The sequence below is a fragment of the Sander lucioperca genome, chromosome 4 (assembly GCF_008315115.2).
Source record: "Sander lucioperca isolate FBNREF2018 chromosome 4, SLUC_FBN_1.2, whole genome shotgun sequence".
Taxonomy (NCBI): Eukaryota; Metazoa; Chordata; class Actinopteri; order Perciformes; family Percidae; genus Sander; species Sander lucioperca.
In genome coordinates, this window is record NC_050176.1 from 10,349,895 (window position 1) to 10,421,583 (window position 71,689).

General features: G+C 42.2%; 3 protein-coding genes across 10 annotated transcripts; all 3 read left to right on the top strand.

Annotated features, from left to right (window-relative positions):
• Positions 1–825: 825 nt before the first annotated feature.
• LOC116042905 (homeobox protein MSH-C-like) lies at positions 826–3,301 on the top strand. The gene is made up of 2 exons (XM_031289382.2): positions 826–1,386; positions 2,014–3,301. The coding sequence occupies exons 1-2, from the start codon at positions 975–977 to the stop codon at positions 2,424–2,426; spliced, it is 825 nt and encodes a 274-aa protein (XP_031145242.1). The 5' UTR covers positions 826–974; the 3' UTR covers positions 2,427–3,301.
• Positions 3,302–4,719: 1,418 nt separating this feature from the next.
• On the top strand, positions 4,720–8,464 carry LOC116042911 (ATP synthase subunit d, mitochondrial-like). The gene is made up of 6 exons (XM_031289395.2): positions 4,720–4,937; positions 6,450–6,580; positions 7,417–7,513; positions 7,902–7,973; positions 8,121–8,183; positions 8,281–8,464. Exons 2-6 carry the CDS (start codon positions 6,459–6,461, stop codon positions 8,410–8,412), a joined length of 486 nt encoding a protein of 161 aa, XP_031145255.1. The 5' UTR covers positions 4,720–4,937; positions 6,450–6,458; the 3' UTR covers positions 8,413–8,464.
• A 597-nt stretch (positions 8,465–9,061) lies between these two features.
• pnpla6 (patatin-like phospholipase domain containing 6) lies at positions 9,062–52,962 on the top strand. Of its 8 annotated transcripts, none has more exons than XM_031289308.2 (38): positions 9,063–9,170; positions 16,896–16,984; positions 20,231–20,284; positions 20,518–20,605; positions 20,723–20,805; positions 20,982–21,073; positions 21,211–21,351; positions 21,628–21,787; positions 22,241–22,321; positions 22,743–22,871; positions 22,988–23,068; positions 23,303–23,438; positions 23,654–23,728; positions 32,257–32,354; positions 32,961–33,140; positions 34,979–35,056; positions 35,554–35,759; positions 36,304–36,435; positions 36,643–36,766; positions 37,668–37,781; positions 37,857–37,932; positions 38,013–38,162; positions 38,398–38,461; positions 38,751–38,919; positions 39,060–39,242; positions 39,347–39,465; positions 39,801–39,957; positions 40,160–40,276; positions 40,439–40,508; positions 43,992–44,084; positions 45,731–45,754; positions 46,154–46,270; positions 48,266–48,414; positions 48,596–48,748; positions 49,780–49,896; positions 50,013–50,094; positions 50,314–50,459; positions 51,242–52,962. In XM_031289308.2, exons 2-38 carry the CDS (start codon positions 16,937–16,939, stop codon positions 51,314–51,316), a joined length of 4,161 nt encoding a protein of 1,386 aa, XP_031145168.1. In that variant the 5' UTR covers positions 9,063–9,170; positions 16,896–16,936; the 3' UTR covers positions 51,317–52,962. The 8 variants fall into 8 exon arrangements, with proteins under 8 accessions (XP_035856677.1, XP_031145174.2, XP_031145175.1 ...); XM_036000783.1 differs by having other exon boundaries at positions 9,067–9,170; positions 16,899–16,984; XM_031289312.2 differs by lacking the exon at positions 46,154–46,270.
• Positions 52,963–71,689: the final 18,727 nt, after the last annotated feature.

Consider the following 71,689-nt stretch of genomic DNA (forward strand, 5'->3'; position numbering starts at 1 on the left):
ATGAAACAGTTAACTGTCAGCGCCTGCTTCCTCCCAGCTCCATGCAGTGGACTATGAAATATTTGGAGGACAATTGGTTAAGTGGAGTTAACCGTTGCCTTTTCTCCCCGAGGTATCTTCCTTTTTGATCGTGCCGAGCCTGGCGCCTCGCAGAACACAACTTGTCTGGCTTATTAAATAGTATGACCTGGAGAAAGAAAACGCCTGTTGCTTCTCAACTGAGGCCATTGTGAAGCGAGAAGAGCTCATGACAGGCCTTAAATTGTTGTAATGCTGTGTGACCAACAGTCATACCTAATCAATTTCTATCCTGGTTGCGCACCTTTTCTTCTTTGATTTGATTCTCAGCTTTATTCTTTTATACTCGGTTGTTTTATTTTCATTTGATCACTTCATGCAGCCTCTTTGTTTATCAAAATGTAATTCAGTGTGCTTATTATTATATTTTAATCTGTTCATTTAAGCTATTTCACTGTTTTCCTTTTTTCTTTTCTTCTTCTTTGATAATAGTTTTACTTTGATATTGACATGTGACTCTTTAGTTCCTGCTTAGCTTTACAGTAGGAGAATAATTCGACCAATAGGGATGGAGTGCCGGGCTAATGGATGTAAATGGTCAAGAGAATCCTCCCCACTGGTTAATTGCGCTAAAATTGGTCTAAGCTACTTTGTGAGGGCCATCAATAGCCCCGCACCGCATGGGGTCTGTATGATTAACTTCTCCTTCCTTTCAAAGGCCTCTTGATGTTCCTTTGGAAGCCAGCGGGCCAATCAAACCCGCACTCGCAGACGTCACGAGGCCAACGTGACGAGCTGATTGGTGGGAGCGGGGAGGGGGAACAGCCCTTGTCCTTTTATAGACGACCCCGTACAGCGCGTAAAAGCTACTGGGCACCGCTGACAGCGCAGAGACGCATATTGGACACTGTACACCTCAGCGACTTCATTCCTCTGAACGGGCTACACGGAGGTGCATGGCCCCATCCCCTTGTGTCATGATGAATCCTGTGCAGGGGTCGCCGTCCCAAGACGCCAAACTGCTTCATCAGAAAGAGGAGACGGATACGGAGGGCGAGGATCTTCAGCCTAAAGACATGACCACTGAGAAAGGATACAAACGCAGCCTCCCGTTTAGCGTCGAGTCCTTGATTTCCAAAAAAAACACCTGTCGGACTTCTTATCCCCCCACAGATTTAGCTCTGGCCCTGCCTAAGCCCGTGGCCGGGCAAGGCTTGCAGTTCTCTCCAAGGACTCTTTACGCGGAGAGCAAGGTTTCCCCGGAGAGCTCGCAGGGAGTTTCCAGTAGTCCCAGCGAGGACAGTCCGCAGTTTTGTGAGAAAGATCAGAGCACTTGGTTCCAGACGTCCTCCCTTTCTACTCCGCCTCGTAAGTCCGTCCCTCTGCTGTTATGAGAGTTTTGCAAACTCAAGGATACTTTTTCACATGTATTCGTCGATAATCAAAGGGGCAAAGCAAATAGTGTTATTAGGCAACAGATACACAAATAATAATGCCGTTGTTGTGTCACAGTCATATTAATATTGCCCCTGTAGCTCTAAAGACTGTGCGTAAATTTCTCTCTTGCATTTTGGCTTTTGTTATGTCTTACAAACGGCACATAAATAATGGTAAAGTGTTGTGCCACTGACCATATTTGGTTTCTTTTAGATTGTTCTTTCTTTTATTGTTTTTCTACACATTCCTTAATAGAGGCTATTTGATATTTACCTTAAGATACAGGTGACATATGCAAGCAAATATTAAAGGGTGATAGCGTGATATAACCTGACAATATCTGCACGAATGAATGTGATCAGTTTCTGGTGCATATTGACATAGAGGTTTCATTTGTCTTTATCAATATAGTTAAACGTATTTATTGATATATTTACTTGCTGTATCATGTGTTTGCATTTCATATTAGATGCTAACATGTTCACCTGCTGCGATGATCGACAAGCTTCAATTGAATCTAACCTCAGCTATTTCTCTTTATAATTTGTTCTCTTACAGGGAGCTCAAGTCCAACTCCGTGTACTTTAAGGAAACACAAAAACAACAGGAAACCTCGCACGCCCTTCACTACCTCCCAGCTGCTGGCGCTGGAGCGCAAGTTTCGCCAGAAGCAGTACCTCTCCATCGCCGAGAGAGCCGAGTTCTCCAACTCTCTCAACCTGACGGAGACTCAGGTCAAAATTTGGTTTCAGAACAGGAGGGCCAAAGCCAAGAGACTGCAGGAGGCCGAGCTGGAAAAGTATAAACTGGCCTCCAAGCCCATCCTGCCCGCCTTCGCGCTGCCGCTCCCCCTCGGAGCGCACATGGGGTCTCCAACGTGGGGTCCGTCAAACGCCTTCCCTAGGCCCGGTCTGCCGGTCCCAGGACTGTTCAGCGGACCCGTCACTTATGGGATGTACTATTTGTCTTAGTAGTACTGCGTGTGTACGTGTGATTTTAAGAGAAAAATATGTCTTATGTCATGGTTGCAATACACTTATGAACGAGGATGATGCATTTTCTACACCTCGGGCACATTTCTTTTTTATTTGGAGTTTAGAGACATTTTCTAACCTCAAGAATAAAAAAAACGAAGTAATTTCGGGACACATTTTGATATATAATTGTGTGCGTAATGGACTGAGTGAGTTCACATCGCTCTCCTCATTTTAAGACTAAGAAGTAAGAAGTTCTGTGGATTCACAGGCCTCATTTTGTGAGGCAATAGGGCCTACTCCAAAAGTCAGGTTTTTAAACAGCATGTCTTAAATATCTCATTCCAATTCATCCACCGTGCTCCGCAGCAGTTTGTGAAAATGTGTCCAGACATGAAGGCTACCGAAGCGGAGGTTTAAAAGCAACAGAAAAGTACTTAAACGGTGTCAGTGCCTTAAGACCAGTGTATCACTTGAAGTATTTCTCCTCATTCAGCATTGACTGTTTCTGGTAAAACTGCAGTTTACCAGAGTTGCTGTTTGACTGTTTGTATTTCCTTACAGCAGTTCCTGTCACGATTCGACATCGAGCAAAATTATATTTTAGAAAAACACGTGTATTACATATTTTTGTACCCTCACAGCGTGGCCTTTATGGGAGTGATAATAGATTTTCTTTGAGGATTTTTGCTGTAAATGTAAATACAATTTGTAGTGTTCATAAAGCCCTGCAGCCTCGCTTGAAGAGCAACAGGAAATGTGGTATTTATTGAATATCTTTGTATCTGTACTGTGTACATACATCACTCTATCTAAATGTTCAGTTACTTGTAAAACTGATTTTAGTAAATAAACATTATACAAAACCTGTATGTGACCGACTCATTTTAAAACCTTTTTTCACAGTTTTATTTTTTATTTATAACTTGTGACTTTGATGAATCAGTGGAGTTCAGCCTACAGTGCTCCTCCAAGAAACATGACTTTATCAAAAGTAGCACAGACTTAGATGAGATAATTGTTTTTTTGTTTATTGTAATTTTTAATTGAAGTATGTAAGCATGCCAAACCTCAACATTGTTGCCAAAAAAACTCATCGCCTGCCCATGCACATAATTATTATCATCTCATTTGAAAATGGCCCAATAATTATGTGATTTTCCAATGTCGTGCCATTTACTTTGCGCAACTGTAATTTAAAACAGCATACAGAGTGTAATACATGGGCCTGTAAAACCATATCAGTTAATCCCTATTCTGTTCAAGTAAAATAGCCTAAGTATAATATTTTAACACAACTTGATGTCTTATTTGGCACATCACACGTTTGTTTTACTTTTGAATAAAGCATTAAGCATATAATCTAACAAATCCTTTCATTTCATTGTCATTTTAGGATAGGCCTATATGTGTTTAGCGGGCACTTGGACCATAGCTACAGCCTACCTCCTGTCCAGTAAAACATAGTTCCAATAAGACAACTTATGACCAGACAAATTGTGGTACGTGTTGTTGCTGCGCATTGCGCACCAATAGGCCGACATTCACCTGCCTAGGGACTATATGTTTTATTCACCATGCCCAGTAATCTGAAATAGGCCTATAGCGAAATAACACAAATGATCAACTCGATACAGTTGTGTAAAAATATAGGCTACATATATATATATTTTAAATGGCCAAACTGATGTTAAACGTGGTGCATTCAGTGGATTTATTGATTCTAAATTGTTGTTTGGTTCACTTAATGTATATTACACTGTCACTCATAGCCTACCAGTAGTTAGCCTATGTTAGCCTTTATTAACCAATGTTTAACATAGGTTATATTAAACGAAAAAAAAACATCTCCTCTTCAGACCTTTTCTCACTCACTCTTTACCCTACTTCTACAACAAAACGTGATCGTGTGTCGTTTATAGGCTAAATAAAATACAGGAATACGACTTACAGTTTATTGTGGGGTAGCCTTTAAAAAATGTTCCCCATTAAAGCACTTAGGTGATATAAACTACAGTGAAACTCATAGTTGAAGATGTAGCCTTGGGAAAAGCTTTAGTTGAACAAATGAAGGAGGGAGAAGGCAAGAACACACACACACACACACACACACACACACACACACACACACACACACACACACACACACACACACACACACACACACACACATACACACACACACACGCACGCACGCACGCACGCACGCACGCACGCACGCACACACACACACACACACACACACACACACACACACACACACATTCTGATCATGCACACGTATATTTCACTAGCATTGTAGGCCTACCTCGTACGATTTCATGAGACAAATATCATTGATTGATTGATTGATTGATTGACTGACTGACTGATTGGTTGAGTATTAACTCGCTGTGGGTAGGCTACTCTGCCAGTCCAGCAGAGGGCGGTGGTGACCTCGCTGCTGCTTCCTTTGCTCATGAAGGAAAAGCACTTCCGTTGTTCCACTCTGTCACTTTGTACAGCGAGGTGAGTACATGAGCGGAGCGGTTTGCCTAATGAAAGACCGTCTAATGAAAAGATGTTTAAGTCATTGTTTGTGTAGCTTATACATTTATCGTTATACACGAGATTCAGCAGGGAACTTAACGTTCACTCGGTGTTTTATGAAAAACCTGCCGTTACTCAGAGACTTCTCTGACCTTGGCTAGGAGGCTAACAGAGCTAGCTACCGTAAGCTAGCTTTGCAGGAGTCTTGAATTGAGCAAAATGTCAAGGGCCCGGTGTCATTGATTGCCTCTTGTCAAAAATGTGTTTTCCCCATCTTATCTTCTCCTTCAGCTAGTTGTTCAAAACGTGCTTTACCATTTGCACCTGCAGTTGTACGGTTTTTATTGCCAACGTTAACTTAACGTTACGTAGGCTACCTTAAACTGAGGGCATTGATGTCTTCATTTCTACTTGCGTTAAAGCTAACGTTAACCGTTAACGTTACTTGTCTTCGCGGTTTAACACAAGCTTTATAGTGGTCATCGTGAGACCTAGCTATATCCTGGAGTCAATCAATAAAAGTGAACTTTCCACACTGAATTGAGTACCTGCAATATGACATAACATCGCAGTATAACGTTACGTTAAATTGGAGGTGAACATGTTTTTGTCTGTCTAGGCTGCAACGAACTAGGCTTTACTTATTAATCAAGGACATTTTCTTGACCTTTGTGTCAGCAGCCTGTACATGTCTTTCCATATATATCACCACAGGATAAATGTAAAGCTACGCTGTCATTATTACACTTGCTACACACATACATTACACATCACTTCAATGCTGTAGAAACGGATGCCATATACACTTAGTTTTCAGTTCATTAGGTCCACCTAGCTAAAACTAATGTTAGCCCAATACACAGCCCTGCAATCAATCCTACCTTTATGAAGCTTTAGTTGAAACTGATTTTTAAATGGCAATTTAGTTGAAACTGATTTAGAGAGGTGTTGATTCAACCTTGTGGTCTTTTTTGTATGCCGTATTTGTGCTTTTTGGTATTGTATTGCATTAATAGGTGTTTCTAATATTTAGTCTAGCCTTACTGATATAAATCAGGTAACATTTTTAGTATAATGCAATACAATGCACCAGCAACTACAGCATCCAAAATCATCAAACTTTTTTTTTTTTAACACATCTCTAAAATACAAGTGTGAAAGTTCCGTTTTGACCTTGGTAACGGTAGGATGACAACAAAACCTTACTCAAGTTAACTCAAAAGCTAGTAAGGCTTTTTGTTGTCAAACTCTCGAATAGCTTTAACATAAACTGAACATTACCATTTATTAAGGTAGGATTTATTGCAGGGCTGTTGTACTAGACTGTTAGTCTTAGCTAGGTGTACCTCCATTGACTGGCAACTAAGTGTATAACATTTTTATGTACACACTTTTTTTTTCTTCCCCCAGCCATATGTAGCCTGGATTATTTTCACTTTTTTTTTCTGTGTGGTTTGTTTGGACTGAACAAGATTTCCTTCTACCTTTCAGACAGGCAGAATGGCAGGCCGTCGTGTAGCCCTGAAGGCCATTGACTGGCTGGCGTTTGCTGAGCGGGTTCCACCCAACCAGAGGGGCATGTTCAACGCACTGAAAACTCGCAGCGATGCCATCTCTGCCAAGTTAGTTTTACACCAACAGGATTTAGAAAGTCGTGCTAAGTCAGTCAAAGTCAACTTCAGTCTTGATGTGTTTTCATGCTGATAAGCAAAACATCAATCTAAGGGAAATGTTATCCTTCATGCAATGAGAGTGGCACATACCAGGGCTACACAGCTTAAGTCTGCACCTGGCTGAGAAGCTTTGCAATGTGCTGGAAGGACGATCACATGTAAATACACAGAAGACCAATTGCACACTAGCATCTGTTTCTTTACAGTGTGCAGTTCCTTGTGTGGATTTGATGCATCATGGCTGAATTCAGTATTTTAATTCTTGGCAGTTTGCTTGAAAACGTGTACAAAATAGTTTGGTCAATCTGATCAAGTGCTCAACGTACACTTGATCAGGTTGACTGTGCCTATACCCATTATTTGAGGGGAAGAAATCAAAGCTGCAGACAATAACTGTTGAATCAGTGCACCTGTGATTTTATTTTATGTTTTTTTTAGTGCATTTTATCAGGTCCTCATCAGTATTTGCATTGGGTTATTAATTGGTCTCCCTGAAGAACTGTCATCTTCCTACAGTATTTTTCTTGCTCATTCTATCTATTAAGTTGCTACCCTTTAGACTCTGATCCCATCTTTTGGGGGGGGGGGGGGCATTTCTGCCATTTCTGCCCCTAGGAAAGCTGAGATATGAAAGGGGAGAGAGAGAGGGGGGAAGGCATGCAGGAAAACTGTCACAGGTCGGACTCGAACCCTGGACCTTCTGCGTCGAGGATTAAACCTCTGCATATGTGTGCCCGCTCTACCAACTGAGCTAACCGGCCACCCATCTCTTCTCTTTATACCAGACTAACTTCTCTGCCAGAGACTCCTGCAGCCATTGACTGGAGTTTCTACAGGAGCACAGTGGCCAAAGCCGGGATGGTTGATGAGTTTGAGAAGAAGGTGAGATTTCCTCGACTGGTTTATGTGTGGGGTCATGACAACTTTTCCTGTAGTTGTAGTTGGCACCTTTCCAGACACCTTCCAGGATCCAAATTAATAGTAAATTAAGGGAGCAAAATACATTGGAGTGGTCCGTAGAGGCCATATAATCTAACTGACCAATCTTAGCTTGTCACTTTTAGGACAACTGTTTTTTGTTTAAACAGCTTTGAGGGTTACGGTGCTAGTGAATAATGGGCAAACTACAGCTTAAATTCCCTTTTTGGTCCCTGCAAAAATAATCAGTCAAGCTGGTGGTTGTGCAGCTAAGTCATAATTTCCTTAGTGTGTTTAGCATTTGTTGGTTTGTGTCACAGTACTGAATGATAAATGTTCCTCCTACACACAGTTCAAAGCCCTGCAGATCCCGGAGCCTGTGGACACACAGACAAGCGCCATCAGTTCACAGGAGGCTGAATCTGTAAGTTATTACACCAAATAAATCAATGTGTTGCCTGAATTTCAGCTGGAATTAATTGAAATTAATAGTTTAATAGTAACAGTGCTATGTTTGGCTGTTTGTCATTTTGCATTGTCGGATGTAATTGTTTCTCTTATTCTCTAACAGAATAAAAGTGCATCTGCCTATATTGAAGGATCTAAGGCCCGCATCGCTCAGTATGAGCAAGAGGTGAGACAGTAGTTGCATTCGTTACCGAAACTCCTCATGGACTTCAGAAAACTTGTATTTAACTTTGCTGTTTTTTTCCTGCCTCTCTTTCTCTCAGCTGGATAAGTTTAAGAACATGATCCCCTTCGACCAGATGACCATCGAGGACCTCAACCACACCTTCCCCGAGACCAAGTTGGACAAGGTCAAACACCCCTACTGGCCCCACAAACCCATTGCGGAACTGTAATCCTATTACTGGACACTCACCTCACAATAAAGTTTATGTATTTTAAATCAAACTGTTTGATTTCATTATTTGGTACACATTTTCTTTTCAGATGTTTATCGGAGTTGTTTTGAAATAAGAACTAAATGCAGTAAAGGCAGCTCGTGATATTGTAGGTAGAGCCCAGAAGGGGGTGGTGGTGTGTTTGTTTTGTTCTTGAAAGGTAAGCTTGTCTGCAAAAAAAGCTAAAGCTATTTCCTAACATTTTAAGATGCACATGATATAACATGAACGTACTGTAGGCATAGAGGTCTGGTAAATATGATTGACGTAATAAATGTATTCACTGTAATCAATGATATAACATGAACGTACTGTAGGCATAGAGGTCTGGTAAATAATATGATTGATGTAATAAATGTATTCACTGTAATCAATGATATAACATTAACGTACTGTACGTCAAATAATTGATAACGTCAGAGTCCCGTGTTGAAATCCGATTGAAACGCTCTAAGTCCATCTGCCATTATAGGTTAATGTATTACGTCAATCAGCCCGATCTTATCCAATCATGGATTGGCTAGTTGTGTTCCTCGATAACCATTGGACACCGGTTATTTATTTACATATATGTGGGAGGGATGTAACTATTCGCCCCAGCTCTACATTTCCATTGGTTCATCTTGACAAAGTTCCGGTACAGCAGGAGGGGCTTCCTCAGAGATGATTTCCGTTTTATGTTATTTGACAGTCAAGACGGGAGTCCATCAGCTCAGGTAAATGTATTTAACAAACTAATCTATAGTTTAATGACATGGTTTCAGTATGATAGGTTTTAGCTCACGGTTGTGTGATTTACTGAGACCTTTCCTTTAGCATTGGTTAGTAACCCGTAGTGAAAACACGGGTTATGTGTGTCAATAACGGTAACGTTAACGCTTAGTCTGACTGCTCCTGCGGAGGTCATCAACTAGCTAAACAAAAACACATTGTAGGCTATTTTTGTTTTTGTTTGGGTATTGTTTACTTCCACATCCGCCATGATGACCACTGTAAACCGTAATCAGTAGCATCGAATGCTAGCTACCTTCATCCAGTGACAACGTTATCCACAGGGATGGGATAACGTTCGTCAGCCAGGTGCCCTATGCCCTGGATAGTGGATAGATGTCTGATTTGAACAATAATACCACCCGTAACGCTGATGTTTCACCACGTGGAAATCACTAATTTTACATTCGTCCGAATATAAACAATAGAACGGTTGTGATTGGTTTAAAGAAAAAAAAAACAAGCCAGAGCGTTATTTTTCTTATCCCACAATAGATAAGTGGTGTAGCCAGACCATAATCCAGTGCCAAGGAGATGTCTGGCAATGCGAGACTACCTGATCAAAAAGTGGCTGAATTCAGACCAAACGCGTTTTGCGCTGCATTTGCCGCTGGGTTATAAGCTTTGGTTTTAATGGTTGCACCTGCGCGAGGTGCGTAAGCTATATAATGACGTCACCACGTCTGTAGTTTCCAGCGCAAAGGCTGTTGTCGCAGCTAATGGCCGTACGTGCACCTCTGAAGTTTTCTAAATCCTTGGAAAACAACGAGACAACTCGGAGGAAGCGCTACCCTTGGGGTCGCTGCGAGAAATTGTCGTTATACCAGGTATAACGCCATCGTTGCTTCTGGCTTTGGTTGCGCCTTGAAGGGTCAGCGCCAACAAGGTCAAAGTTGAAATAATTTGAACTTTGAGTGCAGCGCTCAGCGGCAATTTCGAGCGGTGCGCCACGCCAAGGGTAGCGCTTCCTTCGAGTTGTCTCTCCCCATAGGAAACCAATGGGACAGCTAGCACGAAGCGTTTTTTTTTTTTTTTTTTTTTACCGTGGATTACGTGTAGGCAGCTTTAAACCAAACACGGTTTTTGCTGCGCTTGTCGCGGTTCAGCGCACATCTACAGTTCAGCTTGGTCGCCGGTTACTGTCTGGTCGTTCATAGTGATTGCTGTCAGAGCAGTGGTCAGAGTGGCTCAAAGAACGAACTTCTTCTCTTCTGTAGCCAATCATTGCAACACTGTGCCGGCGTCCACACCCTACTGACCGCAAGAACCATTTGAGCGTACCTTCCGCGCGTCTACAATGACAACAGTATATTTGTGGATGCAGCATGTGTCTGGCCCCTTTTGCCGGCTAGTGGCATACCATCAGCCACTTTTCGATCTCTGTGCTAGTGCCCCTATAGATTTGTGACTGTTAGCTAGCTTAGCTAACGGTACACCACTGAGTCAAAACACCCACTACTGTTGTGAATTAACTAAATAAAAATAAGTACAAGCTTGAGGTTTAATGAAAGAAAACGCCACTTTTTAGTATTCTGTTAAGCGGTTCCCCACCTACTCAATGTGTCAACAATCCTGCTAGTGATTTACGAGAGGTCAGTAAGGCAACACCTCTGTGGGTGCAAATTATGCAAAACTATTTTGGCTGGAGTGAAATATGAGCTGTTCACCTTGGTCATTTGCTGCCATTTATGTTTGGGCTTATGTTAGATGTCCCTTATTTTTTAAGACATGATTCTATGAAGTTTTAGTGTGAAGTGAAATTAAACAGTTTGGCTAGACTTCCAGTGTCAAAAGTGACAGAAGGTGAAGGTCTAAAAAAACTAGTTGGGGTAGTTTGTGTTGAGAGTAGCACATTCAACCAAATACATGTTTCTCTTTGGTTGTCTTCTTCCACTGTTAAATCCTTAAAATATGGATGTGTGCAGAGTCACAGCATATGTTTTTTTTACCATCTATATGTGGGTTCAAACATATCATCCTACAGGGGTGTTATGGTGAATCTCAGGGCCTAGAGGGTGTTTTGTGTTAGGTGGAAACAGACATGGTTGTGTTAGTAGTCGGACCAGGTCTGCCCCTGGAAAGTGGAGTCAACACTAGCTTCATTGTTCGTAGAGAACAATGGGAATAGGCCTGCATGAAGGGAGGCACTGCTAGGAGGCTAGAGGTTGGCTACTGTCTCATCTATAGATAATAGCAGGCCTTTGCTTTTCTTACAGTGTTGAGACAAAGAGAGACAATCTGAAGCAAAGTGTAATGTGTAGCAACAAGGTATGTGTAGCAACTTTCTGGAATGATGAATGTTCTGTTACAGGGGTTACTGCTGCACAAGAGACAGAGTAAGAAATGTTTTTCAGCAGTGGTGACATTCACATCTCAAAATTGGCAATTTTGGAACAGGCAATTTTCAGAATAGAAAAGGAATTTTTTTTATTTTTGAATCAATACACACCCATTATCAACGCAGAAAAATCCTGAAATGAACACTAAACTTAGAGAGTGATTTCACAAAAACTAAAAGATATCAAACTGCTGAGATATAGCTGAATTTTTCATGAATGGTTTAAAATTTGAATTGCATCTGTAGGTCAAATTATGAAGGAGGAGATAGATTTTGAAGTAGAATAGGATTTGAAGCCTGCTGTCATTGACTTGAACATTGACTTGAACATTTTGATATTTGAATGATTGTTGTAGCTGAACGTAAGCAGAAGTTAGAGGCGACCAAAGAAAGTTGAAGAATGAAGAATCGGAAAACAATACTCTTTATTCAGCAGAATTCACATGCTGTAATTTTAATATACACATCTTTTAATGTTATAAAGGTGCTGAACACAGAATAGTCAATATTATTGCTGGGTTCTCATTTGAGATATTGCCTTGAAACGGTGTCTCCTTGCAGCAGCATTCTGTTCTGTGGTTTGTTGTGACTCATAGGGTTACATCATGTAACTCGACACTGCATCCTCAACCTTTCACTGATTGAGTTTCATCCACGCGGCAGTTCAGCAACCCTCTCCCAGCCACTGATTTTATAGATTAAGCAGAAAATATGTCAGATGAAAGATGCATCTAATGCCAGCTTGTGTTGTTTCTTGGATGTAGGCTAGATAATAGGGCTGAACGGAGCTTTGACACTAAACAACAGCGGCTATTTAGAAGTCATAGTGCTGCAATTTATGATTATTTCCATTACCAGTTAATTTGACGATATCTGAAGAACATGGAGCCACACATTCTTTTCATCTATTTGCTTTAAAAATGACTGAAAAATATTTATCGATTATCAAAATAGCTGATTCAATTCAAGTCGATTATTTTTCTAACGATCAACTAATCAATTCATTGACTAAACATTATTTGCAGCCCATCCTCGGATTCTGATAAAAAACAAACAAAAAGGTTTTATTAGCAGTATTCAACTAGAGAACCTAGACTAGAGTCATTCTGAATCAATTGCATCACAATGTATTGTCAGAATAAATTAATAAAAAAATTATTTTTTTCTGTTCATCTCCTAATATTAATAATTAAAACATCCTTAAGATGAATACTTAGAACACAGAACAAGAGGCCTGGTTGTAGTCTCTTTTACGGCTATGGTAATGTTTTTTGTCTAACAGTCTTGTAGTTTTAGTTATTAGCCATGAGACACTTGCTTGTTTATAGGCTTCTTCATGCTAGTGCTGTAGCCTACTTTGTATGCCCTCAGCAAACATAGAGTGTGTTGTTAGCCAGCTTGTTTTCTCTCCAGCCTCACTTTCTGCTGGAGTTGTCAGAGTAGGAGTGGGAAATTGGTGGACCTTGGCTAACTAAGCTAGCATAGCTATTTATTTGTCCATAGGCAGTGAATGAAGCTTATTGTCCCAGCTACAGCAGATACGCCTGTGTCAGCTGAGTCAAGTCAGTACTGGCAGATGTGGGCAGAGAGGTGGTATGTAGCTGGCCTGGATGAACTTGAATTATTACTTCAGTACAGTAGCACAGTGATTTGAGGATTCTGGTTAAACTGGGCTACTCCCAGTAAATGTGCACCGTTATATGACTGTAAAACGGAGCAACATGGGTAGTTAAAATATGACATGATGTAGAAGCATCTCTTTGTAGTTGGTACCTACACAGTGTTTAGATTAGGTAAGTCTATATCCACCACGTTCCACTTCTGGTATTGCTCTGGTGCCAAAAGAAATTCTGCTGGATGTCCTTCTTTTCCTTAGTTAAGTTACCTTCCTCTTTCTTTGTGTTAGCATTCTAAACTCTGGAGGATTTACGTATGAGGACTATGGTTAACTGCTCCTCAGATCTCCATCCATCCATCTTCGTCCGCTTATCCGGTATCGGGTCGCGGGGGTAGCAGCTCCAGCAGGGGACCCCAAACTTCCCTTTCCCAAGCCACATTAACCAGCTCCAACTGGGGATCCCGAGGCGTTCCCAGGCCAGGTTGGAGATATAATCCCTCCACCTAGTCCTGGGTCTTCCCCGAGGCCTCCTCCCAGCTGGATGTGCCTGGAACACCTCCCTAGGGAAGCGCCCAGGGGGCATCCTTACCAGATGCCTGAACCTCCTCAACTGGCTCCTTTCGACACAAAGGAGCAGCGGCTCTACTCCAAGCTCCTCACGGATGACTGTGCTTCTCACCCTATCTCTAAGGGAGACGCCAGCAACCCTCCTGAGGAAACCCATTTCGGCTGCTTGTACCTTGGATCTTGTTCTTTCGGTTATGACCCAGCCTTCATGACCATAGGTGAGGGTAGGAATGAAAACTGACCGGTAGATTGAGAGCTTTTCCTTCTGGCTCAGCTTTCTTTTCGTCACAATGGTGCGATAAATTGAATGTAATACCGCACCCACTGCGCCGATTCTCCGACCAATCTCCCGCTCCATTTTCCCCTCACTCGCGAAGACCCCAAGGTACTTGAACTCCTTCACTTGGGGTAAGGACTCATTCCCTACCTGGAGAAGGCACTCCATTGGTTTCCTGCTGAGAACCATGGCCTCCGATTTAGAGGTGCTGATCCTCCTCCCAGCCACTTCACACTCGGCTGCGAACCGATGAGTGCTGAAGGTCACAGGCCAATGATGCCATCAGGACCACATCATCTGCAAAAAGCAGCGATGAGATCCCCAGCCCACCGAACTGCAACCCCTCTCCACCCCAACTACGCCTCGATATCCTGTCCATAAATACTACAAACAGGATTGGTGACAAAGCGCAGCCCTGGTGGAGGCCAACCCTCACCTGAAACGAGTCCGACTTACTGCCGAGAACCCGGACACAGCTCTCGCTTTGGTCCCCCTCACTCCATACTCCCGCAGCACCTCCCACAGTATCTCCTGGGGGACCCGGTCATAAGCCTTCTCCAGATCCACAAAGCACATGTAGACCAGTTGGGCATACTCCCAGGCTCCCTCCAGGATCCTTGCGAGAGTAAAGATCTGGTCCGTTGTTCCATGACCAGGACGGAATCAGCATTGCTCCTCTTCAACCCGAGGTTCGACTATCGGCCGAACCCTCCTTTCTAGCACCTTGGAGTAGACTTTACCGGGGAGGCTGAGAAGTGTGATACCCCTGTAATTGGCACACACCCTCTGGTCCCCCTTTTTAAACAGGGGAACCACCACCCTGGTCTGCCACTCCTTAGGCACCGTTCCAGACTTCCACGCAATGTTGAAGAGGCGTGTCAACCAAGACAACCCCTCCACACCCAGAGCTTTAAGCATTTCTGGACGGATCTCATCAATCCCTGGGGCTTTGCCACTGTGGAGTTGTTTAACTACCTCAGCGACTTCCACCAGGGAAATTGACGACAATCCCCCATCATCATCCGGCATATTAGTCGAATTTAGGAGTTCCTCAAAGTGCTCCTTCCACCGCCCTATTGCCTCCTCAATTGAGGTCAACAGCGTCCCATCCTGACTGTACACAGCTTGGATGGTTCCCTGCTTCCTCCTCCTGAGGTGGCGAACGGTTTTCCAGAAGCACCTTGGTGCCGACCGAAAGTCCTTCTCCATGTCTTCTCCGAACTCCTCCCACACCCGCTGCTTTGCCTCTTTCACTGCACCTTCGGTACCTTGCAACTGCCTCCGGAGTCCTCCGTGATAACGTATCCCGGAAAGACTCCTTCTTCAGTCGGACGGCTTCCCTGACCACCGGTGTCCACCACGGTGTTTGAGGGTTACCGCCCCTTGAGGCACCTAAGACCCTAACACCACAGCTCCCCACTGCAGCTTCAGCAATGGAAACTTTGAACATTGTCCACTCAGGTTCAATGCCTCCACAGGGATGCACGAAAAGCTCCGTCGGAGGTGTGAGTTGAAAGTCTGTCGGACAGGGGCTTCTTCCAGACGTTCCCAATTTATCCGCACTACCCGTTTGGGCTTATCAGGTCTGTCCAGAGTCTTCCCCCACCCCCTGACCCAACTCACCACCAGATGGTGATCAGTTGACAGCTCTGCCCCTCTCTTCACCCGAGTGTCCAAAACATACGGCCTCAGATCAGATGAAACAATTATAAAATCTATCATTGACCTTCGGCTTAGGGTGCTCTGGTACCAGGTACACTTATGAGCATCCCTATGTTCGAACATGGTGTTTGTTATAGACAATCCATGACTAGCACAGAAGTCCAACAACAAACAACCACTCTGGTTTAGATCAGGGAGGCCGTTCCTCCCAATCACTCCTCTCCATGTATCTCCATCATTACCCACGTGCGCGTTGAAGTCCCTCAGCAGAACTATGGATTCCCCCCCTGGAGCCCCATACAGGACTCCATTCAAGGTCTCCAAGAAGGCCGAATACTCCGAACTCTTGTTTGGTGCATATGCACAAACAACAGTCAGAGTTTTCCTCAGATCTCTGCAGGGTAAATCCAGACAGCTAGCTAGACTATCTGTCCAATCTGAGTTTTCTGTTGCACAACTAAAACAACTTTTGAATGTACACGTTCCACCAAAACAAGTTCCTTCCCGAGGCTATTTTTCAGTAGCACCGGGGCTCTGTTCGGCACTTAGCGCCGCCCAAGACAATTGTGAATGGCTTAAAAAAATGCCAATAAACCAGAGCACGTTTTTCTCCCATCTCAGAATGCTGTGTGGACTAGCCATACCCTCCTCAGCAGCACTGTGGAGGAAGGTCTGACAATTCGAGACTAAGATTAGGTTAGATGAAATTGGTTGTCCAATAAATCAAACAAAATACTATATTTTATTAATGCAGCAGCTTCTAACGTCACAAAGGGTGAGGCATTTCAGGTAATTTCAAAAACAAAGAAAAAAATTCTGCAACTTCACAGCTTTTCTTGCAAAGACATCAAGTTATATTCTGTTGAAAACCAGTCACTCACACATAATTATATACAAACAGACATGATTACAAATTAAAATAAAAGAAGTTGTATAGAACAACTATGCCCATTTTTGTATTATGCTGCCTTAAATGTTCTTACTAAATCCATAGTAGGGGTGGGGGAAAAATCGATACAGCATAGTATTGTGATATTTGTGACAAAGTTTCCTTTTGGGGACATAATTTGAAATTGGGAAAAATTTGAAGTTGGAAAAAAGGTAATAAATTGCAATATATCGCAGAGTATTGCAATATGTTTAAAATCGCAATCGCAAAATGTCTTCCATGAAAAAAGCCTATTTAGCATGTCTGTCTTTGTTTTCAGTAGCCATTGATGGACCACCCCTATGAAGAAACAGGGTCACAATGGGACAGAGTACCTCGGAACAAGAGGTCCAAGGAGACAACCCTGAGGTAGGTTTGCTCACTGGATTTATTTGCATAATCATTAAACACATGAAGTAAAGCAATACAATGTAGGTATGGGCTTAACCAAGAAAATGTACTGCGTGCCATTAGAAGCTGGTAAGGGGGCTGACAGAAATAGGTGTTACAGAAATGGTGAAATTTCATCCTTTAAAGGATAGAGAAAGGCCTGCCTTAGACACAGAGAGACTGTGAATAATAATAAATAAATGATCTGTGGACAGCCATAGTGGTCTTACACAAAATGGAGCATAGCAGCCCACCAGCACAAAACTCTGCACAAGTATCTTATATTAGCTAATGAGAAAATGCACTTAGGCTTTTTTGACAAGAAAAAGTTGACTAGGGCGCTTTTGTAGTGAAAAAAGAAGCAGAGAGCATCTTTTGTTGCTATAACAGCTACTGCTACATTATCCTAGCTAGAGAGCTATGTGGAGCGGTGCTAATGTTAGATAAAACAAAGCGGTGAAGCGAGCTAAATAAAGAACAGAGAGAGAGAGTGGTGATGCCAACGTTACATAAAACAAAGCGAGTTCCCTGTACAGGGAGCACCCGGTCATACCGTATAACTCGCTGTGCTCCAACTCGTTTTTTCTTGTTGTTATGAAAACGACAGGTCTGGCTACTCCGCTTGTCATTGTTTTTTTTTCTCAGAAAAGTTTAACTTTTTTCAACTTTAAAAAGATGCTCCCAGCTGCAAAAAAAGAAGTCGGCCGTGGCGTTTAAAAAAGCGCTCAGGACTTTTTTGAAAACATGGTTTACTCCATAGGATTATAATGTAAAACAGATGCTGGCAGCTTAAAAAAAGACACCAAATGTGAACATAGCCTTAGGTTACATGTTTAGTGGCAATTACACTGCACAAATTGCAGACAAATAGCAGCACAGGACACAATAACAGCTCATAACAGCACAACTCAACATGACCTTTTCCCAACATCAGCCAGATGAATGTGGCTGGTAAACTCAGAACTTCTTTCCTATTAGCTGAGCTTGAGAGTCCAAACAGCCACAATCAAAGGTCATAATATTCCCACAATGAAGCAGCCCTTCCTAAGTCATTGGGGATTTTGATCTTATCTTTCTGACTGTTAGCTTACCAATCTAAAACAGTGCACAGGCTATGTCCTCTGTCTTTCTCTTTTTTTTTTCCTGCCATACATTGCTTCTCCCACTGTGAAAATAACGTAACTCCATAATAACTACAGAACTGTACACAACAAAACATCTTAAACTAAACTTTACTTTTTAATGAAACACCTAAATAAATATAATAACTTAAGGGCAGAGAATAAGTTAAGTTTAAGTTTTATTAGGACAATGCACATTAATCAACATTTCTGTAAATGCGCCAGTGTTAGCCAGTCAGCTAATTTTCAACTGTAGTCCTAATTAGAGCTGAAGCTCTTTGCCCGAACCCAACGGGTTCGGTCTTAATTTCTATCATGTTACACGGGCTCGGGCTTGCACTCCTGGTTGCGCAGTAAACGAGCGGTCAGGTGAAGCGTTTCGAACTCCACACAGAAAGGCCCGGAACGACCTGGATTCGAACGCAGAACCTTCTTGCCGTGAGGCAGAAGTGCTAACCACTGAGCCACCGTGCTGCCCTATACATGTATTAGATTTATGTTTGATATATATTAGCCCATAATTCCTGTTATGTGAGCACATATGACAATGTCTTTATATGAATAGCATCATGTATGATAATTCTGCTAGTTTTGATTTACAGACATTCAGTTTTTTGCACTCCAGCATATCACTTTATTGGAGCCGTCATCACCTTTAGACTGTACATTTGCACACACATGTACACTTTCCACACTTAGACTTTTTATTTCCAAACTCCATTGCACCTACTTGAAGCCTCCGCCTAAAGTATATTTTTGTTTGCACATCCTGCCTATGCACTCACCCATCTGTCAGCTCCACTGTCGAAATCCCCAGAGTCCAGCTTAGGCCTTTTACTGCCAAATAACCCATAGCTCTTCACACACTAATCAATAACCACTGATAACAGACATGTAGTCTCATTGCCGATCAGCCAGAACACTAAAACATATTACGCTTGCTCTTACAGTACTGTATCTGATGGCTACTAGGTAACCAAACTACACACACACTAGCTTATCTTGGTCACAGGATCTCCACTCCCTGCACTGACAGTCTTGTTTTGATGTCTAAAGAAGTGCTCAGTTTGATGTTTGATTATCTTTAGTGATAAAGTCTCCTTAATCAAGCCAAAAGGAAAAGCTGCTTTGCTTTCTATGAGAACTCCTTCTCTGTTTAGCTGCTTGTTTTTGAAAGGCAATGCACATGATAGAAATACGCCATTCCCTAGTTGTTCTAAAGCTTTCCTCTTATCTTTTCTTGTTTTTTTTAATGTTTAGTTGCTTTTTGTCTCCCTCTGCCTTTCCCAAAGTCCAGGTACATCAATTTTTATTATATCTTGGTAGCCCATAGACATCTAGGCCTGATATTCAGCACAGGTTATCTTCTAGAGTGATATGCAGACTTCGGCTTTCCCAGTGGACTTCAGACCACTTAAAACATGTAGGAGTTTCTTTCAGAGCATATTATCTGTCTCCTTTTTTCAGTCTTAGTCTGCCCCTACTGAGAGAGAGTTTCTCCAATTTAGTGTTATCTGCATTCTTTAAGTCTATTGTAGAAAAAAACTCATCTTGGCCACAGTACCTGTGCACTCCCTGCAGGTTTGTTAAGATACAGTTATGAAACATAAACTCACTCACCTGGGCTGCAGTGTACCATCCAGACCTGCTTTGCCCTTTTACAGTGTACCAGTTAGTGGCCTGTGAACCCAACCGCTTCACATCTGGAGTCTTCAGTCTCGATATAGAGAGCAGAGCATGGAAGCTGTGAGTGGTGCTCACTGTTCTTAACAGAGTGAAAAGTGGTAGTAAATGTTCGGGATACATTGTTGGAAGACACATGTAAGTGTAGAGAAGGTCAGATAAGATGTTACATGTTCATTTCCTCCTCTTCTTTCCCGGGCACTGATTGTCAGACATTCCTGCCGCCAGTGCAAATCCCTTATTCCCACATTCCGTTACACTTCAGTGAAATTGAAACCTTCAGACCCACACAGTCTTTCAGTCTCAATACACAATGAAAGGTTGCAGCCATTGGGTATGCTACTAAGCAACTTACATGTTGCCTGTAGAAGTGTCTTTTTTTTTGGATTACTAATTTCTCTGTATTTCTCTGTTACATTAGGACGGGTTTAATAACATCAAGACATTTGTGGAGGAGGAACTACAGACGAGCATGGTGAGTGCAGGAAATTGTACTTTCGTACATGTTTCACCAAAACAAAAATAACATTCAGCTCAATAATATTTAAAGAGCACAAACATGTAGATGAAACACTAAAGGGATAGTTTTAATACATTAAAACATCTAGGTAAATATAATTTTAGTGCTGCAGCCATAACATATGTCATTATGCAGCCTTTGACCTTACACACATGAACTCTCTTCCACTTTTCTTCTTTTCTCTTCAGATGGTGGGGATGGTGATTGGTGCGGGCATCGCCATAGTCCTCATCGCCATCCTTATCTTCTTCATCTTGCGGAGGATCAAGCTTCGAAGTTAGTAATTGCTTAGAACCCTATCTCACCATGCACTGAGAACACGCAATGATAGTCAAGAAAAATGCAAACTTGTATGTATTTCTACGGTAATTTGTAATTTCTCATATTTCACAGACATAGAAGCTCAGGAGGCACCCAAATACCGCTTTCGCAAGAGGGACAAAGTCATGTTCTACGGGCGAAAGATCATGCGCAAAGTGAGTGTGTGGCTGACAGAAAATGATACTACTTCAACAGCCAGTATGCAAATCAGTGTTGTAGTTATCATGGGCTTGTTTTAACCTACAGTGAGTCACATGTCATTCCTATAGTTTTTTAGTCTACTTTAACAGTAGTATGGGAATACTTTTTAAACCAATATGTTTCTCAACAGGTCTCACAGTCTACCTCTTCCCTGGTGGGTACATCCTCCTCCTCTCGGCCGCGCCTAAAGAAGAAGCAGAAGATGCTCAACATTGCCAAAAAGTACATCAGAAAGTTCACTCTTACCAACATAAAAAAAAAACTTCTATTACTGTTATGACTGGATAACTGTTAGTGGTTCACATACTTTCCCATCTCTTCATCTCATCCCACTGTCTTGCTGTCTCTCTGCTGTGCAGGATCCTGCGCTTTAAGAAGGAGGTGCCCATCCTGCAGGCCAAGGAGCCCCCTCCCTCAGTGCTTGAGGCTGACCTCACCGAATTTGATGTCGCCAACTCCCACCTCCCCTCTGAGGTGCTCTACATGCTCAAAAATGTTCGGTAGGTTTGTCTTCTTGTCATGTCTGTGTAATTGTGTTAATATGTCCCTATGTAAAACACAGTCTTCTAAAGGCCCAAACATGGTCGTAAACTACAGAGTTGATTTGCATGCTGCGGTTGCCTAGCAAACTGTGCTCATACATCTCAGTTAATAGCATTCTACACAACTTAACACTTTATTTATATTCAAACCTTACAGATTAGTGTTCACAGCTGTACACACCTGCTTGTGTGTGTGTGAAAACTTCCTAACCTCTCTGTTATCCTTCACTGCAGTGTGCTGGGTCACTTTGAGAAGCCCCTCTTCCTGGAGCTGTGTAAACACATGGTGTTTGTGCAGTTCCAACAAGGGGAGTACGTCTTCCGGCCGGGCCAGCCTGACTGCAGCATCTACGTGGTTCAGGATGGAAAACTAGAATTGTGCCTTACTGGAATTGTACGCAAGCTTGTGTGTTCATGCATGCCCATTTATCCTGATTTCCTGTGTATTTCATGCATGTCATAGTTGTTTGTGTATGTGGTTGATTGTGTTATTATTATTATTATTATTATTAAACTTAATGCACATGGGAGAAAATCTTCTAAGAGGCTTAACATGGGAGTTCTGACTTTGACAACACAGTAGCCTCTATTAACATTTGACTCACATAGGGACATAAGGGGATATGGCTGTTAGCAAAGGTTGCTCTTTTAATATTAATAAGTATTCTACAGCCAGTTTCAATGGCATTTACCAAGTCTTGGGGGTTGGGATATTTGTTCGGATATAGATTTCAGCTAAGGCTTTATCTATATCTGTATCTATCTGTAAAACTGAGTGTAGCTGATCAAGTTCTTAGAAAAACTTATGAACACAAGTTGCCTGATGTGTCTTCTTCCTGTCTACCAGGATGGCAAAGAAAGTGTTGTGAAGGAGGTTTACCCGGGAGACAGTGTCCACAGCCTCCTCAGCATCCTGGATGTCATCACAGTATGTCGCACCCACTTCTTGTTACACACACAAATCTGCACAGACAAGTGTGCTTCACACCTGTACACATACACATTATTCACATTTTCTGGAATGACATGCAGTCCTGGTTATCAGTGTGTTGGCCACCCTACCAATTTGCTTCCTCCTTACATCATTCACATTCAGCTGACTCACCCAACCTTCTTCACTGGCATACCTGTGACTCACACATTGATCTGTAGTTGTAATTCAGGCAATGTAATCCTGTAATAAACTGGATGGAATGAGTATGATGTCAATGCCCATCTTAAATGAAGAAGGTTAAAATGATAACCACAAAGATACCATTTTTGAATTAGACTAAAAACATCATTACTATAAGAACTGTTGAGAAAAAGTGAACCTTTTCTGAAGTATTCTGTGGGATCTTTGTGTCCAGGGCCACCAGAAGCCTTACAGAACTGTGTCGGCACGGGCTGCAGAGGTTTCCACTGTTCTCCGTTTACCTGTAGAGGCCTTCCTCTCTATATTTGAGAAGTACCCTGAGAGCCTGGTGCGGGTAGTACAGGTGAGTTGCGTGTATAATTCTGTTGCTTCTTTTTTCCCTCTACTGTTGAAGCTTCAACAGTGGTCTGACAGTTTGCATGTATGGGAAATGACTCACTGCCTGTTATATCTGTTCAGATTATCATGGTTCGTCTCCAAAGAGTGACAGTCCTAGCCCTGCACAACTATCTGGGGCTCACCAATGAGCTCTTCAGCCATGTGAGTTTATCTCACACACACACACACACACACACACACACACACACACACACACACACACACACACACACACACACACACACACACACACAGCACAGTACACCAGACAGTCCCATGCTAACATCTGTTCATGATGATGATGGTTTGGCATTTATTAGGAATTCTGCATCATTAGCTCAGTACACATGCTGTTTTTATTATGATTTGAGTTGCTAAATGGCTCTTGTCCTAAAGGAGATGCAGCCCTCGCGTCTGCCACCTCCGTCTCCCCACCCAACCCGCACCAGTCCCATCCGGCATGGCAAACGTTTTGGCAGCCTGACCGTTACAGAGGAGCATCGGGAAGCTGCCATTAAGGGTGAAGATACAGGTAAGGAGAAAACCCTAGAAGGATTGTAATAGGATGATAACATGTTGTTTGTAAATTAATTAACTCTGTGAAGTACCGCTAAAATCAAGAGATTGAGAAAATCTTAAATATTTATCGGTTTCCATCAAAGCTTAAATACATTTCTTGACTTTTTCCTCCAATTTTGTGTTTGGGTTTCTAATAAATGCTTCATCTGTGGTTTCCTGTATGTACAGGAGGAGAACAAGGGAAGGATGGAGCAACAGTGCCAACTCTTAGCAGGACCATCTCCATGCCTGCGGACATTGCTGGTGAGGGACTTCTCTCCTGTTGAGAGATATTTTTCTTGAGGTTCTTTGGTTTACCAATAAACACGATATGTTTAACTGTACGATGTGCTATTTTGAGAAAGTACTTGTGTAGAAACATTGTTGAGATGCCTGAGGAAAAGGGTCCGAGTGTGTGCTGGTTTCAGCAAAAAGTGTTGTGTCTGTGAGGTCTGGACCCAAGAGCGGACACCGACTAGAGGTTAGAGGTAGTAACAGGTTTTTAATGAATGCTCAACTGAACAGAAATCTTGCAACAAAGGTAGGTGGAAATCCAGATGGTAGGAGGAGTGGAGGTAGGCGAGGCAGGCACCACACACAGGGCTGGTGGAGTAGCAGGTAGCGTAGGTGACGTCAACTCCCAACGACTGCGCACAGAGAGACAACACATTGTTAACACAAGGATAACTTCAACAACAAAAGGTTCACTAGAATACTAGAAGTTTGGCTGAGAGTATGTGACCACGTGAGTGACTGAAACAAACTGGCGCTGGCTGCCTGGATCTCAGGAGTACTTGTGTTGGAGCTTGATTAGTACACCAGGAATTGGAAACCCCAGCCCCGACGGCAAACATCCATGACCCGCCGCACAGTGAATGCCGGATGGCCATCCACGAGCCGGGGGGGCGGAGGGGAGTCGGCCGGAGGGCTCAGAGGACATGCAGAGACTTGCTTGAGAAGGGACACATGAAACACGGGGTGCACATTCATGGACGACGATGGCGGCAACCGAAGTTTCATCACAGAGGGATTGATCACTTTATCAATAACAAAAGGTCCCTCACATGCGCCAGCACCGTCGGATGTTTTCCTGCACAGATGGGACAGCCACCACCCACTCCTGCTCAGGGAAAAGGGGAGGTTGGTAACCCAGCATCGCCATGAATGGGGACATACCCGTAGCAGCGCTGGACAGAAAGTTGTGCGCGTATTCCACCCAGGCTAGTTGTGCGGACCAGGATGCTGGATTACGTGCCGTAACACACTGCAGAGCCGACTCCAAATCCTGATTCACCCGCTCCGTCTGGCCGTTGGTTTGAGGATGATATCCTGAAGAGAGGCACCCAAGGCGGTACAGAAAGCCCTCCAAACCTGGGATGAAAACTGTGGGCCCCGATCCGAAACAATGTCCTGAGGAATGCCATGCAATCTAAAAACATGTTGAACTAATAGCTCAACAGTCTCTAGGGCAGAAGGTAGCTTAGCCAGGGGGATGAAGTGTACGGCCTTAGAAAATCTGTCCACAACAGTCAAAATGACAGCGTTACCTTCTGAGGGTGGTAGGCCGGTGACAAAATCCACCGTGATGTGGGACCATGGTCTACTGGGAACAGGAAGGGGTCGCAACAGGCCCGCCGGAGGCTAGTGAGAGGATTTGCTATGGGCGCAGACGGAGCAGGCCATCACGAAGGCTCGGGCGTCTGCAGACATCATGGGCCACCAGGAAAGCCGACGCAGGAAGGAGAGGGTGCGGTGGAAACCAGGATGACAGGTGAGTCTGGAAGAATGACCCCATTGGAGGACTTGGGACCTGACGGGATCGGGCACAAACAACAAGTCAGGTGGAGCAGTTACTGGGGCAGGATGAGTCTGCTGGGATTCCCTCACAACCGCCTTGATGTCCCAGGAAGCTGCGGCCACCACACAGGTGCGGGAGGCAAGATGGTATCCGGCTCGAAGATGGGTTTCTCTGATCCAAACTGGCGGGAGAGAGCGCCCGGCATACTGTTGTGGGAGCCAGTGTCACGGTTTAGGGATATTTCTGTTACCAGTTTGTTCATTTCTGTTGCCTTTATTGTTTTATTGTGTATTATTCCTGTGTTCTGTGTTCTGTGTTGTCAAGTTTCTGTGTTTAGTTGTGATTTCAGGTTTCTGTTAGTGTTCCTGTTTCCTGTTTTATTTTGATAGTCTGTTTTCTGTCCCGTCATGTCTAGTTTTACCTTTTGTGTTCCAGCCTTTGTTGATTGTCCTGCCCCGCCCTGATGTGTTTCACCTGTCGTGTCACCTGTCCCTCATTTGTTCATTACCTCATGTATTTAACCCCTGTGTTCCCTTTGTCTCTTGTCAGATCGTTTTTGTATTCCCCCGTGTCAGTGTGTGTGTGTCTTCGTCAGTCTCTCCTTTTTCTCCCCGGTATTAGTTTTTGCCTGCAGCTCACAGGACTCCTTGTTTGTTTTTTGTTTTTTGAGGAAATAAATCTTTGAGTTTCAACGCTGCTCCTGCCTGCCTCTCTCTCTCTGCGTTTGGGTCCACTATTCCTCACTCATCATAACAGAACGATCTGACCACCATGGACCCAGCAGTGCGGAAATTGGAGCCTTTTTTTTCACCCTAGAGACACTGATGGTGTGCTGTTGCTGGGATTTTTTCGGGGTATTATTGAGAAGAATCCCGCTCTGGCCATAACCATCATGGAGGCTCGCTGGCAGGCCACTGCAAGAGAGTGTGGCTCTCCGTACCTCTTGCTGCCCAGCGTTCCCGAGCTGACGTTCAACCCTTCTGTTCCCGAGCTGACGTGCAGCTCTCCTGTTCCCGGGCTGATGTGCAGCTCTCCTGATCCCGAGCTGACGTGCAGCTCTCCTGATTCCGAGCTGGCGTGCAGCTCTCCTGACTCCGGGCTGGCGTGCAGCTCTCCTGACCCCAGGCTGACGTGCAGCTCCCTTGACTCTGAGCTAGCTAGCAGCCCACCTGAATGCAAGCTGGCTAGCGATCCCCCTGAGTCCCGGCTAGCTAGCGATCCCCCTGAGTCCCTGCTAGCTAGCGATCCCCCTGAGTCCCTGCTAGCTAGCAACCCCCCTGATTCCCCGCTAGCTAGCATCTCCCCAGAATCCAGGCTAGCTAGTAGCCTTCCTGTGCCCCGGCTAGCTAGCAACCTCCCTGATTCTCTGCTAGCTAGCAACTCCCCTGATTCCCTGCTAGCTAGCAGCCTTCCTGAGCCCCGGCTAGCTAGCAACCTCCCTGAGCCACAGCTAGCTAGCAACTCCCCTGATTCCCTGCTAGCTAGCATCTCCCCTGAATCCAGGCTAGCTAGCAGCCTTCCTGAGCCCCGGCTAGCTAGCATCTCCCCTGAATGCAGGCTAGCTAGCAGTCTTCCTGAGCCCCGGCTAGCTAGCAACCTCCCTGAGCCACAGCTAGCTAGCAACCCCCTTGACTCCCTGCTAGCTAGCAACCTCCCTGAGCCACAGCTAGCTAGCAACCCCCTTGACTCCCTGCTAGCTAGCATCTCCCCCGAATCCAGGCTAGCTAGCAGCCTTCCTGAACCCCGGCCCGCTAGCAACTTCCCTGAGCCCCAGCTAGCTAGCAGCTTTATTGATCCCCGGCTGGCTAACAGCCTCTCTGAGCCCCGGCTAGCTAGTAGCCTTCCTGAGCCCCAGCTAGCTAGCAGCCTTCCCAAGCCCCGGCTAGCTAGCAACCTCCCTGAGCCCCAGCTAGCTAGCAACCCCCCTGATTCCCTGCTAGCTAGCATCTCCCCTGAATCCAGGCTTGCTAGCAGCCTTCCTAGAGTCCCCGAGCTCCTTAGTGTCCCCGAGCTCCTTAGTGTCCCCAATCTGCCCAGTGTCCCAGCACTGCCCAGCTTCCCTGAGCTTCCTAGTGTCCCCGAGCTCCTTAGTGTCCCCAAGCTGCCCAGTGTCCCCAAGCTGCCCAGTGTCCCAGCACTGCCCAGCTTCCCCGAGCTTCCTAGTGTCCCCGAGCTTCCTAGTGTCCCCGAGCTCCTTAGTGTCCCCAAGCTGCCCAGTGTCCCAGCACTGCCCAGCTTCCCCGAGCTTCCTAGTGTCCCCGAGCTTCCTAGTATCCCCGAGCTCCCTAGGGTCCCCAAGCTGCCCAGTGTCCCAGCACTGCCCAGCTTCCCCGAGCTTCCTAGTGTCCCCGAGCTTCCTAGTGTCCCCGAGCTTCCTAGTGTCCCCAAGCTGCCTAGTGTCCCAGCACTGCCCAGCTTCCCCGAGCTTCCTAGTGTCCCCGAGCTTCCTAGTATCCCCGAGCTTCCTAGTATCCCCGAGCTGCCCAGTGTCCCAGCACTGCCCAGCTTCCCCGAGCTTCCTAGTGTCCCCGAGCTCCCTAGAGTCCCCGAGTTCCCTAGTGTCCCAGCACTGTCCAGCTTCCCCGAGCTCCCTAGTGTCCCCGAGCTCCCTAGTGTCCCCGAGCTTTTCCTAGAGTTTCCTAGAGTCCCCGAGTTTCCTAGAGTCCCCGAGTTCCCTAGAGTCCCCGAGTTCCCTAGTGTCCCAAGGTGGTCCTTTATCCGGGATCCTCGGCTGGCTAGCAGCAGCCTCCCTGAATCCGAGCTAGCTAACAACCCACCTGAGCCTAGGTTAGCTAGCAGCCTCCCTAGTTCCTGGCTGGTGTCCAGCCCCCCTGAACTGGCTATAGCCGCCCCTGAGACCGCCCCTGAGACTTTGCCGGTCACCGGCACCCCTGTGACCGCCCCTGAGACCGCCCTTGAGGCCACCCCTAGGACTTTGCCTTTGTTCTGCCCCCCTGAGACTCTGCCCGTGGTGGTCAGGCCGACTCCTGCCCCTCGTGTCCTGTCGGCGGTCAGACCCACTCCTGCCCCTCGTGTCCTGTCGGCGGTCAGGCCGACTCCTGCCCCTCGTGTCCTGTCGGCGGTCAGGCCGACTCCTGCCCCTTGTGTCCTGTCGGTGGTCAGACCCACTCCTGCCCCTCGTGTCCTGTCGGCAGTCAGGCCGACTCCTGCCCCTCGTGTCCGGTTGGCACCCCAGTCAACCTCTGCCCCGGTTGCCTGGCCAGCTGACCCGCCGCCAGACTCCGGCCCAGCTGACCCGTTGCCTGACCCCGGCCCAGCTGACCCGTCGCCAGGCCCCGGCCCAGCTGACCCGTCGCCTGGTCCCGGCCCAGCTGCCCCTTCACCTGCGCAGCCTCCCAAGGGGCTCCGCCTTGGCCGACCTGCAAGGCCCCCGGAGGGGCGCTGCCCTCGACGTCCTGCCTGGCCGCCTGAGTGCCCTCGACGTCCAGTACGGTCTCCTGAGGGATTCTGCCTTCGTCGCAGGCCGCCAGAGGGATTCTGCCTTCGTCGCAGGCCGCCAGAGGGATTCTGCCTTCGTCGCTGGTGGCCAGAAGGTTTCTGCCTCCGTCGCCGGTGGCCAGAGGGATTCTGCCTTCGTTGCCGGTGGCCAGAGGGATTCTGCCTTCGTCGTAGGCCGCCTGAAGGTTTCTGCCTTCGTTGCGGCTCTCAGTCCCCTGTTGCTGAGGCCTCTCAGTCCCCTGTTGCCGAGGCCTCTCAGTCCCCTGTTGCCGAGGCCTCTCAGTCCCCTGTTGCCGAGGCCTCTCTGCCCCCTGTCGCCGAGGCCTCTCTGCCCCCTGTCGCCGAGGTCTCCCAGTGACTCTGTTCCCTGTGCCCCAGTGACTCTGTTCCCTGTGCCCCAGTGACTCTGTTCCCTGTGCCCCAGTGACGCTCCGTTCCCCCCGAGTGGCCCCGCTCTGTGTTTCCCCCCGAGTGGCCCCGCTCTGTGTTTCCCCCGAGCGGCCCCGCTCTGTTTCCCCCGAGCGGCCCCGCTCTGTTTCCCCCGAGACTCTCTGTTCCCTGTCCCGAGTGGCCCCTCTGTTTCCCCCAGGCCTCACCGGCCCTATGTTTCCCCCAGGCCTCACCGGCCCTATGTTTCCCCCAGGCCTCACCGGCCCTATGTTTCCCCCAGGCCTCACCGGCCCTATGTTTCCCCCAGGCCTCACCGGCCCTCTGTTTCCTGTGCCCCAGTGACTCTGTTCTCTGTGCCCCCGTGACTTTCTGTTCCCTGTGTGCAAGTGATTTCTGCTCCCTGGTCCCCAGCGACTTGCTGCCTCCCCCGAACTCTCTTTCGCCCTCCCTGGGTTGTTTTTAGTTATGTTTCTTTGGACGTCTGGTATCCGCCCTTGAGGGGGGGGCCCTGTCACGGTTTAGGGATATTTCTGTTACCAGTTTGTTCATTTCTGTTGCCTTTATTGTTTTATTGTGTATTATTCCTGTGTTCTGTGTTCTGTGTTGTCAAGTTTCTGTGTTTAGTTGTGATTTCAGGTTTCTGTTAGTGTTCCTGTTTCCTGTTTTATTTTGATATCTCTGATATGTCTGTTTTCTGTCCCGTCATGTCTAGTTTTACCTTTTGTGTTCCAGCCTTTGTTGATTGTCCTGCCCCGCCCTGATGTGTTTCACCTGTCGTGTCACCTGTCCCTCATTTGTTCATTACCTCATGTATTTAACCCCTGTGTTCCCTTTGTCTCTTGTCAGATCGTTTTTGTATTCCCCCGTGTCAGTGTGTGTGTGTCTTCGTCAGTCTCTCCTTTTTCTCCCCGGTATTAGTTTTTGCCTGCAGCTCACAGGACTCCTCGTTTGTTTTTTGTTTTTTGAGGAAATAAATCTTTGAGTTTCAACGCTGCTCCTGCCTGCCTCTCTCTCTGCGTTTGGGTCCACTATTCCTCATTCATCATAACAGCCAGGTCTATATGTCAGAGTGAAATTGAATCTTCCAAGAAACAGGGCCCTCCGAGCTTGGCGGGAATTCAGTCGCTTGGCTGAACGGAGATAAGCCAAGTTCCGGTGATCAGTCCATACCAGGAATGGCTGCTCCACTCCCTCCAGCCAATGTCTCCACTCCTCCAGTGCCAACACCACTGCCAGTAACTCACGATTCCCCACATCGTAGTTGCGTTCAGCAGGCGACAGGCGCCGGGAGAAAAAGGCGCAGGGATGCAACTTGTTGTCCTGAGGGGACCGCTGTGAGAGGACAGCTCCCACTCCAGTGTCCGAGGCGTCCACCTCCACAATAAACTGAAGAGATGAATCTGGGTGGATTAACACAGGAGCAGAAGAAAAGAATTGCTTGAGCGTAGTGAATGCCGTGTGTACCTTGGGACCTCAGGTAAAGGGGGCAGAGGGAGAGGTGAGTTGGGTGAGTGGGGCAGCAACCTTACTGTAATCACGGATGAACCGACGATAAAAGCTGGCAAACCCAAGGAAACGCTGGAGCTGCTTCCGGGTAGCGGGCGTCGGCCACTCAGTCACTGCCTTGATCTTGTTGGGATCCAGTCTCAGCTGTCCCTGCTCCATAACGAAACCCAGGAAACTCACAGAAGGAGCATGAAATTCACACTTCTGAGCTTTCACAAACAATTTGTTCTCCAGTAGACGTTGCAGCACCAACTTGACATGTTGGATGTGTTCCTCCAGGTTCTGGGAGAAAATCAGAATGTCATCCAAATAGACTAAGATGAAACAATTGAGCATATCTCTGAGGACATCATTAACACGGGTCTAAAAAAACAGCTGGAGCATTAGTGAGACCAAATGGCATGACCAAATATTCAAAGTGGCCGAGCGGGGTGTTGAAAGCTGTCTTCCACTCATCCCCAGCTCGGATGCGGATGAGATGGTAGGCGTTTCTCAGGTCTAATTTGGTGAAAAAGCTAATTTGCTCAAAAGCAGGATCAATGAGGGGAAGAGAGTATTTATTCTTCACAGTTATCTCATTTAAGCCGCGATAGTCTATACAGTTCCGCAGAGTCTTGTCCTTCTTTTTCACAAAGAAAAAAACAGCGCCCGCAGGGGAGGAGGAGGGACGGATAAGACCAGCAGCTAACGAGTCAGTGATATATTTTTCCATGGATTCTCTCTCAGGCTTAGACAGATTGTACAACTGTCGAGAGGGAAATGGAGCACCAGGTAGGATCTCAATAGCACAATCATATGGCCGGTGTGGGGGCAGGGATAGTGCTTTCTGTTTGTTGAAAACGTCACCTATGTCATAATAAACGGAAGGCACTCGAGTGAGATCTGGGGGCTCATATAGCTGGGTACTAGGGGCTTGGCTGGGGGCAAGTGCCGACTGCAGGTGTTGCGAGTGACAAAAAATGCTCCAACTAGCTATAGAGTGTGTAGACCAGTCAATGTTTGGATTGTGTAGTTTTAACCAGGTCTGGCCTAACACAACAAGGGAATGAGGTGAGGGAATGACCAAAATTGTAATTACCTCACGGTGATTGCTGGACAGAAGGAGGTTGAGGGGTGCTGTGATGAGGGTGATGCGTGCTAACAAGCGTCCATCCAGAGCGTTGACAAATTGGGATTTGGGAGGAGTTCCACAGGCAGACCAGCCATAGTCACTAGAGAGGAATCGATGAAACTGTCATCTGTACCGGAGTCCACTAGAGCCATCACGGAGATGGGCCCTCCCGAACCCAGGATGGAAGCTTCCAGCTGCATACGGTTATGAGGGAAAGGGGCAGGAACGGCGGTGTGGCTCACCAGGATCCCTCCTCTGCCTGGTGAGCCGGGCCGTTTAACTGGAGCTTGATTAGGAAATCACTTGCAGCTGCGCTGGAGAGCCAGGTGCCCTGGAGAAAGCCATGCCTGCTCACACACTCCCACATACACACACACACACACACACACACACAGAACACCAAAAATGCCTGAGTCACGGATAGGCCGTGACACACATGTCCTGAAACCAGAGTTAGATGTATGTCTTTAACCTAACAAAACCAGAATGTTGATTAAAGACTGAATATCCATTTTTTTGTCCATGCAGGTATGCAGAAAAGTCTCAGATCAGACTTTGACATGGCTTACGAAAGGGGACGGATCTCTGTCTCTGCAGAGGATGGCAACACTCCTGCGTTTACTAGGGTCAGTGCAATGCAGACTCTTAAATTAAATAAGGTTGACTAAATTCATCTCCTGACATACGATTGGGTAATTGCACCAGCAGCTACAGTTGTGTTTCAGAACGACTAAAAGTCTGCTACAGGGAATTAATAACAACAACAACAACGTAATTCAGGATATTACATGTATTAAGTGCCCGAAATATTTAAAAGTGTCTCTCTGAGGCTGTGTGTGTGTTTTTCTTTCTTGATAAAAACAAAGATGTCTTACTAGAAATGCTCTCGGCTGTGTGATAGTAAAAATATCTGTATTGTTCCAAAACATGATATCAGATTTGAACATGTAAATTGAATACTACTAGTACTGAATTGAATTGTTCAGTACATCAGAAACACAGCTACGTATATGATATTATCCAACACTTATCAGATTGTAAGCTAAAGTCTTAATCATCTCATCATGATAATTATATAATTCTTAGTTTTTGTAGGGGCTTATATTTGTAAGTCCTAGTTTAGATTGAGACTCATCAAACCTTTTCTTGTGTGTGTGTGTGTGTGTGTGTGTGTGTGTGTGTGTGTGTGTGTGTGTGTGTGTGTGTGTGTGTGTGTGTGTGTACCATTACAGTCTGTATGCCAGGACCAGCGGGAGAGGAGGGTGACAGTAGATGAGGTTCCCTCAGGGATCTATCTGTATCCGGAGGAAGAGTCGGGAGTGGACAATATCTCCACACCTGTGTCCAGTCGATCCAATGTTGCTTTGTTTGAGGAAGCTCAGAAAGAGATTCTCAAACTCATGAAGATTGAGGTTTGTTTAAGTGTGTCTTTATGTTATTATGTAGTGGTATCACACTGCACTAAAGTAGTATGCCACAGACACTATTTAAAGAGAAACACAATAAAGCATAACTTTTCATGTGCTATTTTACACAACCTGAAGTGTATACATTTTTAGCATTGTAATCAAACCCATAGAGACTGTAAATGAAAGCGTATCATCAACAAGCATGACTCTAGACACTTTCCAAAATCAACACATTCATCACACTGGTTGCAAAACCCAGAGGATAAGAATTAAAATACCAATTGACTGCAAGATAATTTAAGGCATAAAGTACCATGGTACTAGATGTTTTCTATATGATATGTATATAAATGATGTTATCAGTTATCAGTGTTATGGGGCATTTTAGGCCTTTATTTGTGTAGTACAGCTGAAGATATGAAGGGGAGAGAGAGAGAGGGGGAACGACATGCAGCAAAGGGCCGCAGGTCGGAGTCAAACCCGCGGCCGCTGTGTAGAGGAGTAAACCTCTATATATGGGCGCACGCTCCACCAAGTGAGTTACCCAGGCGCCCTCACATTCGTTTTTTGTGCATTTTCTTTAGCTGAAGCAGTCAAAGTACTGCAAGTTAAGTGGGATCCAGTGCAGGTAGTGCAGTGCTCTCCCAATCATCATATATACACTAGGACCAAATTCACATGGATTAAGAAATAATAATAGGCTCATTACATTCTTTTTTTTGCATGGATGAACACATTGTGCACAGTGCATTGTTGTAAATCCCTCTGGAGCATCTGCTGACAGATTATAGTGTGAGGAACTGGGCCTGGTCTATAGATGGGGGTGGGGGGGGGGCAGGCTGCAGTGTCAAGCCACAGTGCTGAGATGTGAGCTGTTCCTGTGTGTTTGCTAATATATCAGTCCTTCCAGAAAAATGCAGAGTTTTTTTGTGATTGTTACGAGCAAAAATCCTTGATTATGCGGCACGTTTTCTTAGAAAATGCGATGGAATATGCGGGATATTTATGCAATTTTATGCGATGAAATTGTGGGAACTTGCAAAAATTGCAGGAACTTGCAAAAACTTCATCGAGGGGTTTGCAGCCTTTCGATGATGTTCACATTGCGTAATTACGTCACTTCATAACGTTCCCATGGCAACAGGGGAAAATGGCTGCTTTTGTGTGAAGTAAACGCAACATTTTTCAACTTTCTGCTAAGATATATGTGACTTTTTTGCAACGAAAATGCGGGGATTATGAAAACATGCAAGCCCCGCATATTTTGCGCGGAAATCGACAATTTATGCGGCGAAAGTGCGGCGTATTTGAAAAAATGCGGCCCCCGCATAAATTTGCGGACTTTGGCTGATTATGCATTGAATTATGCAATCGCATAATCACGTTTTTCTGGAGGGACTGATATATAATAAAATAAGTGCTAACAGAATATGCATGCTTTAAAAAGTTGCTTTAGCTTTAAAAACCCACTTAAAATCCAGAAAAAAACGTGATGACAAGCTAGAGTTATGCTGAACAGGATACCAGTAACTGTAACATAATAAATGCTCAACACTTCACAATCATGCAGATTTAATTCTAAAGCAGTTTTCAGCTCAAGACTAAATCTAGAAAGGAAGTTTTATACAAGCGTTTGAGGCAATATGTGGTTAACCCTCTCTGTGTGTCTCTGAGTAGGTATTGCTACACTTAATATTTCAAAACATCATGGTGGTGTAACGTGATAAAAGTAGTAGAATGAAGACAATTCGCCCATAGTGTTCATCCACTTTGACTCTTTTATTACAGCTTGACCTGAGTGTTTGACTTTGTTTTTGTTTTGTTTTTCTTTTTAAATCCAGGACCCATCCTTGTTAAATGGGAAAGTGACTCTGCACCATGCAAAAGCTGGAGCTGTCTTAGCCAGACAGGGAGATCAGGTACTTAACACAAGACATACTCTGACCACTTTTTTGAAAACTTGTAATAGACTGATCTGTCTGCCTTTAGCTGTTTGCTGCCCTACAAAGGCAGAGTGCAGCAACTACAGAAGCAGTGAAGTTTAGAATAAAAAAATGAAAACTGTATAACAGATAGAAAGGTTGTAATGTCTTTTTAGACTAGTTATTTTACCTCAAAAATCATTGCCTTAAAACCTGCGTAATACATAAAAAATCTGATTATCAGATTATCCTTATTTTATAATTTATAATAAATTAAATATAAATACATTTTATAATATCCTTTATTTTGATAATTTTCAGTTGATAGTTTATAGGCATTAAATGTATTACTCTGTTTGCTACCTGTCTGTCCATATGTTATTTATTATTTTTTTTTATATTTTGTTTATGAATGTGTCAGATAACACAGCAAAGTTCTTGTTATCCTCCCCTGTTTCTGTTTTCTCCATCTCTTTCTCATTTCACTCTTTTAGGATGTGAGTCTGCACTTCGTCCTGTCTGGTTGTCTGCACGTCTACCAGCGGATGATTGACAAGCAGGAAGCCGTCTGCTTGTTTGTGACCCACCCGGGGGAGATGGTGGGCCAGCTCGCTGTGCTCACTGGAGAGCCCCTCATCTTCACCATCAAGGCCGTCCGAGACTGTACTTACCTCAAGATCTCAAAGTCAGATTTCTACGAGTGAGTTGATCGCCTTGAATGTGTGGACAAACAAGAATGACCAGTATTTTTTAAAGGGTGCTTAAAAGTTTCAATTTCTAATTGAAGCTTTCTATGTAGGTTGATTGATTTGATTTTGATTTCACTTTATTATCAGAATATTTTAATACATATATATATATATATATATATATATATATTTTTTTTTTTTTTTATATATAAAAAATAAAATATACATTTGTCTTTCGTCTCAAGATGTACACTGTTTCACATAAATACAAAACACAGCATTTAAGACCAAACAACAAAACCATATCAGACATTACAGAATGTGGATGCAGTGCAAACAATTGAATTACTCGCTTTTACATTCAGTGTTTGACCCAGGTGCATTAAGGCCTACTTAGAACCCTTCCATCATTTTTAATTATTTTCCATAATCTTCCATAATTGCTGGAACCATTCTAATTTTGCTATATATCAACTGCTTACAAACAATGTAAATAAATACTGTATAGCCGGTATTGCTCATGTCTGTGTCTGTGCTGTATGCTGCCCCCTGCAGGATCATGAGGGAGCAGCCCAGTGTGGTGCTGAGTGCTGCTCACACGGTGGCCGTCCGCATGTCCCCTTTTGTCAGGCAGATGGACTTTGCTATTGACTGGATGGCTGTGGAGGCTGGCAGAGCCCTCTACAGGTATAACAAATATTTAGCTTCCTTGTGCAAACTTCTTGTTCATTGCCCTGGTTGTTCCAATTAGACAACCTGTAGGGGGACCGAAGCTGGAAAAGTTGCATAGTATGCCTTTAACATCACATCTATTGCTCATTGTATTCATTAACTGTTTTTTTGTTGTTGTAATGGCTACTGTAATATCTGTGTTTTTTCTCTTCACATATACAGACAGGACGACCAGTCAGACTGCACCTACATTGTTCTGAATGGACGTCTACGTTCAGTCATCCGTAAGACAAATGGCAAAAAAGAACTAGTTGGGGAATACGGCAGAGGAGACCTCATCGGGGTGGTGAGAACAAGTCTTTTCCCATCAGTCGCAGTCTCATTCTGCCTGCATGTAAAATAATCTTTAGTTATTAAAATGAAATATGGAGGTGAAAATGATTAAGTGTTTTTTCAGAAGCTTAAACAGACATACTGTACTGATGTACTGTATAAGGTATACTTTCTGATATTTTTGAACCATTCTGATTGAAATGACAAACCCAATCATGTTGCGTGAAATGTTTATCAATTATTTATCATTATTATTACCTACTTAGTATAATTAGTATACAGTGCTAAGCATAATTGAATACACCCATGCAAGTTGACTAAAAAGAGGAATAAAAAATCATCTTTTGGAAATTGATCTTAATGCCTTAATTAAAAAAATGAGGAAAGATCCAACCTTTAAGGACACCAATTTTCTTTGTGAATGAATAATGTATCATAAATAAATATGGATGTAAATATGGGTACTTTTTTATGGAAAGTACCCCATGCCAATCACTAGGTATGGTGAAGGGGATGTGATGATGTGGGGCTATTTTAATTCCAAAGGCCAAGGGAACTTTATCAGGATGCATAGTATCCTGGATCCATGAAATAACTGGCGTTTAAAAATAAAAATCTGCCTGCCTCTATGGGAATTTAACATAGGGGTGTACTTACTTATGCACCCTGTATTTTAAGGAAGAACATTTATTTATTTACGATACATTATTCATTCACAAAGAAAATTGGGGTCCTTAAAAGTTGGATCTTTCCTCATTTTTTTAATTAAGGCATTAAGATCAGTTTCCAAAAGATGATTTTTTATTCCTCTTTTTAGTCAAATTTAGCATGGGTGTATTCACTTATGCTTAGCACTGTATAATAGACAATTTAGTTCTGAAGCATGTCATGGTACCCTTCCCTAATACTTTTAGGTGGAGGCCTTGACCAGACAGCCAAGAGCCACCACCGTCCACGCTGTGAGAGACACGGAGCTGGTCAAACTGCCCGAGGGAACACTCAACAACATCAAAAGACGATATCCCCAGGTCAGTGAATTTGTCTTCAACTGGTTGTGGTTGTGTGTACGGCTGAAATGGTACTGATGCTTGATGTCTGTTCAGGTGGTGACGAGGTTGATCCACTTGCTAGGCCAGAAGATTCTGGGAAACCTGCAGCAGGGTCGCGGTCCCTTCTCAGGTAAGGTGATGATAAGGAGCATTTAATGCACATAAACATACATACATACTCCATTTACACACTGTTGTTCTGTCTTCCAGGGTCAGCCCTGGGTCTGCCCAGCGTGACAGCCAGTACTGATGTCACCAACCCTGCCAGCAACCTCTCTACTGTGGCTGTCCTGCCTGTATGTGACGAGGTGCCTATCAATGCATTCAACATGGAGCTCAGCCATGCCCTCAGTGCCATTGGTAGGCCCACACAATATTTAATTTTGTCCACAACAGCCTTTTTTTTAATCTGGGTTTGCTAGATTTTTGTTTTTGTTTAGTTCCTGCTTATATCAGAAGTATACATTACTTACAAGTATGATACAGTGAAACAGTTTGGAATACACATGGAAGTGGAAGTTTTACATTAATACTGTTCTTTGTATTCATACATTTTATACTGCCTCTGCTGTCTGTCTCTGTTTGCCACTTGCAGGGCCCACTCTGCTGTTAACCAGCGAAATAATCAAAGAGCGACTGGGCGCCTGTGCTTTGGACTGGTCAGTCAAACTATGAGAAAAACGTCTCAGTTCTTAGTCTCATCAAGCATGATCACAAAAGCTTTCCAACTGCACATTTTTGTCTCACTCCCTCCCAAATTTTAAGTTAGTCTATATAAAAGTATCTACCAATTTTTTCTTCCTGCCTTTTTCCTATCACATATTTTTTGGTCCTCGTTATGTTAACCCCCTCTCATTTTCCATTCCTCTCAATCACTGTCAGTGTCTGTTTTTGGTGATTTTTAAACGCTAAAATTATAACCTCATCCCTGCTTTTCTCCTCTATCAGTATCCATGAGTACCGTCTCTCTGGCTGGCTGGCCCAGCAGGAGGACATCAATCGGATTGTCCTGTACCAGACTGACAACAGCATGACCCCTTGGACTCAGCGCTGCATCCGCCAGGCTGACTGCATCCTCATCGTCGGCCTGGGGGACCAGGAACCTGCCCTTGGAGAGGTATGTGTGTGTCTAGGACAGGAAAGTGTGGGGGAGGGGATTCTGGTAACAAACCTTTCAAATATGAATAACTCCCATTTACTCTCTCTGTCTCTTTTCTAAATCTTTTCTCCGTTCTCTTCTCTCCTCTCCTGCTCCAGTTGGAGCAGATGCTGGAGAACACAGCAGTTCGGGCTCTGAAACAGCTGGTCCTTCTGCACAAAGAGGATGGGCCGGGCCCCTCCAGGACGGTCGAGTGGCTCAACATGCGTAGCTGGTGCTCCGGGCATCTCCATCTCAAGTGTCCCCGCAGGGTCTTCTCCAGACGCAGCCCCAGCAAAATAGTACGAAGCAAACTTGTAATATTTGCCAAACTGGTATAGCTAAATGTCAATGGAAAATAGCTGCTTTGACTCTGTCTACATGTGCACGTTCTATGTTTTTGCAGAGGGATGTATATGAGAAGGTGTTTGAGAAAACGGCAGACAGGCACAGTGATTTCTCTCGGCTGGCCCGAGTCCTGACAGGAAACAGCATCGCCGTGGTGCTGGGAGGAGGTGGAGCCAGGTGAGCAGGGCTGCCCAAAGAGGGCTGAGCTACAGCTATCTGTACAGACTTGTGGAGAGAACAGGTGGTGTCTTACAAGTCTTGATGTTTTGTAATATCAACAATGCAGTCTATCCACCTGACATTAATATTATTCAATGTGTCAGCAGCCCTAAACTCCCCTTCCTGTTAACATTATGTAAGGAAATGCAGGGAAGGATTTTGTAATGTCAAAATTAAACCTTATCACCCATCTTATCAAACTAAATTCTGATGACAAAAAAGTACTCTACTCTCTAAAGTACTCTACTCTACTACCTGACTGTTGTTGAACATGTTTGTTTTCCCTCATGCAGAGGCTGCTCTCATGTGGGTGTGATCAAAGCTATGGAGGAAGCGGGGATTCCTATTGACATAGTGGGTGGGACCTCAATCGGCTCATTCATTGGCGCTCTGTACGCTGAGGAGAGGAGTGCCGTCAGAACCAAACAGAGAGCTAGAGAGTGGTCCAAGGTAGAGCACACATCTATAACCATTATTCAGTCATTTCTGTCTAAGATGACATTTTGCTCTTGAAATGAAAAAAGGTTTAATTTTACCCAGCAGCCTTCAATTCAATGTCTTTCAATGTTTTAAAAAGCTTGCGCTTTCAAACAAGAATAGGTAATTAACAAAAGACTTGCATCCAATTTCTCTGTATTTTGTTGTTCAACAGGCAATGAACTCAGTATTCAAAACAGTCCTGGACCTGACCTATCCCATCACCTCCATGTTCTCGGGTTCTGCCTTCAACACTAGCATCTATAAAGTGTTCCAGGACAAGCAAGCTGAGGTGAGGGATTGCGGCACAAAGTCGTTTTTCAAGTTCAAAGATAATTTATTTTTTCTCGCTGCAGTAAGGTCTGCCAGAACACAAGAGGGTCATGTGTTTAAAGCAGTCACTGGGAAAATAATAATACAATTTATGACACTGAAATACTTTCTGTGCCCCCAGGACCTTTGGCTGCCATACTTCAACGTCACCACTGACATCACAGCCTCTGCCATGCGTGTTCACCAGGATGGTAAGTGAAAGCTGAGCTCGATGGTGTTTTAAGCCCCCAACATCGACTTCAAGGCAGCGCTGCGACCGTTGACTTCAAGGCACCTAACCCTAACCTGAACCTTAACCCTAACCCTAACTATAACCATAACCATAACCATAACCATTGCCTAATCCTAGTGCCTCCCAGGCAGCGCTGCCTGGAAGGCGACATTGGGGGCTTAAAACACCAAACACCGACAGCTGAGCTGAATGCATGGGCCACCACATATTATATCACTATTGTGATCGGCTAGATGTTGTTTTTTCACCTTCGATAAGCTTAAGACAGTACTTTTGTACATTGCGGTAGTTTTACAGTGTTTGTTAGTACAGTACATTATTTTCATAGCTTCAGATGAGCACACATAAATGTAAACACACATCACATCATACACAATAAAGGACATGAGTAATTGCTTAAGTCAACATTTAACACAGCTCGAACAATAATACTGCTCCGAATGACAGAGAACTAATGTGTGAAATTGGCATTGTCATCAATTCAGGTTTCAAAAGTAATTAAGCAGTGAGAAGCAATCATAGTAAAATGAAGTAAAATGGCCCAGTAACTAAAGCTATTACCTAAGTCAATATATTGGCATGCTGTTGAATTCAATTGATTTCACAAGTCACTTTAGGCCCTGTAGCATTTTTTAAAATCTTTCCATGAATATTATATTAGTAGGCACAGCTTGGGTCAGTACATAAAAATGTAACTGGCTTATGCATCATCTAGAGTGACAGGACTGCATGCCCTCAGATTCATGGTTAAAGGCGGTATACTCCAAACTAAATTGAAGTTGGTGTTTTTTCAAACTGCTGTTGATTACGCCACTTTGAGCAAATGCCAAAGTAGTTATTACAACTCTAGATGTGTTTGTGTAAAAGTTTCTTGCTGGATGTAGACCATTTTAAGTTCCTTACCACAAAACGTGTTAAAACTAGTAAAGTGTGATGACTATAATTCTCTAGTCTATATCCACAACGTTCCACTTGCGGGATTGCTCCTGTGCCGCCGGAAATTCCGCGAGACGTCACTCTTTTCAGGCGGATTTCCGTTACCTTACCTTACTTTTTTTGTGTTGTAATCACTCCGGTGGATTTATGGTTAACTGCTCCTCAGATCTCTGCAGGGTAAATCCAGACAGCTAGCTAGACTATCTGTCCAATCTGAGTTTTCTGTTGCACGACTAAAACAACCTTTAAACGTACACATGTTCCACCCAAAGAAGTTCCTTCCCGAGGCTATTTTGCAGCGGCACTGTGGCTCTGTCCGGCGCTTAACACCGCCCAAGACGATTGGTTTGATTGATATAATGAAATGCCAATAAACCAAAGCACGTTTTTCTCCCATCCCGGAATGCTGTGTGGACTAGCCAGACCCTCCTTCGCAGCACTGTGCAGGAAGGTCTGGCAATGTGAGACTATAATAATTCTGAAACACAAGGCTCAGAGAACATTTTGTAAAAAAAAAAAGAAATCCAGGTGAAATGACCCAGATAAGTTTGAGTGCCAGCCTGCATACACTGCAGCCATCAAAGCAAAATGCATTGCTTCATTTTAGTCACAAACTCAGTATTTTGCCTCCATAAACATGCCATTTTTAATCTTGTTTGGAGTATGCCACGGCCAAGGGCTTAGATTGTTATTTCACTAAATATGTACAAAAGAAAACACTGTGTAGATGTTTCTGTGCTTGTGTCTGTATTTACTGAAATAATGGCAAATGTGTTCTGTTTGACTTGGCGTTAAAGAAAATGCACCAGAACTAACATTAGCCAAAGCAGATCTAGCCTGAAAGGACCCACCATCAACTTCACAAATCCAGTGTGCCATTTTCTACACCGTGTAACTTTTTGACATAATCAGTGTAATGCTACCTTTGAAATTACAGCATTTTGCATCAAAATAAGACATTGCTAGTTCCATTGTACAGGCAATGTTTTGAATTATTATAATTTAGGCTGATTACTGGATTTGAGGGGTTTGCTTATGTTTGCATCGTGGCATGTGTATGAATTAACTGTTGGCATGAAGCCTTTTCCTTTCTCTGTCTCATTGTTCCCATCATCTGCCTCTCTCACTTTTACTGCACTAGTTTCTTCCCTTTTCATTTCTTTTTTTCCTTTGTTTCTCTTTCTTTCTTTCTTTCTTTCATTTTTCTAATCTTTCACCATCTTGCCGACGGTTTCTATATCTTGATTTTCTTTTCTGTCTCTATTAAACTTCTCTTCTTCCTTCTTTTCATACACTAAATTGATAAATCTGTAGATTTTTCATATTTTTTTGTTCATCACATCCGTTTCTAAAGCTCCCAGATTATGCCCTATAGTTATCCCTGACGCCAGGTCTTTCTGCACATAGAGAGACATCACAGAGCTGCCCATCCATAGGTTATGCCATAGGCAAAATAACTGTGTAGCTAGTCGCTGACCCCCAATTTCTGATTCCTCTCCTACTGTATGTCTGTGTCAACATGTAGGATCCAGAACACTCCACTCTGCTTTTCCCTCATTGCTCCTTAATGACATCCTACGCTGCTTCCCTCACTCATCACCATTCTGTGCTTTATGTAGTTTTTCTGGTGTGCTTTGTCAAACATCGCCGTTTTGATGGGTGTAAGATACAAATGGTCATAAGTTTGCATTTATCAAGTGAGAAAAACTACCAAGACTACCAAGACTTAAAATTAAACACAAATCACAAATCTTTTCTGTAAAACCGTGTCCAGTTCACTTGCAGTTTTCTCTTCAGTCTACATTTTGGAGAATTTAGTTTAACGCCAAACAGTACTTCTTGGACGGCCTCTATCGATGGACTCTCTCTCTCCTCTCTGCCTGTCTTCCTCCCACCCTGCTCGTCGGACCAGTCATCTAACAACGCTAATACTATTTGTTTTATATTCTTAATTAACACATCAAACAAACCTTGCATCACTGTTTTTAGGTTGGAAAGCTAATTCACATACATCTGGTATCATTCAGCAGACCTATTTGCTGTCATTTATATCACAGACTGATTTTAGTTATACTTAGCCTAAATTTTGCTGTTTGTAGTAATTGTGTTTGTTTTTGTTTTATTATGTTTTTGTGTTGATATTTTGGTATCTTGTCATCATTCTGAACAAAGTATATTATTCGTATGCTTTTATTTGAAATTGGCCTCGTACTAGAATGTACTGCATTTGGTTAGAAGCCGTAGGCATAAGTAAATCATTTTGTTGACATTGTATTCCCCCTCCTCTCTGTCCTGCTCCTTGCAGCCTCTTGCACTCTTCTTCTCTATGTTGCGGGCATTTCTTTCTCTCCATGTCTTCCTCTCTCCCTCCTTCTTCTTCTCTTTTTCAGCTTTCTTCTCTCTCTCTGTACTCTCTCTGTCTTTCTCGCTCTCTTTTTCCATCTGTGACGTTGAGTCCGGCCCATATTTGATGTGTTCCTCCTTCTCCATCTCCATTTCCCGACAGGTTGCGTCTGGCGATATGTTAGAGCCAGCGCCTCCTACACCCCCTATTTACCTCCCCTGTGCGACCCCAAGGATGGCCACTTGCTTGTGGATGGTTGCTATGTTAACAATGTCCCAGGTCAGATTTTAAACACCCGCTCACCAAAACCTCCTCCCCCATCCCTAAGTCGACAATCAACCACTTGGCTACCCTCCTCCTCTTTCTTGTCCTCTCCCTACCAAGTTCTCACTTGTAACTAACCCCACCCTGACCAGGTGGACATTGGGAGCCCATGGTTTGGAAGGAAAGAATAAATCCACTATATGTCTTAGGATTGAGCCAACCAGTGCCTCATTTTTCACTGGCCATATATCTATAACTCCAATTGGCTTTTTGATTCACACACACAGCACGCTTTCTTCAGTTAGCTTGGCGCCACCTCTGAATATAACCGCTGACTCTGGCTTTCTAAGTAGATGTGAGGTTTTGCCCATGCATGGCTGGACATCTATGGGTCATAGAGAGACGCATGATGGTCTGGCTTCTTCTGGTCCCCTATGTATATTTGATATACTTTTACATTCTCCTTTTTTAACTATAAAGTTCTGGATGTGTCTTGTAAACACTGATGTCTTAATGCACAACTCTACTGGCTTATTTTGATACATTTTTACAAAAATGCAGTTACTAACTTGCAGGTAGCTCAGCTTGGCTGATATAAAACAAACTTAAGTGGTTTTGATTTAGCTGGATTTTCAGTGTGAGATCAGGTGTAGAGACCAGACAGTACTGCGTGCTTCGTTTCAATGAAATCTGATAGTGTTAGAGGTGACAATTACTGGAGATAGTGAATGGCTGCACCGTGTCAACATCACATCTGTCTGTTATTGTGGATCATTGTGCGTTTTGGTGGGCCTAAATGTGTCTGTCTTTTGGACAGCTTGTTCCCCTTGTTTCCCATGAGAAGGTCCTTGTGAAATTGCTACTGTTTCATTTCAGTCACCTCTACCTACAGCAACATGTCCAGTCTCTCCTACGCAGCACCTCTACCTTGGCTTTGCTTGCTTCATTACACAATCAATATATTTCTTTGAAATATATATTGATGGCATGTATTACCTTCTTTTGGGTTTTTTTTAAATATTTTGTATCATTATTCAGAAATGTGTGTTCTGGATCCTGCTGTTGCTCATTGTAGCTCCTGTACAAGTGGAATAAAGCCCTTAAGTTACAATACACCTAGGGCAAACAAATGGAAAGCTGTTAGTGGTAGTGATTCCCTTAAAGTTGAATTTCAGCATTCACATATACTCCACGCATAGCTGCGGCTCCCACTTTCTCTGTGGTGCTCTTTATCCTTCCAACCCATGCAGCGCCAGTCCTGCTCCTGCCCCCTGCTGGCACTGAGCTGGACTGCAGGACTGGGCAGGCTGGGTGCTTCCCTGCCATGTTCACGATGAAGGATTTCCAAACATTGTCACAACATCTGCCGCTGCTCCTTCTCTGACATATAGACAATTAAAGTAGGTCCATTGCAATATTCTCTACTTCTTCTCAACAGGTTATCATGGTTCGTTTCAGCTTAAATATACACTATCTGTGGATTTTGCTTTAGAAAGGAGCAAATTCAAATGATCTAATACTGTAAAGCGCTGTTGTTGGGACACAGTTTGGAGATTCAAACAGCCTTGCTGCTCTATCATGGTTGCCATTTACTTTTTTACCTTGCGACCCCAAGGATGGCCACTTGCTTGTGGATGGTTGCTATGTTAACAATGTCCCAGGTCAGATTTTAAACAAACCAAAAAAACAAAAAACAGCAAAACATTTGAGCAAATTAAAATGATCAAATACTGTAAAGCGCTGTTGTTGGGACACTGTTTGGAGATTCAAACAGCCTTGCTGCTCTGTCATTGTTGCCATTTACTTTTTTACCTTATGCACAAGTCACACAGGGTCTCTGCGCAAGGTAATGGGGTTTGCAGTGGTGTACAACAGAGTGTAAAGGTGGGCAGAACCACAGTCCTAGCCTTTGCAGGGAGTCGGCAACCTTCCTTTGTCCGATCTCCCTCTGATGTTGGGATTGCGTTCTGTGTCGACACTAACCTGAAACGTATAGCAAAAATTATTGAGATGTTATCCCCCCCCCTTCCTCCTCCCTCCTTCCCTCCCTGGTGTGTCAGGCTCTCTGTGGCGCTATGTGCGGGCGAGCATGACCCTCTCGGGGTACCTGCCGCCTCTCTGCGACCCCAAAGACGGCAACTTGCTAATGGACGGTGGCTACATCAACAACCTGCCAGGCAAGTAGAGGTGGTGTCCCCCCTCCCCCACCAACACACAACCCTTAATGTCCACCAAACTCCTGTCCCCCAGAGGAGGGGGGAAGTGGAGTGAGGGACGGGGATGGTTGTTATGAGGGGTTTTAATCAAGTTGTTTATAGGCTGGGTAAGTATACAGACATGGGCTTGTCTTAATGCTGGTAAAGGGAAGTGATGTGGTAGTGGAGGAGTGTGCTGAGTTTTCCCTGTCTGAATATTGGAGCCAGTTCAAACCATCAATTAAGACAAATTTAGTTTTCATCATCCACATTTAAAAAACAAACATAAAAACTGAGTGAGCTCAGTGAGTAAACAATCTTTATCCGACTCTGAAATATTCTGTATTACTAGATGGGGAAAATTCAGCATTTAGACTTATATCAAGAGTGGATTCAAGTTTATATAATGTCAGGGTTACACTTCAACTACTGTAAGAAATACCACAATGAAGAGGGGAATGTGGTATTTGTCTGTCAAACAGCCTGGTGTCAGAAAGGTATAGAATAAAAAATGGGCGGAGGAATTACCACTAGTATCAAATTTAACGCTAAAAAAAAAGATTTTCAAGTTCCTGATATTAAAACCATAGCGTGATTTTTGCTATTTTTTTATACCATAAGACACCAGTCTGCTTTAAGATTAAAAGTCTGGTTCCCCTCATGTCGAAATGAGCACTTTTCTGTAGAGCTGGGCAATAATCAACAATATAATTGTTTATTGACTTTCAACAGAATCATACTGTGGTGATATGATCATATCATTTTATCATTCTGTTATCCAATTAATGACACCAAGCAAATTATAATTTAAAACAAACAGAATTATACTTACAAGGAGTTTGGCGTCATGTAAGGCAAAGCACTGCAACCAGTTCTGCTTTCAACTTCAGTTTGATTATTTTCTGTGGGATTATGCATACATTTGTCATATTGTCAAATGATTGCTATCGGCAAATATCCTTCTTAATATTGTGGTAATGGTTTTAACCCAGCCCTACAAGTATTGTTCATTATACTAAAGCTTAGTTTTAAAATCAGTATTTGGTTCTGTTTTGACCAGAGGAAAAATGAGTGGAGAGAGTGTTAAGAAAGGGCGGAGGAGCTGTTTTTGTCTACGGACTATTAAATACGTCCTCATTACCTGAAAGCATTTTAAAAATGCACCAGAAAAAAATTACACTTTCCTGTAATGTTTACAGAACTAAGACATTTTTAGCTCTCATTATGGTGCGCAGATAAAAACTCCCCCGAGTCTGTCTCTGTGTATGATCAAGTATGTACTCGGCACTGATGAAACCACCATATTTCACAAAGCTCTGAACTGAGCTATTGTAATTCTCTACTTGGTATGGAGAATCATGTGTTCTTATGTCCCAAGCGATACTCATTCTTGAGGTTCGTGAAATATGGTGCTTTCAGGGCTCAAAGATTGATCCAACTAAAAGGAGCCTTGTAAAATCAACATCCTTTATTTCTGACTCTTGTTTCTCTGTCTTCTCCCTGAAGAGTTTGTGCTTGATCAGCTGTATTTGTAGTTGTTTTTGGCACTCTGGATCAGTGCGTTGTGCTTGTGGGATGTCTTCCTGTTTTTCTGTCTTTGAATAGGCTAAACACCACAAAAATGTTCACTGCACCAATGCGCTTTTTAACACTAGCAAGTCAATGAGCCTTGTGCTCGTTGGCTAGGAAAATATTTTTAGTTTTTTAAATCGCAGTGTTTTCTCTCACTTATTGGCCATAAATCCTCTGGAGTGTGTCTGACAACTTGAAAAAAATGATATTTTTGTGGTGTAAGTCTGTTTGAACATTGGGGTTCCTCAAATGAAGGTTTAAAGCAGCAGATATTATCCTGAAACAAGCTTAATAACACAGGATCCGTTGTCTTACCATCTCTGCTGCTGGATTTCGTCGTGCTGTGTTTGTACGTCTGCGTGTATGTGTGTGTGAATGCTGGTGAATGTGCTGCACGTCCAACAGCGGACATTGCAAGGAACATGGGCGCCAGAACAGTCATTGCCATCGATGTGGGTAGCCAAGATGAGACAGACCTCTGTAACTATGGTGACAGCCTGTCTGGCTGGTGGTTGCTGTGGAAACGGATCAATCCCTGGGCAGAGAAAGTAAAGGTACAGTTAGCAGCAGGCACTGGTAATGATGGGTGACTCAGCATCTTAAAATTTAGAGCAGTACATTTGAGTTTTTAATCAAAATGTAGCAGTGGGGATTTTGAGCCTGCAGATTAAGAAATATTTCTGTTGGTGTTAGCCATGAATTCTGGTAGCATTATTACACCACCCTCTTTCGCAGGTGCCAGACATGGCAGAGATCCAGTCTCGGTTGGCCTATGTGTCTTGTGTGCGGCAGTTAGAGGTCGTAAAGAAGAGTGCTTACTGCGAGTACATCAGACCGCCCATCGACCGCTTCAAGACTATGGACTTCGGCAAGTTTGACGAGATCTATGTGAGTTACTTCATGTCTTATTGTTTTTATTAATTTGGAGATATCCGGCATTTGCAAACATTACACGTTAATTGTGATGCCTTGATTTAATTACAGCAACAAATGAGAGCACAGTCAATTTCCCGCTCAATGGTGTTTTAAGCCCCCAACGTCTCCTTCCAGACAGCGCTGTGACCGTTGACTTCAAGGCACCTAACCCTAACCCTAACCATAACCATTGCCTAATCCTAGTGCCATCCAGGCAGCGCTTCCTGGAAGGAGACGATGGGGGCTTAAAACACCGATAAACCAAGTTCCCTTCCGTTTCATACTAGTTGTAATGATGGTGGTTAGTGTTAACCTTATTGTAGTCTCGCATTGCAGACTTGCAGATTGGACAGATAGTCTAGCTAGCTGTCTGGATTTACCTTGCAGAGATCTGAGGAGCAGTTAACCATAGTTCTCATAAATCAACCAGAGTTTAAAATTACAACACAAAGAAAGCGGAAGGTAACGGAACATCAGAAAACGAACATCCGAAAAACGACATTTTTACAATGCATTTTTTAATGTCCTAGAATTGTAAAAAGATGTCTCATGTATCATTATGAACTACTGTGCAGTTTTCTGGTGTCTGACAAGCCTTCCAACTCATGGATCTGTCACTCAAACAGATCCGTACTGTATAGTAGCGTCTTACCGGTGCCTGAAACAACTAGGCTCTGTTTAAGGTGTGAATGCCTGGTAAGAAGAACAATCAGCTCTAACTGTGTTCCTGTTGCACTTCCTTTTCCCTGTTCATTAAATAATCCATTTGATAGTCACAAAATCCAGCCCAGCGGCACATCTGAAATACAGTTTTGAAGAAGTATAGATGATTTATACTGTAAATGTTAAAATGCAACAAACTGCGCATTTTAACATAGATGTACCAAATAAATTAAAAGAAAATACATAATAACCTTTTCAGAGTTACAGCAACGCATTTCCTTAAAAAAGCTGTCTACTTGCTTTATTAGAAGTACCTAGTATTTCTGTTTAAACTACTTCAGGATGTGGGCTACCAGCACGGAAAGTTGCTGTTTACTGGCTGGGCGCGAGGCGACATTATCGAGAACATGCTGAAGGACCACCGTTCAGCCGACTACAACGACAGCAAGAGAACTGATGTGAGAACAGCACACACACCACAAATGATATGTAATATGGTTGATGTATAACTACATACATGTTTACCATCTAAGTTATATACGTCAGTTTATAATGATCATTTCTTGTCTCATAGTCCGGCACAGGAGCTGATTTCACTGACCTTGCGGAGATTGTTTCCAGGATAGAGCCAGTCCAAAGCTACGTAGCTGCAGAAGGTAAAAGATCACTCATGTAAAAAGTTCTTGTTACAGCAGTCTCCTCCTATAGATGTACAGTTTCCCTTCAAGATCATGTCGGATTTAATCAGTGTAATAAATAAGGGGTCATACCTTTCACCTGGTCTGTTTCATTGAAATACAGTAGGAGATGTCCCCGGTATTTTATGGGTGGGTCAATCACACAATAAATTCTCTCCTCTAAATCTTTCCATTCAGCGGAGGAGTCAGACTGTCTGACAGAGTACGAGGAAGACGGGATGGACACAGTGAGAGAGGAGGAGGGGGAGGAAGAGGAGGAGGAGGCAGAGGACCCTGAGGACCACTCCCCTGGAGAGTGGGGCCAGAATGGAGTCTTTCAGACTGTAAGCACACGCAGAAAACAGGATCCATATTAAATACAGTTTCTAATTCATTGTCATTATAACATTTTGTCAGTTAGTTTCTCCTATCAGTTACATTCATTTAGTCATGGCGGGCCACAGACTCGTTTTAGTGCCACAGTGATCCCTGGCCTCTTGTTTCCCTGCAGTGAGGTTTACAGATTTTACATTTGGGAAAAAGAGAGCGCTGGTATCGGGTCTGTGAAATATCGGTATTGACAGATATCCTGAGTTGAGGTATCGGAATCGGTATAGAAGAAGTTGGATTGGTGCATGCCTACATAAAAAAATCTAAATAATACATGCACACTGGTATCTCGTTCCTAATTTTTCTTTTATTCTACATCATGACACGACCACATTTGTTGTTGAAACATTATCATGTCCATTTAGAGTAAAAGAACAATTGGGAACGAGAAATGAGTCTGCAGGTGTCTTTTCGTCTTACTTCTTTTGCTGCTATGCCATATGCAGGGCTACAGACTTAAGATTGGTCCTGATGGTGGTACATGAGGAAAAGCAGTCATGACGATCCAAAGGTTTAATCAATGTGTAAATATATATCTGTTTAATATCTTGTGTGCAGAGATGACATTTTGGTTGCTTGAGGGTGACACCAGAGGAACCTACATTTTCAGCTGTACAGGTGAAAACAACTCATTCTCTCTCTCTCTCTCTCTCTCTCTCGCGCTCTCTCTCTCTCTCTCTCTCTCTCTCTCTCTCTCTCTCTCTCTCTCTATCTCGCGCTCCTTCTCTCTCTGTAGGATGAGGAGAAATCTGTGAGACAACGCAGGAAACTCACCAGTGACTCCAACACCTCCGAAGTCTCTGACTGTTGACAGAGGGCCATGGAGGAGTAGGGGGAGTTTAAACAAGACCAAGGGCCAAATTACGGGTCCATAAACTGTCAAGGCGAGAAACATGGACGCCACGCTCAGCTCCTGCAACTTCTGAAACGTACGGATTTAGTTTTTCTGCAGGAAATTGTCGTTCATGCCCTAAATTGTTGAACCTTCTTTGCATCAAGTGGCTTCCTCCTCGCACTCACACTGGCTTCATCGGTTCACCGTCAAAAATGAATAAGGTGGTTTATATGGTTTTGAATAAGAACGGTCTTTTTAATGTTTACCCCACCCAGCGGTTTCTCTCATCACTTTCACACCCAACTGACACATTGCCAGAATCCCTGCCTGCCAACTCCCAAACCTGCCAAAACTGGGACTCCCCTAGCAACGTACACAACAAAAATGGGACACTTAAAGCTTCCAATTCACTCTCTTGTTTCTCAGTTTCAAGTGGCCAGAAGGACCTTGTCTGTGTCTCTGAATCTGTACGTGTGTCCGTACATCTTCATTGCACTCCATTTTTGACATTTTTACCCTATTACATGGCCCTTTAATTTCTTGTATGCGCTTGTTCGGATGAGTGTGTATACGTTGCCTGCGTGTTAGGATGACTGTTTGCTGTGATTTTTTTTTAAATAATAGCAGGACACTGAAAAGAAAAGTAAGAAATACATACAATTGAGCTGTAGTTAGTAATAGTAACTTTAGTATTAGTAGGGAGTCAGGAAGGGGAAGCTGTAGGAGGAATAGATGTTCATGTAGAAGCCAAAGTAGACTTTTTGTTGAATGAACAGAGCAGAACGAGAATTGATTCAAATTAGGAGACATTTAAAGAGAAAGACGCGTTAATGAATGTAAAAACGTTTTGAAATAAAGTAGGCAGATAAAAGTGCGTGGATGGACAAAAGAGATGGACCACTGAGTAAAGTGTTATTTTAATTTAATTTATTTAACATTCACCGAGAATAGAGTAGAGGGAGCTTGATTCACTGTAGGTAGACTAAATTGAACAGAGGATGGGGAAAATGTGTAATGTAAATTAATTAAGGGTGAATGAGATGAGTTCAGTGAGTGGATGACATTGTGTCTGCCTATGTGAAATGTAGTGTTTCAGCTGTTTACGTTTGAGATGATGCCAGAAAAAGACGATGCCTTTTCAACCAGTGTTCGATCCACTCACAGTGACTGTGGAGAAGAGCGCGCTCATTTGACTACACACTAAACAACAAACCGGTGTGTGCCCGCCTCTGCTTGCAGGAGGTCACACATACAGTACTCATGGTACCTGCATATGGTGAACAATAAGGTGTGTATGAGGGTGTATCTGAGACTGTACAGCAATGAAAATCTTTAAAACCTAGCCAACAAATTATTGTCGGATAATACGCAGAAACCCTGAGTACTTTCTAACTTCATATGTGCAGAAATTCACCTGATGCAAGTATTAACACTTAATTAACATGGACCTATTGTAGATTGTAACAGGAGTATATTATAATGTACACAAAGTTCATATTCATATATGTATATGATGTGGAGATTTGTAAGTTGATGCTTTGCTGCAAAACAAGGGAACTTACACCTAAACAAAAAAAAAGGGTTTCTTCTTTTAAAATTAAAGTTTTATTTATACGTGTTAACTACTGACTTTTTAAAAAGGGTTTTCTTTTTTTTTCTTTTTTTTTGGGGGGTGGGTTCTTCTATTCTTTAAAGATTATTTTTTTTGGGGGCTTTTCCCTTTATTATATAGTGACAGTGGATAGACAAGAAAGAAGGGGGAGAGAGATGGGGGATGACACACAGCAAAGGGCAGCAGGTCAGATTCGAACCCGCGCCGCTGCAGGACTCAGCCTACATGGGGCGAACGCCCTTACTGGGTGAGCTAGAGGCCACCCCTCTTCTGTTCTAATTAACTTGACTTCAGCTGTTTTGTACGGATCCTCCAGAGGGTCACGGCAAGAAACAGAGAACATTAGTTCCGGGACGGAAATGTGAAAATATTAACAATGGACTACGCACTAGTGGCTACAACCCCTTCATTTGCCTATGTTAATTTTCTACTTGTTATACATCAGTATATTCCTGTACTGTATGGGACAAATCCGTTGAATCACATCAGATTTAAATTGTTAACTTTACATCAAATAAATAATTTATTTATTTATTGCATGAAATTATGGAATCAATTATGAAGCACTTACACATAGCCTAATGTTACTGGGGTCGGATAGTGACATGGCATTAACTGGTCTGGTACTACCTGAAAACTCTGCGGGACTCCGGGAACCTCCAGGCTACGAGGGACGTGTGAAGTGACCAGATGTGATGCGATGTGATTTTACTTTAGTTTACAGTAGTTTTGACCCTGTAAGAAAGTTAAACTATATTAAATAAAGGCCAAATACATGTATTGTCCTCTGAGCTGTCAGTGTTTTGTCTGACTATTACAAAGGCTATGCCCGATATGGCAGTAAATACTGTGCAGTCATGCAGGAACAGGATCACTGATACCAGAAGCTGATTGAGAAAATAAGTTTTAAAGGCCTTTAAAGAATGACTGAGCCCCATCTGACAATGTTGTTTTTGCTGACATCCAAGTTTAACGTGTTACCTCGCTGCATAGATGTAGAAGTGTCTAGCCAAGACACTCTGAGCCATGAGGTAAAGGAGTAGGAGTACCACTCTGTCTTCTGACAAAAATCAAAACGGACAGAAGGTTGCATCAAATTTCAACCTGATCTTGACAGTGTTATGTTCATCTTAAATTTGTTTTATAATGAGCAGATCACACGCATCAACACGCTGTTTTCACCACCACCAAAATCAATATTTGAGACATGTAAAGCTTTTCTTGTTACTGAAACTCCAACGTAGCCAATGGAAGGCTGTGTTGAAATTCTACGTACTTTGAAACCAGTTCAAAAAAGTTCAAATGCACATGCTGTTAGTGTTTTTAGAAGTACTAAATAGTAGTATCAGTATCAAAGAGAAATACAATACAAGTTTGTAGTTGGGAGATCTTTTGTATTATTCTAATTTATACAGTGATATTAGTTCCTAGTAATAGGCCTACCCAAAATAGATTTTCTTTTTAAATGTAATATTTTCACTTGACGTGGAGGTCGGAGGTTTTATTCTATTCCATTTATTATCTGCATTTGCCAAGTACATTTACACATAAGAGGAATGTATTCAAGTAAGTACTCAGCAGTGCTAACAATGAGCCACGTGCCGTGCCACCCGATGTACACACAAATGTTGCTCAAGGACACATATGCAGCCGGGGAGCTTCTCACCACAAAGTCTAACTCGAACGCTGTGTAACCAGTAACCAGTAACATAGCTCAAGCACAGCGTTCATCGTTCGACTGGTCATGACTGTTTTCCCAAGATGGCGCCTGCCTGTATACCGAACGGTACTGTCTTTATAAACTATGTTTTTAATAAACTGACAGTACACTTACAAAGTTCTCAATGCTTCGGTTTACATGTAGGGACCCTCATTATGCTACCGTGGAAGTGTGGTGCTATTTGGAGCCTTGTTAGTGGTATAGAAATAGTGATTTATTTTTGCTTTAGCATGCCCCGACGACTAGCGTTACAAGCTAATTACCGTTTTGCGCTAAAACTGGTCACATTCGATTAGCATGAAAGCATGTCCCAGAGAATGGTCGACTCTGTACCCATGTGTTATTAACCTCCTAGGTTCATTTTGCGCTGGAATTGTCCTTTAATAGTGAAATCTATTAACCGCTGCATCCCTAGATTCTCAACATGAACTTCATCCGTGTGCTGCCTCAGCCTGGTGCTGGCAGCTGCCGCCGCCCAGTCACCAAAACCCTGTGGTGAGTATGGACACCCTTGTTGGGGACAATATTTATTCTTATGTCAGTGTATTGTGTGAAGCTGGATTTCAAGTGAATTAAAGCAAAGTAAAGAAAGCTGATTTTTTTGTTGTTGTTTCATTTGAGTTTGTTGTAAAAAAGGTACATCTATGTTTCACAATAATTCCTCTATTTATTTCGGTCAGTAATTTAATTCGGTTTATTTAGTTTGACAAGACGTAACTGTCTGTAACTGGGTTAATAGAATTAGTTTGTATGTGTTTGAGACTGGAATTTTGGGGTAACCACATTGTAAAATGTACAACATGTTTTTGACTAACTACTATATTTATACTATATTTACCAGCAAAAACTAATTAGGCAGATAAAGATATTTTTTTAATCCATTTTGATATTACCTACAATTTCACAATACAAGATACAGACAAGCCAAATCTCTAATTATGGACAAACTAGGCTGTGAAAACATTGCTTTGTCAACAGAGTTAATTCATGCTATAGATACATATCTTATTTCAGATCACTAAGATAACTTATTTCTTAAACATTTTGATGTCCTTTTCCACAGTTGCTCCAGAGCTGATAAATGGAGGCTTTACGCTGGTGAGTCTGCTCATATCACAATCAGAATCAGGTTTATTGCCAAAGTAAGTTACACTTAGGATTTTGCCTTGGTGGTGGGTGCATACATAAACAAACACACATATTAAACATTAATATGACATAAACAGTAATACAGAAACAATTGTATACAAAATAGCTGTTTAACATAAGAAAAAGGAGGCTGAATGGATTGAGTGCAGAATGTGCAAAAAAACATATAGAATGTGCAATGGGCAGGTGTTTAGTCCACACACATAAAGTTTACCCACATGTCAAGTGATTCCTTTCTTTCCCTTCACATTCTGCTCTCTTTTTCAGATAGATGCCGGAATCTACATGTTCACAGGAATAATAAGCTATGATGCTTTTGGTCAGAGGATGCAGGTTAGAAGCTTTGGGCTTGTCAGTAATGAGACCTCTTCTATGGACCAGCTGATGCTTTTCCAACAGGTATGTAACCCTGCTTAAATTGTTTCTGCAAATACTTTCTTAGGATTTGTTTAAATCTGATGGCGGCTTATCAGTTACCATGACCTAACTGGTACTGCAGCAGATTAATTGGTAAATTGGGAATTTCTCTGCATTTCCTTGCATTCCCTTTTTGTATTCCCTTTTGCTCCAACATCAGCAAATCGAATCACTCTTTTTGCAATACAGTTAATGTCCTGTGACTATGAATGATGGTCTTTACTCAAATCATAGCTACGTTCAGAATTTACTCTTAACAAAGAAGAGTAATATGTGATAAATTATTTTTTTTCCTACCTTAAGCAACAACCTTTCATAAATACTCTACAGGTTGATGCAAAGGTACAGGTTGCAAAGTAGTAGCATTAATAGGCAACACGTAGTTGTGCACAGAATGATGCCAATCTAGCGCTACACCTTTGTTACTTTTGTGCAAAAAAGGAACATCATCTTTGCGGTTCATAGTACCATTCAATACCATAGTACCTTCTCAAACATGGGATTCTTGTTTTTTTGGTTAATTAAAAGAACACCAAAATAGAGCTGCAAGTAAGAATGAATATGTGTCCAAATACAGGAGCATTTACTCAGCCAATTATGGCCCCACACAATTTCCCAGATGGTGACTAATTGCAAAATTGTCAAATTGTTAGATTGTTTTGACAATCTAAAACCCAACAATATTCACTTTACATTGGTTTGAAATGCTCACATTTTAGAGGCTGAAAACAGAGTGTTTGTCTTTTAAAAAACAAATTACTTAAAGGACCCTCTTTTCCCATGCATTTGTGTTCAAGTGACTAATGTGAACAAAAATCTTTGAAATTGGTCCAGTATTGAGCGAGCACGCTGTAACCGGCAGTTACAGTGTTGTTGTTCAATACTGGACCAATTTAAATATTTGTGTTTACATTAGTTATTTAGACACAATTTCATGGGGGAAGGGTCCAGGTTGAAAAAATACCTGAAATAACCCTTTAATATTTTTTTTTTAATCAACATTATTGTTCATTAATTTTCTTCCCTGAAAATCGATTCAATACACCAAAGTATCACAACTTAAAACATTACACCTCTCGTACTCATCTGAGGGTAACATCCTCTCAATGCTGCTAGAAGTGTGTTACATTTTTAACAAGAGTCGGGACTCGCTTTTATCATGGCTACCTCTGGTACTTCTACTACACCTCTCAAATTTAAGCGTGCAACACAGTTCTAACACAATGCAACCAACTTACAGAATTGTGTCTAAATTACGTTCCATATATCATATCATTATCTTACATGCAAAGTATGAAAATAATATATATAAAGTGACAGTTCTGGTATGGAGAACTGCCACAGAACGGTAAGAGGAAACATTGTATTCTAAACAAAGACGTTTTGTTTTGACAAGACCAAGTGATGATGATAGTTCTTGGTACAGTGTACCATGTCACTGATTAGTCTGATACTGGTGCTTTGATAAAAGGCTGTAACTGTGGCTGACAAGCTGCTACACAAATCCAGCTATCCACAGAAATTATTAAAGATCAAAAGCTTTAAATTCAAACATGATCTCAGATATCTCATAATGTGGAAGAACAGTTCATATTTATCACTGAGGTCTGGTATTTACAATCACTCACTTGTAATCCGGGTAGTAGGGTTCATTTCACAATGGTCTAAAGGTTTATAAGACACAAAAGAATATATAGATTTTTTAACAATCGCTTCACTTTGAATGACATAGATAGATAAGACATTGGCACCAAAGGAAAGGAGGATTGGTTCAAGGTAGGTTCACACAGATAAATCTTCAGGAAGGAAAACAGTGTAACAATTTATGAATTAAATGTTCACAACAGATATTTTCTCTGTGTGCAAGTGAGGAAGAGGAAATTCCTACTTGTACGATTTAAAAAAAAATATATAACTGAATGGTTTTGTGCAGCACTTTATTATTAGATCCTCACATGTGATGCTTTATGTCATCAAGCCATTATTGGACTGTCTTCTCTGAGATTAGCTGCTTTCCTATGACCTTGTCTGGCTACAAGCAACCGGATGGGGCACGGTCAGGTGAGAACCTGAGCTGACGAAACCACAGGAGCATAAAAACAGCAAAATAACCAACACCACCATTCGAAACACTGCTACTATTCATGTTAACATTCATCTGTCAATAATATACTGTATTGTTATAAGTATAAATAAGATGAAATACAAATCTAGAAAATGTTGTTATAGAGCGCATTTTAAAACAACTGTTGACCAAAATGCTTTACAGAGAGATGACAATTAGAGATAAAAGTGTGAGAGCCAACAATTTTGCATACATTTTAAAAAGCAAAAACAGACATATAGGTCAGAGAATTAATAGATAATGAAGCCACAGTGTGACCAGTCATGTCTTCATGATGATCAAAAATATTTTATTTTTTTTACATTTCAGCACCTTCAACTGGGTAGTGGGCAACACAAAGCCCATTGACCACGGGCCTCCTTTTTCTGTGCTAAATCTAAACTGGAGGAGACAGAGACACCAGATACCTTCTTCACTGCCTTGCGGTCAATGGCCATGAAGACCAAGGAAGAGGAGTATACATCTGGAGCATCTCACCAATATTTACCAATACTCCCATCAAGGCAGCAGAGCTATATCTGACCCAAATGATCCAGTAATCATCATAGTAAATGCTATTTAGATTAACATGATTTCCAATGTTTTAATCTGCTAAACCACCAGACAACACGACAAGTCACAGGGATGCATGTGAAAGTCATTTTAATAATCTTGATGCATCACTCGACCATGTTTGCATTGTCGTAATTGGGTAAAACCCACACACCACAGTTCCTTGGTTCTGCAGGTTAATGGAAATCATAAAATGATAAGACAGTAGTAGCAAATGCAGATTATTAAAGTGTAAATTAGAGGTACACAGTGAAAACCAAGTAAGGAGACTTTTCAGTACCAATGTATGTAGCTGCATCCCTGCTATGTTTTCTATCTCTGTTATCCTCTTCAATAAAATCAGTTAAAAGCATTGAATAATACTGTACTTGTTGGGTGCGTCAATGGGTGAGTGAATAAGACAGCGGAAAATGAAAAATAAGATATAGAAAAGTACAAAGAAAATAAATTAAATGGAAATGTTTAATCCATACCGAACATGTTTTTCATACTTTTTTTGGGTCTCTGGCAAAGAAGACCAATCAAGTAGAGTAAACATCTGGCTAGCCCACCAGAAAAATCACTAATACTGAGCGCAGCAGAACTACATTTTGTCTCAACCAGTCATGGATTATCATGCCTTCATTTCCAAGGTTTTTAAACATTTTTAAGATATAAAGGTTCTTAGGCAATACAATGAATTAGAGGATTGTATGTCACATGATTGACACCCTGTTTGCATTGTCCTAATGACAAAACCCACCCACCTTATACTTTGTCATGCAGGTTAAAAGAATGAATCTGGACTATGTGACTGAAAATGACACAGGCACTACACAGTGCCAACAAAATCAAAACAAAACTTTTCAATAACACCTCATATAGCTGGATCCCTGCATTGTATTCCATCTCTGTCACATTCTTCAATAAAATAAAGTCAAAGAGGATATAGTCTTTACCAAACAACAAATTAAGCATACTGGTGGCAAATTTATCCGTGATGTTCATCACTTCAAAATAAAACCATACAAGTACTGCGTGTACCATAGCCTGACTACATGTCACACATATGTTTTCAAAAGACTTATTTTATTAGGTTTATAAGGGTTGCTCCTGTTAAGTTTAGATGGCAATGTGTCTGTTTGTCTGTTTAAATCCCCACGTAGAAAACTGCAGTACTTACTGTCCTACAGCAGATGGAGGCAGCATTGCCCTTATCTTAGCGCTGCTTTGGTTTATGCATTTGGCTAATTTGTTTCTTAATTACAATGTTTACTGAAAATAAATAACTTAATGACTCTAGATCAATTACTCAAGTACCCTAGGTGGTAACAGTCCATGGTGATAACACTTTATTTTAACCTCCCTATTTAGCTATTATAAGCAGGATATAAACAATAAATGGTCACTTTATGACCGCAGAATGTAGTTGTAAACTGAGATAAGCTATTTTTAAAGTTTAATAATGTCACTGTCATCAACTATAACTCCTCCTGTAAGGCAGGATAGAAGTACATTAGTATGCACTTTTCCTTATGTCTGTTTAGTGCTACATTACAGTGGGTCATTAACAATTAAGTATATACTGCTGAGAAAGGCTGCAATTGGGAATTGAAGTAAAGTGTTACACAGAAGGGAACATGTGACTTCTTCCCGAAGTAAAGTAATTAAACTGATACCAACAGGCTGCTGAGCCAAGTGGAACATCAGTTTGCCTACAGTTAGAGTTCTCTGCTGCCATATATGACACTTCAGACATATAAAGGGAATAGCCATCCAATTAAATGTTATCTTTTGTTCTTCCATCTTTGAATCTATTTGAAAACTCTTTGAGTGGCTGAATTACTCCGTTGTGTCTTCCTACAGTAATGGTTGACTAAACCACTGGACATCACTGATAAGAGCATCACTTTTAAACATTAGAGATCCTTCAGACTTGTTTCTCCTTCTGGGCATTTGTGAGTCATCTTCTAATAATAAACATCATGGTGTTTGGAGATGGCTACCTAACAAAATTATTCAAAAATTACTCATCTGTCCTGTGTGATTAAAGAGATGTGAGAATGCTCTTGAAGCATTAGCAGCAGTAATAGCCTTGCGAGTCTGTTCAATTATCGGTCTAATGATTATCTAAGCATGCTGGGACTTTGGCGCAGGCCAGCGCAGGAAGAGACGGGCTGAGTGTTAAGTCCCTGTTGTGATAAGGAAATTACATTGTTAAAGTTAGTTCTACCTTCCAATTTTACCACATTTAACTGAGCCTAAATTGTAAAGTGGGAGACGCTGTATGCAGATTTGTTAATTTTGTGCCTGACTGCCAGTCAATGACACAGTCAGTGGAAAATCGAGGCAATTTCAAACCCTGTCGCTTTAAAATGTTCAGCAGTGTCACATGAACAGGCCTAAAATAAAGCTCAATCAACAGCTGAAACAGTAAAGAACTTAAACACTAAGGTAAACATGGCACGTTGAACATAACTTTATTCTACAGGAAGTGATGTTATTGAGTGTGAATCAGTAGCTTTGCTTTGTCTGGGATTTAATAGACCGATGTTGCCATGTTGTTAGCTTGGCTAAATATTTAATAGAACAGGACACTCGTGCAAAAGATAGTTACCATTGTTATATGACCATGACCACACTGTAAAAATGACTGTATGATTGAATGAATAGCACTCCATGTGATATACAGTATATAATGCACAGTAGAGACTGTTGATACCAGTGCAAGAGTGAAAAAGAGTTAGAATTCATGACATACCAGATGGCATTGGTTGAATTCTTATATTTTTTGCTTTAAATCTTAGAGAGTTAATGTGTTGACTCTCGAAGCATTTGGTACATATCAGCATGACTTTGATTGTAAATCCAAGCCGTTTCAGTGATTAAAGGGTTTCTCATCCACAACTGATGCTTCATCAGATACTCTATGTCCAAATGCAAATTAGTGCATGCTGTCATCTGGAGAATTTTAGTGACTTATTGAGCTGCCTGTACTTTTCCTCAATTAGAGTCATCTACACTGTCTCAGGGTCAACACAGAGAGGAGTCAGTTGAGGTGGTTAGATTTAGTTTTGGGTCTAGGCAAATTAAATAATAGTTACATATAGCAGAGTTATAGATAGCATAGAGTTTTTTTTTTTTCATTTTAAAATATCTGGTCATGCCCATAACGAAAAACTGTCATCTTTTGGCTACATTACATGATGGATGATTGTTAAACATTAAGACAAAATGGTTAGTGTACAGTGAAGCTCTTGCTGTTTGATGCCAACACCCAAAGTGTACATACAAAAAAAATCCCTGATGTAATATCATCCTACAGTCATTGTTTGACCAGTTGTACAGGAGGAAAAGACCCAGAAATGCATTGGATGGCTGTTTTCAGTGTCTTTTACTTTGAACTTAAATGTGTCAATGTTAAATCATGTCAAATTTTCCTTTTTAAGCAGCTTATGTAGCACAACATATTTTAGTGTTTTATCCCCAAACACACAGTATTAATTCAGCCTGGCGATAGATTTTCAGGTCTTTGGATAATCCCTCGATATTATAAGTCACTGTTTATTAACTTTGTTACAAGAGAAACCCTTTATTTTGCTAGTTCTGGCAGGTTTACTTTCTGCTCTGAGCAGAATGTACCAGGAAAGAAAAAACAACAACACATCAGTAAATGTATGCATGGACCCACTCATTCACCCACTACACATAACACACGCCTCGCACACCTCTTAATCACTACTCACTGTACTTATTGAGTGCTCATCCAGCCTGATCAAAGAGCCCTAATTACACCCATTAGTGAGTGACGACTCCACTGAGTGGGTACTACACCTACAAATAAGACTCTGTATGCAAGGTTACAGGTTTTAATGTGTGTGTATAAGAAGTTGTGTGTTGTGTGTTTGGAGTGTCATCAGCAGTGTACATTGGAGCTTGAATGTGCACATGATGGAGTTGCTCCTGGTGCACCGGAACAATGTTACTCACTGTCACCCCGCTATTCAGCAGAGGATGATGGACATCCAAGGGTCAGCCACCAATTATCCTCTTTACACTGAAGAGAGAGGCCGGCCCTCTTCTCCATGCCCCTCAATCTCCTCCCCTCTTTCTTTCTCTTCCTTTGTCATTCATGTTGTCTGTGTCTCTCACAGTTCATTTATCTGTTAGGAAGAAAAGGATCATACTAAACGGTCATTATTTGTGGAGTGTGAAGTGTGTACAAAGTCATTTTGGGAAAATGTCTGACAGAATTTTATGATTATTATGTTATTTTATGTTTATCACTGTAACCAGTACAACTTTTTGCATTTTAGCCTCTCTGATCCTACCATCCCAGAGGAGCTTACATTACTGCCATACAGCTCACCCTACAGTTGTGTTCAGAATAATAGCAGTGTGTTTAAAAAAAGTGAATAATGCTCAAAATCCTTAGAATAGCTTTTAATTCCATAACATCAATGCATTGGGAACACTGCACATTCAATTCCAAATCAAAACATGACCAAAATTGATCAAGTTTGTGTTATACCTTTACAGAAAGTGAAGAAAAAGGAATATTAGGCTGTTCAAAAAAATAGCAGTATTTGCATTTTTCTTTACAAACTCAAACATTTACTGTATAAACTGAAAAATGTCTCAAGGGTTTGCTTTACTTTGATTCACTGCACTAATATTTAGTTGCATAACCATTATTTCTGAGAACTGCTTCACATCTGTGTTGCATGGAGTCGATCAACTTCTGGCACCTGTGAACAGGTATTCCAGCCCAGGACGATAGAACTACATTCCACAATTCCTCTGCATTACTGGGTTTTGCCTCAGAAACAGATTTTTGATGTCACCCCACAAGTTTTCTATGGGATTGAGGTCTGGGGATTGGGCTGGCCACTCCATAACATCAATCTTGTTCATCTGGAACCAAGACTTTGCTCGCTTACTGGTGTGTTTTGGGTCATTGTCTTGTTGAAAGACCCATTTCAAAGGCATTTCCTCTTCAGCATAAGGCAACATGACTTTTTTTTATTGAAACTGATCCATGATCCCTGGTATGCGATAAATAGGCACAACACCACAGTATGAGAAACATCGCCATAACATGATTTTTGCACCACCATGCTTTACTGTCTTCACAGTGTACTGTGGCTTGAATTCAGTGCATGGGGGTCATCGGACAAACTATCTGCGGCCCCTAGACCCAAAAAGAACAATTTTGCTCTCATCAGTCCACAGAATGTTGCCCCATTTCTCCTTTGGCCAGTCAATGTGTCCTTTGGCAAATTTCAACCTATTCAGTACATGTCTTTTTTTCAGCAATGGGACTTTGCGGGGGCTTCTAGCTGATAGCTTTGCTTCACATAGCCTTCTTCTGATCGTAACAGTACTCACAGGTAACTTTAAGTCTTCTTTGATTTTCCTGGAGCTGATCATTGGTTGAGCCTTTGCCATTTTGGCTATTCTTCGATTCATTCGAATGGTAGTTGACCATTTTTTCCCACGTTGTTCAGGCTTTGGATGCCATTTCAAGGCATTTGAAATCATTTTTGCTGAGCAGCCATTTTCTGCACTTCTTTATATGTTTTCCCTTCTCCAATCAACTTTTTAATCAAAGTCCGCTGTTCCTCAGAGCAACGTCTGGAACGACCCATTTTGCTGAGTATTTCAGTGTGAAATGCACTATAACCAGCATGCACAACATTTGCTTCCTTCCTTCCTTAAATATGGGCCATAATTGATACCTGTTTCTTCACAGAATCAATCACCTCACTAATTGAACACAACACTGCTATTATTTTGAACATGCCCCTTTCAATTACAGATTCAGTTACACAGAATGAGCAGCATGCATGTCATGACTGTTGGGTCTGTTGGTTTTCTATGACTCTACAACACTTACTAGTAAATTATTTGCCATGTAGAAATATCACTTCTACCAAACAATTTCATTTATGAGGTTAGTGATGTTGGACTGCTATTATTTTTAACACAACTGTAACTCAATCTTCTCATCGAACTCTCTGCATTAAAATGGAATAAGCATATTTCTCCAAATGTCAAACGTTTGCTTTAAGTGATAATAAGACGGTTGTTCCCAACCTTTTGGGCATGTGACCCCCTTAAAACGAAGCAAAGTCTACCACTGTCGCAATCACTGGTTGCATACATCTACTGGTTATGAGCAGTTCAACGAAAGTGAACAAGAGTTTTACTTGAATTTTTTTATTTATTTATTAAACCATTAATTGGCCCAAAAAAGCACAGCTTAGTATGTTTTTTAATGTTCTAAAACTTCTGGTTTTTAATGTGAAAGTGTGCAGACTGATGAACTGCAATAAGAAAATAAATTGGTAGAAATGAATATCTGTTACTGTTTATGTTTATATGGAAAACAAAAACAAAAAAAAGATAAATCACCTCAAAAGGAAGACATTTATTTATGTTTGGGGGGCTATAGTGGCTGTGGGACTCTAAGCAACCACTTAGCCCTCAAGCCAGTGTAAATTGAATGTGTAAATGGTTAATTTAAACTGGAATAATTTTTTTGACCTATACTGGGATTAGTAGGATTAGATAGTTTGTAACGGGCAAACTTGAGAGCAAAATTTGCTTCATCATCATCATCATCATCATCATCATCATCTTATTTTCTGTACTTTTCTTACACTTGTTGAAATAAGTGAAATCTATTTTTATAAACAAAAAAAAAAACAGGATGGAGTGATGATGAGGAGAGTTAATGATTTTTTTCAAGCAACTGCTCTTGAATGCTAGCATGACAACTCTAAAGCTCTAGATTGTTTAAACAGACTCAAACATACTGGCACAGCATATGGCCATGGATATGTTTATGAACATACACATGCTCACACCCAAACACAACATACAGAGTTTTTGCCACCTGTAAAGAAAAAAGAAAAAGGACGTCATTATTCAATTTGCGTCACATGAATAGATATAACTTTATTTGATATAGCACCTTTTACAGACAAAGTCACAAAGTGCTTCACACGATAAACATTTGTAAAAATACAGTACAATCCAACAGAAAATAAACAAGGGCAAAAAGAAAATAATTATTGAATGACCAATGAAAATCATTTCAACAATTAAAACCTAAAACCCGAAGTTTAAACAAATTTAAACAAATGTGTCTTCAGCTATTTTTTGAAAGCTTCAACAGAGACTGCAGAACGTAAGACAGTAGGAAGGGTGTTCCACAGGTTTGGAGCCACTGCTTCAAAGGAACGGTCACCTTTAGTTTTTAAACGAGTGCAGGGGACCACCAGTAATCCTTGGTTAGAAGACCTGAGGGACCTGTTACTAGTGTGCAGATGGAGCAGGTCAGAGATATAAACAGGTGCCAGACCATGCAAAGCTTTATAAGCCAGAACAAGAACTTTAAATTGGATCCTGAACTTGATCGGAAGCCAATGTAATGAGTATAATGAGAATAGTTACATAAGGAGTGATGTATTAGTCATGCACGGCTGTGGTGACCGGATGTGGAAATGAGGTGTGAAAGCCATAGGTGAAGATCGGAGGGCACAAATAGAGGAAACCATGCTGTTATTATTTTTTTCATATCTGTCGCAGTTAATTAGCGTAACTTAGACTGGCTGACAGGGTACAAAATGTCCAGGCAGACCCCTAGAGAAAACATATTGTTCCCTTTTCCACAATTATCCAAGAAAATCTCCCCACATGGGTACCCCATCTGGGCCTGTTAGCTTCTTACAGAGGGTGACTTTTAGCAAAAAGTTCAACAGGATTAAAAACAGCTTTTCCCAAAGCATACGATTAAATTAAGCCCCTAGCAAAACATGTTGACAGAGGGTTTAATCTAATTACATGCCTGTTTTAAGGTCTGTCTTCCAGTGTGAATTAGTAAACTGCGAGTTGGAATTTGGTCTCAAGAAGCTATGCCAGTTCCATTCTTAACTGAATGGTTAATACTGTACGTCTTTCTTTTTTAGCCTAAATTGTAAGGAATGTTCTGCTAACTGAGCTTTGTTTTTTTACTAGTAATGTATACCACTCAACAAAGCTATCACAAGCGTTATTTGTATTCTTTTAATTTTGCTAAAATGATGAGGTAAAAAAGGCTCAAATCTCACCCAAAATAGGACAATAGGCCTCCATGTAGATATGGTCACACTGTGGGCTTACATTGCTATTCACACATGAAACTGTGGAATTGCTTTGTTGTTCCTGACACCTTTCAGCCACCGTGGACGCACCTTTTCTGCCATCAGTGTTGTCTGTCTAACTGCGCATCACAAACTAAACACAGCCTCAGTCTTTAAAGTCAGGCTAGCAAAAGTTAAATCAAAGGAAAACTATAGTTTAACACAACTTGGGACTTATTTTCGTTGCTCGTTTAGCACAATTTTAATGTCTCTAATAATCCCTCATTGCACAGGGAAATATGGTAGGTCTGTAATTGTGGATTTTACAGTTTACAATGGGCAGTTTGATTACATAGGCATAGGAATGTAATTGCTTTTGCAGGTATTTATGCATAAACCAATGATGATGCTAGAGGAAAAGTCAGGTAATCATAAAGTTAATACAATTTATTCTGAGAGAGGCATGAATGCCTGTACTAGATTTCATGGCAATACATCTGATATTTGTTGAAATATTTCACTCAAAACCACAAATGTCAACTTTATAGTGATGCTAAAGGAAAAGGCTCTAGGATCCTTTGGGCACCATGAATGTCTGTACACAATTTCATGGCAAGACATTTCACTCCGAACCGTGTTGGATAGGCCTGGCAAACTCGATTCCTTTTAAGGATTTGGGTTATTCTGAGTCACTCACTAAACTGATCCGGGTTGTGCGAGTCACTTGAGTCACTTGAGTCAGTATTGTATGCTACATCCGAGGCAAACTTTTGATTTGGATAAAATGCCATGTTTTCATTTAGAATCTTTTAATTTTATTTGGAAAATTTTATATCCATGAACGTAAAGCATGGTGACTCAGTGGTTAGCACTTCTGCCTCACAGCAAGAAGTTTCTGGGTTCGAATCCAGGTCGTTCCGGGCCTTTCTGTGTGGAGTTTGCATGTTCTCCCTGTGTTTGCGTGGGTTTCCTCTGGGTGCTCTGGTTTCTTCCCACCATAAAGACATGCATACTAGGTAATTAGGACTACAGTTGAAAATTAGCCGACTGGCTAACACTGGTGCATTTACAGAAATGTTGATTAATGTGCATTGTCCTAATCAAATAAACTTACAAACTTAAACTTAAATGGTCTGAAAGAAAACCGAATATTCATTTAAAAATGACATGAAATTATATTTTGAAACTTTAATAGGACTGACAAATAAGAAAGCCATCCGGACTCTGAACATTTACAATGACTTACAACCTCTTTAAAGCAGCCATATTATGCTCATTTTCAGGTTCATAATTGTATTTTAAGGTTGTACCAGAATAGGTTTACATGGTTTAATTTTCAAAAAACACCATATTTTTGTTGTACTGCACCGCTCTCTCTCACTGCTGCAGACCCTCTTTTTAGCTGGTCTCTGTTTTAGCTACAGAGTGAGACCTCTTTTCTTCTTCTTCTTCTGTACTATCTTTGATTCCACTGCACATGCCCAGTAGCTCAGATGTAGATCATGTCAGCTAGCTAGCTCCATAGACAGTAAAAGAAAGGCTGTTTCTACAACTTCGGTCAGTTACAAGGCAGGATTAGCTTCTAAATGACGGCGCACATGTAAGTAGTTCTTTTGTAGATTATGGTGAACTTGTGTGTGTTGTAGCAGTGCTTTGCTATTGAGAATGAGGTAGCATGCTAGCGTTAGCATGCTAGCGTTAGCATGCTAGCGTTAGCATGCTAATGCTAACGCTACGAGCTAATGGTTGCGGTTAGCCTGCTCGTTTCGGCTTGTGACGTCACAAGCCGTGCCGATTTTGAACAGCTCACCCAGAGACTGAAGGCAGGACACATTCAGAAACCGTATCTCACTCTAAACAGCATGGATGGATTTATTTCAAAGTTTGTATGTGTGTGGAAGCACCAGAGACACAACATAACACCCCTAATCCCAGAAAAAGTGATTCTTTCATAATATGGGCACTTTAACGTAAATTTCATGCGCCCCTTTTTCATGTATGTATGTATGCATTTAATGTTTTCAATGTGTATGTGTATCTGTACTTGAATAATAAAGGTTTTTGAAAAAAACATGAGTTGTCGGCGAGGCGAGCTTACAACGTTAAGCTAGTTATTTAAGCTAGTTATTTCAGAAGTGAAAGAATGGCTTTTGTTGTTGATTTGCTTTACCCTGAGCTCGAGTAGAGACTTCACGTAACACAACGTAGCCGGCTGATTCGGCTTAATCGCCGGATTGACTGACTCCTGCGAGAACTCACGAGTCATCAACAACTCACGAGTCATCGAGGACTCGTGAGTTGTCGACAACTCATGAGTTGTCTGCGAGCCGAGCCAGCCGAGCCGAGGCGAGCTTGTAATGTTTCAGACTGTCTGCTCGATCTAATTGCATTTAACATACACCAAACCTACAGTAGACCTAGCTAGGCTACGTGCAGAACATTTTATGTTATTTCAGAAGTGAAGGAATGGCTTTTGTTGTGGATTTGCTTTACTCTGAGCTCAAGGAGAGACTTCACTCGCTCTTCTAAATCAGATCCACTCATGACAGCGTAGCTGGCTGATTCGTGCGATTGACTGACTCGCGAGAACTCATGAATCACCGACAACTCACGAGTCATCGATAGGGGTGGGAATCTCTTGGCACCTCACGATTCGATTCGATTCCAATTCAGAGGCCAACGATTCGATTCTAAACCGATTATCGATGCAACAATTTTTTAATGTACATTTCCATGAGTGATTTAAAAAAATATACATATAAATCTGAGTTTGCTACTCAGAGTTTGCTAATCACTTCCTAGACAAAGCAGCTAGACAAAGCTTAGATTTTGACATATACAATATTTGTCACACACAAATTTTAATGAAATGTTTTGTCTACTGAGGTTTTGGTTTAGTAGTTGTTCCATGCTTAAGCCTTAAACATGCTTGTGAAAGTCTTCTACTTCTCTCACAGTAATCTTCCATGTCAGAGGCTCAGTCATGTTTAAAGGTGGAGAATTGGCTTCTTAGAACATGAAACATGAATGTGTCAGATGTAATGTGATAAAGTAGATGAACAGCCTATATGTGTTTTGCCTAATTATTTCATGTCTTATTAGATCATGTGTATATATACAAAAAAATGTTTTTCCTTTTGGCCATTTTTGTGTGTTTTTTTCTGCCTAAACTCTAAGTTGTTGTCCATTATCCCATCCTCTTTCAGTCACTCTGTTTTCTGATTTGTACTTGTCTGGAGACAGTAACTTTTAAATAAAAATTAACACATAAAAAAAAAAAAAAAAAAAAAGAAATCTTAAATAAAATAAATTATCGATTATTAACTTATTAGAATCGATAATCGAATCGTTCTAGAGAGAATCGCGATGCATCTAAGAATCGATTATTTTTCCCACCCCTAGTCATCGAGGGCTCGTGAGTTCTCGAGTGAATCTCGAGCTTCCGGCTCTGAGTCTGCGGGTCGGGACTGTCTCTCTGCTCACTCAGTCGCTTGAGTTAACTTGTGGAGTTGTTGTTGCCTACAAAATTGTAAGTTATAAAGCTTTTTGCAGCTAAGATGGCTAGGCATAGTAGTAGCTAATGTTGCAAGAGGTTTGTGTGTGGCACTGTTATAATTTTAGATTGAATTGTAGTAGGACTCAACTGAACCAGGTTAAGTGATACTAGAGACTCGCGATTCGTGAGTCAATTTAAAGACTTGGGTTAAAGATCCGAGTGAATCACGACTCGAACAGGTCTAGTGTTGGACCGACTGACTGACCAACATTGCAGGACCACGCCGCTAGACCAGCTAAACATGTTTGTTTAATCTGTATTTCCATTTACCAATGCTTTGTTAAGATCCTTCAGATCCTAACTTCCAGAGTTACCCATAAAAGGCTTGTTTTAATGATAGAACACTTAAAAGACACTTTCTCCACATAAAGAATTAGAAATGTACAGTGAGGGAACGGGCTACATCGTTTTATGGGGCCCTTACCTGCCCTCTTTAACAGATGGACATGCCAGCACCATCACCAGATACAAACAAGGCCCTGAAATGAATTGTCTAATTGATTTGTCTGTCTGAACAGACCATGTCATCATCAGCTATACAGGTACAAAAAGAGGCAGATGTGTAATTATCGGGCACATTGCAGGTCTGGAGAGGTCTGCTCTAATTCTCTAACTACTTGTGTGTCACAGAATGTGTATGTGCATAAGTGTGTGTATGTGCGAGTGCCAGAGCATAGCAGCCATGGAAATGAAAAACACCCACTACACTGCTGACCCGATGTGCAATATAATGCTCCAGAATCTTTCATCTCCGACGACCTAAACATTATGAATAAAACAGATTTTACACTTGTTGAAAGTCAACACTGGTATTTAAACTTAAAACACATTATTGCAAAGTTGTTTTTTCTTCTTGCTCCCATTTTCAAAGGTCACAGCCTCAGAAATATACCCAAAGTAATGTGAACTAAACTCCCTCTTGATAAGCCATTAGAAAGGTTACAGCAACATTTTTAGGTGGATTGAGCCATCAGGGGATTATAATGGTAATTAGAGACTGCATTTTTTAAAGTGCAGGTTACTTTTTTAAATTAGAGAAGAAAAACACTTTATCCACTTCTCTCACATTGGTTCTGCTCCTTTTTCATACACTTCAGCTTATTAGCACACAAT

Coding starts and splice junctions, on each gene's coding strand:
- LOC116042905 (XM_031289382.2), top strand. CDS start 975: ATGGCCCCATCCCCTTGTGTCATGATGAATCCTGTGCAGGGGTCGCCG. Junction 1,387..2,013: donor CTCCCTTTCTACTCCGCCTC/GTAAGTCCGTCC, acceptor GTTCTCTTACAG/GGAGCTCAAGTCCAACTCCG.
- LOC116042911 (XM_031289395.2), top strand. CDS start 6,459: ATGGCAGGCCGTCGTGTAGCCCTGAAGGCCATTGACTGGCTGGCGTTT. Junction 6,581..7,416: donor AGCGATGCCATCTCTGCCAA/GTTAGTTTTACA, acceptor TCTTTATACCAG/ACTAACTTCTCTGCCAGAGA. Junction 7,514..7,901: donor TTGATGAGTTTGAGAAGAAG/GTGAGATTTCCT, acceptor TCCTACACACAG/TTCAAAGCCCTGCAGATCCC.
- pnpla6 (XM_031289308.2), top strand. CDS start 16,937: ATGGGACAGAGTACCTCGGAACAAGAGGTCCAAGGAGACAACCCTGAG. Junction 22,872..22,987: donor GCCTGGTGCGGGTAGTACAG/GTGAGTTGCGTG, acceptor ATATCTGTTCAG/ATTATCATGGTTCGTCTCCA. Junction 33,141..34,978: donor TCAAACTCATGAAGATTGAG/GTTTGTTTAAGT, acceptor TTTTAAATCCAG/GACCCATCCTTGTTAAATGG.